Below are 72,089 nucleotides of genomic sequence, written 5' to 3'. Positions count from 1 at the left end.
CCTTTTATGACAATGCAGTATAGGTTTGTACATTGTTAAGGCCGTACGGTGACCCATAGTTGTTATTTTTTGTGTTATTTGGTCTCTTGTGAAGAGTTGTCGCATTGACAATCATACCACTTCTTTTTTTTACATTTAACCAAAGAAATACTATTTGTGGCAGCTATGTCTCGCTTTTACCACAAAAGCCACAGACTCGACAAAAAAGTTCTTGCTACTTAACATGCTGATTTTTGTTTAATTTCTTACTTGTTATATTTTTAACATTCGTTCACTGAATTTTTATTTACAAATTAATCAGATTGATTATTTTATTAATTAAAAACCTGCTGAACCAAATGTTTTCTGAACTTTCGAACATTTACCTCATCAACCGATCAGACAATAGTTTAAAGTTTCAACAGCATAAACGTACATTGCAGGATGCTGAAAAGCTACAACACACGTTTGTTCTTTTTTTTTTTTTTAAATAAAACTCTTGTGTATAAATGGTTACATAATATAACATAACATCTTTAGAAATAAAACAATGTAGTTTGAGTGACAATGAGACAATTCTCCATCTAAGTTACAATGTATAAAAAGTTAACAGTTATAGGTCATAGTACGTCGTCCACACTAAACAATGGCTCACACCGAACAGCAAACTATCAAGGACTACTCTAAAACACGAAAACCAATGGTTTAATCTATATAAATACGAGAAGCGAAAAACACCTATGAATCACACAAACATTTCATTTTAAAGATGTGATAAGTAAACATAAGGGAAAAGACATCCATAAACTTAAGATGCTTACTTTATTATTTGAAATCACAGAAAAAAAGATGATCATTGTGAAGTTTTTTTCTTACTATCAAATGCAGAAAACTCAGAGGTTTTTAGAATATATTTTTTGTTTTATAATTTTACGTCATTAAATGAAATTGCGTTGTATTCACAAAATTGCAAATAACGAATATATGTCACCGTGTTGAATTTTTCTGTCAATTTCGACGTCTTCTGATATTTATTTCTGCAGGGTTATCGGTGTCGTCTCAAGTTGTATATTTTATGCTAAGCCCAAGCTACCTCAAAATGATAAGACGTTTTTCCTTTAAATAAAAGTGATAAGAACCTGTTTGTAAATACTACGTGCGGTTGAGAAACCTCAAAGTACATTTGTGTTGGGTGTCCTAAGCTACAGAGAGGTAGGACAGGGTTTTACTCTTGTTGTCATCCAATTCGAACCATTGATACACAATGATTGTATTATCATTTACGATATCAGTGGGGAGAAAACCCGAAAAATACATCACTTTTTATCAAGAGGCATCGTCAATAATGACCGCATACTACGCTAAAAATAATTGTCAGAAAAATAGAAAATATAGAAAATGGCCTTTAAATTCGCCCTTACATTATCTAAAGGACTATGGGTATTTTCATTGTTCGTACCAAAACATGAAAACGTCAGGTGATTGTTGAATTTCCATTCTTTATAACATGGTAAGACAATTGCAAAATTCTGGTGTACTCTTTTGAAAATATTACCTCAAATGAGTTATATTCGGAAACGGTATATTGAAGAATACATACTTATACATTATAGTAGTATATTAAGACACCCATTCCAACGATAAAACAAAGAGTAATTGAATGATTTTATTCAAAATTGAAAACAACATAGACAGTAGATGATTTCCGAATGTTTGTTTTTCTTTTATCCTTTTGCCATATTTCTTTTAAAGATAAACGCGTGAGAGCTAACAACGCATTAATTTTACTGTATTTTTAATGCATAACAAAAAGATAAAAGTTTACATAACCTATTTTTCAAGATTTATCAGTTTTGTAATACGGAATTCACACATTGCCGATGATGATTCAATTTAAGTCCAGATGGCCACTATTTAAATGTCATAAATCGATTGAAAAAAACAACAAAAATATAGTCCTGGCTACAAACGAAAACCGACTGAAACACACCTATAAGAAGGAAACAACGGAACAACAGTAGCACTGAAGTGTAAACAAAACAAAGCAACAAAAGTGAAAAAGTTCGCATTACTGTCCTCAATGGTCTGAGAAATTCTATACTTGTCTGAACGCAGTCATATACGCCAGTACAGAGTGATATGGATGTTGTCTGTAAATGTCGTTCAAGCACTACCGACAGTTCGATACATAACTTAACATTCCGAAAACTCAATCGTTTTTGGCATGTCGAATTGCTTATTTTTGTGATATCTGCAGACCATTCAAGTACGTATTATGATAAATGAAGTTCAGTTAATTATTTGCAACGTTATTTTGAGCTGCAAATACCACTACCGCTTCACGCACACGTATACTTCTGCAACAGTAACATTTAAGGTATCTACGGAACTTTTTAATACGTAACACGTAGATGACAGGTTCTATTAATGGTTTAATTATGTACAATGAATTCGTGATACGTCTCATTGAAACGTCAACAGACTCGGGATTAAATAGTATGGACAACGAATATACACTTCCGGGTAGTACTGCCGTAAAGGAAACTATTATTAATATTCCAAGAGTGATTCCACAGTGTTTTAATCGTGTTGCCGTATCACGACTCAGTTCGTGTACTTGCTTATGCCGTTGTATAATTTTGGCTACCACTACTGCATACAGACTTGATATAAGTAGAGTGGAAATAAAAACAGGAATATCAATTCCTAATATCAATTTACTCTCGTTGTTTCTTATTAAATCAGAATGCCTACATCCGTTTGCTTTTAGATTTCCAAAAACCAGGTATAAAATCCCAACATATACAATTATCATTGCGTATATCAAGCAAATCGGTCCTGTACCGCAAATCTTTCTAAAGAAATTATTTTGACGATCAAATGCAGTAAAAAGTGTGTCCAAACAAATCATTAATGTTTGAAATAACGAACAAATTATCATAGCCATTGTAATAGTAATGACCACAACGCACATAAAAGAAGTTAAGCTCTTAAGGAATGATAGGTTAACGTGTAATAGTGTTGCCAAACAAGTTCCAACATTACTGACGCTCAGGAACATTGTTAATCTGTGAAATCTGTTCTCCTTAAGGGTTTTGTATCTAAATAATACAATAACGCAACATGAATTTTCTATAAGTGCTGAAATAATACAAATCAGTGAAATCATTACGCGGGCTTCCATTATTCCTTCCTCAGTGGAAGACAAATTAACGTGCTTTATTGTACTGTTTTCCATCATTCCCTCCCGAAAATAAAACTGAATTAACTGGTTATATCACTTATATGTACTTGTCACGTGGATTAATGGGTAAATCTATATATTTCCTTTATTGGATATTCATGAAACAAAAGGTGATTGATGGAAATAAAATTCGTAAAGTACAGTCAGCATGAATCGATCTTTTCTTTAGTAATCAGCAGATGTCAAAACAAAATATTCCCAGGATAACAGCTGGATACTTTAGAAAGGCAGATGACAGTTTCGCCTACATTAGACTGATCTGATTTATAATGGCGCTTAAATCAAAAATTGGAAGAAAAAATCAATATATACGAAGTTGCAGAACATTGCTAAATATGGTAGTAGAAAAACTTGCAATAACATTAAACTGTACCATGATTGATCAAAGTTCTATTTTAAAATTTACATAATACAGCAGGCGAGTGAAGCCATTGTTTTACTGTGAATTAATTTTGTGACTAGATTTTGCATGGGACGGTTATCTTGACATGAATTAGAACAATAGGAATTGTCTAAATAAATAGTATTCCTTAAAATGTAGTACAGAAGCGTTTAAGATATGTGATATGTAATATATTGTTTATATGCTTCACAAAGCTGTAAAAATGTCCCTTCTTCAACAAAAATTTTTTTTAATAAATAAATAAATTGTGTCTCACATTGTCCGTTTAAAAATTAAGAAATGATTTAGTAATAAAAGTGTAAACTCCCTTAGGCAAAGTAACCTTAGATAAATTATACTACTAGTATGTTTTTTGCTTTTTGGTCATATAATTATTCAATTGTTTTGGTTCTTATACAACCTTGGATTTCAAATATTTTGCTTTGTATGGCAAACTGTTGTGAAATTCATTCCCTTTTTTATTTTTTTATTTATATTTTACATAAACGAAATAGCCCAAACATCTCGCGAAGCTTCATTTACACTGCAGAAGAACACTGCATGGTGCCTTATAGTAACACGGTGATAATTTGCTGTGGTAACGTCTTATTAAGGCCAAAATAATAGGTCAATCTGAAATATAATCACATCAGGATTAAAATAAATCAACTGTTATATCAGTGATCAATTACTTAATTTCTTTAACCTCCTATCATCTAATATACAATCTCAACATCTCCCAAAAAATCTTATTCTTTCAAATGTAGAACGTCAAATATCTAAACAAATTGTAAAGCAATTTGGCAATAGTAAAAACTACTAGTCTATAATCTACAAATTATAGGAAAACAAATAAGACATATCTGAAATCGTTCTTATATAACCAAAGCTTTGTTGCTATTTTTGTCTTCCTGACTTTCAAAACGTGTTTGTTGTCTGGGTTTCAGGAAACAAATCAGAAAAGATGATTGACTGATTGTTGGTATTCCTAACCATAGTAGGAAGTTACTGAAAGAAAAAGAAAAAAGAAGAGGTACTTTAAATAAATTTCGACTTTCCGTTCTTTTGTCTATACAGTGGTAGTCAATTTTTATTTGCGGAGGAAGCATTCAAAATGTCTTAAACTTGTCTATACCGTTTTAGAGACATGTGCTAAAATTCTATATCATCATCACCACTTTTAAACAAATGCTAACATATACAAACATCTACCATATTACGCCAACACCAAAATAGAAATCATGCACCTGTCCCAAGTCAGGTATTTGATGTATAGTAGTAGTTGTTGTTACTTGATGGGGTTCATTAGTGTTTCTCGTTTCTCGTTTTTTTATATAGATAAGACCGATGGTTTTCTCATTTGAATGGTTTTACACTAGTCATCTGGACTCATACCACATTTTTCTTATATCTTTATAATCACATCACGATTGATGTAATGAATATAGATTTAGTACAAACATGATGATGAGAACAATATATTAAATTACAAATCTTATCGCTGTTAACAATTAAGTCGTATATTGTAAGAACATTTGATGTGATATTTCTTGAGCAAACAAAGTTCAAGTTTCAATATTAATCTGACCTTTAAATTAATAAAAAAGTGAACTAAATATTAGCCAGCAGTAGTATCTTTTTCTTTATGGCTAATAAGCTAATTTAAAAGAAATCGATATCTTTTGCTTCTTAATGAACCAAGGGATTTATGCTTTTATAGGTGTCATACTACCAATTCATTTCTCACATTTCGAACATAGGTAGAAGTAGCCATACTCTGACTCTTTAATAAGGCTGTTTACTCACCTAGCAAATGAATCAAAATGAATGAAAAAATATACTTTGATTATTTTGAACCCAATATAACTTGCGCATGACCTTGAAACACAATTTTAGAAATAGAATCAAAGATATGCTAAATAGTTTGAACAATTAAAAAAAATCAGAACACCAACATGTTATTTGTAGTAGTAGCCTACAGGATTTCCAGGACATCACGTGTCTCTACAAGACTTCTTTCATTAGTTTTAAAATATTGAGAACTGTGAAAATTGAACAATTTGATTCAACATTTAGGGTTTTTATTTAGTAGTAACTATACCCAACATCTCATTTCATTTATTGCCCGAATATGAAAACTAAAAAACTTAAAACTATAATTATCTTAAAGCTAAACTATAACACATCAATATTTGAGAATATTTACTTTTAAGGACTTAACTCGATGAACATTTAAAGCTGACATGCTGAAAACGTATATCCCACTTTATTCATTTAACGTGATTTGAAAAAGGTATTTTCTCAAATTAGACTATATTTGAAAACTTTAGGTTGTGTGATGTTTCTGTCGTCTATCCATAGTGCTACTTCATTTTGGAATGAGCTAATAAAATGTTGTTAAAAGATATTAAAATGGTAGATAAAAATGCGAGGACAATGATGTTAGGTACAGTGATGTTTACAATATGGTAAGAAGTAATGCAAAGACTACATGAGCTGTTCTGAATAAACATTTTGAAAACTGCTGGGAAATTATGTTGTTGTTTATATGGAAAGAAAGATAACAAAGATCAATTAGGCACTCAATAAACATTAGAAAAACCGATATTATATGTTACGTCAGACACGCGTTTCGTGTACATAAGACTTGTCAGTGACGCTCAGATCAATCAGATAAAAAAAGTTAGAAAACCAAACAAGTATAAAACTGAAGAGCATTGAAGACCCAAAATTCCCAAAACGTTGTGCCAAATACGGCTAAGGTAATCTTTGCTTGGGTAAAGAAAATTCATAGTATTTCGAATAATTTACACTTTTGCAAACAGTAAATTTATAAAAATGACTATATAATTGATATTCATGTCAACACCGAAGTGCGGACTACTTGGCTGGTGATACCATCGGGACTTAACACGATAACACGACTTTCACTGACTGACAACACAGATGTTATGCGGGAAAGAGGGAAGAAGGGCAGTCTAAGACAGTTACCTCCCCTCTCCCGCTGGGCGTTAAACGTTGTCGATCTGGGGTTTAAATGTCTCTGTTCACCATTTTAACTACGACAATTTTGGGGACTGTCGTTCACGTTTTTAAGGCTTCGGGATGAATAAAACAAAGATGTCTATATATGTTTTTCTAGTCCAACCATAAGAATAATGTTTGGTTCTTAAGGATTTCCTATTTTAAACCCTAAGAACACGTTTTGTTTTATGCTCCTGTCAAAATAACTGTTAGAATAATTGATTTTATAAGAACAGTTTCTATTTGTAAGATCTCTTTTGTCTAATTCACATTTTAAAATACTTTTGTTTATAAGAGGGTTTCTTCAGGGTTCATTTCCACAATTATGTCTGCTTCTATAGTATTATCTATTGTAATGTATATTGTTCTAGTAAAATGTTTATTCGATCGGTTTTACACCTATAATCCCCTTTTTTCTTTTGCAACGTATTTCATATTTCAAAAGGCATTCAATATAAAAATAAGAAGATGTTGAATGATTGCCAATGAGACAACTCTTCACAAGAGAACAACTGTCACAGAAATTAACATACACGTATATCAGTCACCGTACGGCCTTCATCAATGAGTAAAACTCATACCGCAAAGTCAGCTAGTAAAGTCCCAAAAATGACAAATATAAGAACACTTCAAATAAAAAATTCTGACGGCCTGATTTATGTACAAAATATATCAAGCATTTATGTAAGTTCTCTGGTGCCATTACTTAATTATAGACTTGGCTGTATGCAGTATCATCCATTAACCATGCAATAAATTGCAATGAAGACGGAGGCATGACATTGATTGAAGAAGTAAAAAACAATTCATCCGAAAATTGGTATTCTTCTGTGGAAATCTGTAGAGTTTCGATATCTTTTCTAAGCTTACTTGCTGCGGAATGCAATATATGTGTCTCATTTATGACTATTACTGTTGACATTGATGCATGCATCTCAGAGATTTTTAGGTCAGCATTCTATTGACTATCAGTTGATATGGAATCCCAAGTAGTTATGTTTCTACTGAATATTATTTGAGATTTAACTTTACCTTGTTGTTGGTGTCTGACAACTGATTCTCTATGAATGCCTTGCAGTTTCCAAATAGAAAGTTTTCACTTAGAATCAGTAGGAATATCTTTATTTGTCAACTATTGTTATGAGGAATGATTTTTTCACAATACAATCGTTGTCAATAACCAATTAAAAAATAATTATAAAAGGCATTCAGATTCTTTTTTGTTTTCGTTTTTATCAAATATTTTGTAATGCAACCAGAAAGATATAGTGCTTAAAGTTTAAATGTATTTGTCTTAGGTTAAGACCATTTTTAGCTGTGTGCTATTTGGGAAGATTAAACTCGAATTCTAGACCAATGATTACAATTCTGTCACTGCACTATCAATCACCATTGTTCTTTACATGAATTTCATATGTTGAACTAAAATCCACTTAAATAGGAATAGTATAGCATACAAACAAACCAATCATTGGAAATAGCTGGAATTAATAATAGAAAGCTATGGTACTCTCCAAAATTATCAATATGGATATAGCCAGAAACAAGTAAACCTGTGAGCTACTGCTCACTAATGAAACCCTGTCCTGCTTAAAGTATAAGGTAAACAGGAAATTGTTGAATGATGAATCTGAAAACGTATCACACGGGATAGCTGATTCATATAAACCCTCAAACTAGATTTCAGAAATACTTGTTAAGCAGTTCCTGAGTAAGATGCGATGAAAAATATGCATTGGACAGAGGGACGGACGAACTGACGGACGGACGGACAAACTGACGGATGGACAGACAGACAGAGGTAAAACGGTATTTTTTTTAAAAACTGGGGTATAATAAATGGAGCAGAAAACAGTCAAAAGCCACCAATAGGTGTTCAACACAGCAAGATAACCATACATCCGGAAACGGATTTAAGCTGGCCCCTAAACAAAATGTGTACTAGTTCAATGAAAATGGAAGTACCACCAAACTCCAAAACATATAAATGAACTTTAATTTAAAAAACATACAAGACTTACAAAGGTTTTTTTGCTTTAGACATGCGCAAAAATAAGGAGCGGTGATCGAAATAAAGTTCATTTAATAAAATCAGCATGAATGGATCTTTTCTTTAGTAATCAGCAGATGTCAAAACAAAATATTCCCAGGATAACAGCTGGATACTTTAGAAAGGCAGATGACAGTTTCGCCTACATTAGACTGATCTGATTTATAATGGCGCTTAAATCAAAAATTGGAAGAAAAAATCCATATATACGAAGTCGCAAAACATTGCTAAATATGGTAGTAGAAAAACTTGCAATAACATTATACTGTTAAACTGTACAATGATTGATCAAAGTCATATTTTAAAATTTACATAATACAACAGGCGAGTGAAGCCAACGTTTTACTGTGAATTAATTTTGTGACTGGATTTTTAATGGGACGGTTATGTTGACATGAATCAGAACAATAGGAATTGTCTAAATAAATAGTATTCCTTAAAATGTAGTACAGAGGCGTTTAAGATATGTGATATGTAATTTAAAAAAAAAAATAAAATATTTAAAAAGCTGTGAAAATGTCCCTTCTTCAACAAAAATTCTATTTAATAAATAAATAAATTGTGTCTCACATTCTTCGTTTAAAAATTAAGAAATTATTTAGTAATTAAAGTGTAAACTCCCTTAGGCAAAGTAACCTTAGATAAATTATAATACTAGTATGTTTTTGTGCTTTTTGGTCATATAATTCTTCAAATGTTTTGTTTCTTATACAACCTTTGGTTTCAAATATTTTGCTTTGTATGGCAAGCTGTTGTGAAATTTATTCCCTTTTTATTAACGTCTTAAAATAAATGAAATAGCATAAAAATCTCGCGAAGCTTCATTTAGACTGCAGAAGAACACTGCATGGTGCCTTATAGTAACACAGTGATAATTTGCCTTTGCCTTATAGTAACACGGTGATAATGTGCTGTGGCAACATCTTATTAAGGCCAAAATAATAGGTCAATCTGAAATATAATCACATCAGGATTAAAATGAATCAACTGTTATATCAGTGATCAATTACTTAATTTCTTTAACCTCCTATCATCTAATATACAAACTCAACATCTCCCAAATAATCTTATTCTTTCAAATGTAGAACTTCAAATATCTAAGCAAATTATAAAGCAATTTGGCAATAGTAAATATTATTTTTAAGGTCTATTATCTACAAATTATAGGAAAACAAATAAAACATATCTGAAATCGGTCTTATATAATCAAAGCTGTGTTTCTATTTTTGTCTTCCTGACTTTCAAAACGTGTTTGTTGTCTGGGTTTCAGGAAAAAAATCAGAAAAGATGATTGACTGATTGTTGGTACTCCTAACCACAGGAGGAAGTTACGGAAAGAAGAATAAGAAGAGGTACTTTAAATAACGTTATACTTTCCGTTCTTTTGTCTATACAGTGGTAGTCATTTTTATTTGCGGAGGAAGCATTCAAAATGTCTTAAACTTGTCTATACCGTTTTACAGACATGTGCTAAAATTCTATATCATCATCACCACTTTTAAACAAAAGCTAACATATACAAACATCTACCATATTACGCCAACACCAAAATAGAAATCATGCACCTGTCCCAAGTCAGGTATTTGATGTATAGTAGTAGTTGTTGTTACTTGATGGGGTTCATTAGTGTTTCTCGTTTCTCGTTTTTTTATATAGATAAGACCGATGGTTTTCCCATTTGAATGGTTTTACACTAGTCATTTGGACTCATACCACATTTTCTTATATCTATACAATCACTCCTAATATGAATTAAAAAAAAATGATCTGGTATCTATGTTTTTTTATTGGTTGCATGACACCTATAACTCCACATCGTCCGAATATGAAAGAGAGGTCGTCATTCACTCAAGTGTACACGACATATATCTTTTAGTGAGATTTAAAAGGATAAAATACATCGTCCGAATATGAAAGAGAGGTCGTCATTCACTCAAGTGTACACGACATATATCTTTTAGTGAGATTTTAAAGGATAGAATTCAAATGGCATAACTCGGAGAAAAAAACTATAGCTTGAAAGCAAGCACTCACATCCTTTTCCTTGCTAAAACGTATGATCTTAAAGCGAAATAGAAAACATCAATAGTTGAGAATATTTACTTTTAAAGACTTAACTTCTTGAACATTTAAAGCTGACATGCTGAAAACTTATCTCAATCTTAATTCATTTTAAAGGAATTTGAAAAAAGGCATTTGGTTTAAGCTGACTACATTTAAAAACTTTAGGTATGGAATGTTTCTGCCGTATATCCATGGTACTACTACCGAGTGAATGCTGATGGCATAAACTTTACTGACAATTGATCACAATATAAGATATTAAAACGGTAGATAAAAATGCGAGGACAATGATGTTATGACAACGTTAGTTAAAAACGTGGTGAGGAGTTATGCAAATACTATAAGGGCTGTTTCTAATAAACATTTTGAAAACTGCTGGGAAATTATGTTGTTGTTTAGATGATAAAAAAGATAACACAGACACTTTAATAGGCAATCAACAAACATAAGAAAACAAAACCAGATATCAACATGGATTAAAAAAATGCAAAAGACATCTCTTCACTTAAATCTAAAATTTGACCAATAGCAACTTTCAATAAAACAGGGGTAGATCCCAGGTGCTCTAGATGGGCAAGTGTCCTATGTGTTGTGCTGTTATCTAAATGACTTGATGACTTATTTCCAGCAACATCAAACTTGAAACATGTTGATAAATGTAAAGTATCTAAACTTTGATCAAATATGAACGTTTGAAATGAAGTTATGTTTTCAATGCCTGTTCATGGATAAACACGACTTTCACTGGCTGACAACACAGACATTGAAAAAATAATAATTCAGCACGCAATTGACAGTATTACAAACACGAGGCCTTTCTCTTCAAAATTAGGGATCAAAGCAGGTATTCCAGAAGGGTATGCAGTTTCTTACCAACAGTAAAGTCGTATCCTGGATCATCTTGATCTACAATCGAGGAAAAAAGAATATACATTTTTATTTGTGATTCAGGTGGTACACAGTCAAACAAATGCTCAAGCCCCCTAACAAGAGTCCAAACGCTGAAATGTCTCACCTTTACTAACCATTGATATTAAGTGAATAGTCATAAATATAAAGTTTTACCACATCTATCACATACACATAACATGATCCAAGAAAATGAGGTCAGTCATATAAACAAATCTAGAAATGTATGTACACTTTATAATCATTCAATACATTAAATGTAGTTGACCTATTGCTTATAGTTTGTTTTAAAGAAAAAAGTTTTAAAGAAAAAAGTAAATTAAACATTGACAAATGAACCATGAAAATGAGGTCAAGATCAGGTGAACCATGTCGGGAAACATGTTACCTTACATTCAATATATGCATTACGTATAGTTAACAAACTTCAACAAAACTTAACATAGAACAATGACCAACCAAAATGAGGTAAATGTCAGATGATACCTGCCAGACAGACGTATACAATACAGTTACAATCCTCCCATACAATATTTATAGTTGAGCTCTTAACCATTAAAATGAGGTCAAGGTCAAATGACACCTGTCAGTTATACATGCACACTTTACAATCATTCCATACACCAAATATATGTCATATTGCTTACAAAACCAAAACACAAAAACCTTGACTATAACCACAAAAATGAGATCAAGGTCATATGACACCTGCCAGTTGGACATGTACATGTTACAATCCTTCCATACACAAATATTCTAGACCTATTGCTTATAGTATCAGAGATATGGACTTGATCACCAAAACTTATCCTCGTTCTCTGATCAATGAAATGAGGTCAGATGGGCATGAGGACATTGCAAGGAAAGCACATACCAAATGTAGTTATCATTTTTCTCATAATAAGAAAGCAATTTATTCTTTTTTCGAAGTAGTCAAAGAACCATGAAAATGAGGTGAAGGACAATGGTCGTATGACAGACGGAAACTTCGTAACTTAAGGCATCTATGTACAAAGTATGAAGCATCCAGGTCTTCCCACTTGTAAAATAAGAAGTTATTAATAGCAGTTAAAGCTATCACTACTGGATCACTATCATTATGCCTCGCTTCCTGAGACAAGAGTCGCAGGCTCCACGAAAAAATTCGATTGTTTACACTTAAAAGATATTTGATTAAATTGGCTTGTAAGCAGTATTTATGGAATAACGTAAAAACTCGATGAAAGAAATCTTTAGTTCATTTTCACTCATATAGGCATGAATTGCCTTGACTATATGTGTTCATTCTTTAGAATAAAATACAAGTGTTTTAACATGAATTTCAAATGTTTAACTAAAATCCACTTAAATTGAAATAGTAGAGCATACCACAAATCAATCACTGGACGAAATAGGCATAAATAAAAGAAAAGTTATGGAACTCTACACAATTATCAATAGGGATATAGCCAGAAATAAATGGAAAACAAAAATGTATGACCATTTTTATTTATAAACAGACTGAAAAAATTAACATAAATCATTCTGTAGATTAAACAATATAATGTTATAATTTATAAATGATAAATTGTGCACTGTCATACTTTATAATATAGAAAAATAAATAATAAATGCAAATATTCTGATTACAACATTTCATATATTTGATTAAGTAGAGACAGGAATTTTGAGCAACATGTAATTTTGAGTGACAGAAAGGGTATCTACAGATGAATGCGGAAATATCTAAGTAATACTGTGGATTTATTTATTTTTGTGGGTACCAATTTTCTTGGATAACAGAAAACTTGCATGATCATGGATAGCTAATTTAATAGTTTTGACTAGTCTGCATACAAGCCTTTAGAAAATTTGTTATTCATTGAACATTTAATTTCCAAGTACCCACGAAAGCCATAAAAAATTGGTATTTTTCGAATAATAATGACTCAACAGTATGTACTTTTCAGTGCCATATTAGGTTTACAAAGGAATCAAATGTATGGTATTTACACTCATACCTTTTTAAACCTTTGTCTTATTATGCTGACATGTTAAGATGCCAAAATATCTTATGTTCAGTCTTTTCTCATTACTTCTATTTCCCATTTTATATAGATTTTAGTTAATATGTTTACTGTTGTGCTAGTAAATGGTCCTAGGTCGAATGGCTTTGATGGAGAATGGATATTGCGATGCGAATATAATGTGTTTGTCTCTTAGACAACTTACTTTGCTTTAGATCTATCAATAAATTCACTTTTTTACTTAAAATTCCACTTCTTTATACCTTAATTCAGAAATTATTGCGTGCATATATTATTGCAATTTTGTCATTTTAGACTAAAATGTGATTTTAATTTTTGCCATATTGAGAAAAATACTGTTTAATCTATATAAAGAAAATCAAAATGTGAGGTTAAATTATTGTGATTATAACCCTGTCACATTGTTTGCAATAATAAAAACATCGAAATAATTTCAGAATTTACAGTAGACAAAGCATTGTGTTCTTTCAAATGTGTTTATCGAAAGTAAACTGTACTTCACGAATCAATTACAAATATATATAAAACTGGTTAATATCCTTTGTTTTCTTTAAAAGTAAAAGTACAAAAATGTTGTGTGGACGGATTTTATGATGTCTTCTTTTATTTTCCTTTTAATATTGTACTTCCAATGGCCTGCATAATCGTCTCAGTGGTAAGAAAAAATTAAAAAATTACAAAACAAAATTATGGTTATTGTGGAAAGAGGATTTTGGGTGATATAATCAATTTCAAAATACTAAAACAAAGCATAGATGTATGGGTATTATGCTTTTAATTGCAATAGGAAAATACAGCAAATATTAAGATACTGTTGATAAGTTATTGATGTATCCTTTTAAAATCAATTCATAATGAAAAAAAAATAGCAAGACTTTAAGCATTGTTAATATTATCATTACAACATAAGTGAATATTGGTCATCATTAAATTCATCATGAATTTGACTATGGATTAAGTAATTATACCTGCCACAAAACACTTAATTTTTGCCATATGTGTAAATAGAAAATATATACAGTTAACTCTCGTTGTCTCGAACTCGGTTGACTCGAAATTTCGGATGAGTCGAAGTTTTCACGTGGTCCCGAACTTTATTCCATACAAAAGTATGTAATTCGACTCCTGATGAGTCGAAATTTGATGAGTCGAAATTTCGGTTGAGTCGAACTAAATTTACGGTCCCAAGGTTAACAAAAGCATTCAAAAATCGTTTTTTATCTCGAACTAATACACATATGTCAAAACATGACCTCCGGGATTTAAATGGATTGAAGAGTTAATCTGACAATACACGTGTAATTAAATTTCCGGTCACTGACCACTGTATTGATTTATGACATGATATTTTCCATGAGTGTTTTCCTAAGATTATCTTTTGTAGAATTTTTATAAATAATTAGTGATAAATTGTTAATGTTCATGAAAAAGTATTTTAATTGTTTACAAAACAATTAATTCGTGATTTACACTAATGAGCTTGGGTGTATATAAAGTGAGGATTATGGCTTCCGTTGATGATCACCTAAATTCTACTCAAACGGCGTCTTTAATCTTATTATATGTTCTTTCGAAAACAAAGAGTGAGATAAAACAAAATGAATAGAAATCAAAATTTTCTTAAATCTCTTGTATCCGAGAATAAACAATTTTGTCAGCTATTAGCGACCTGAATTACGAAACTGTCGATTGGAAATTACTCTCTTGGAAAAGCCATGGGATTTTTTTTTTAATTGAAACAATTGAATAAGTAAAAATAACAGTCATTATAATAATAAAAGACTGTGACATACAAATACATCGATCTGATACTAGAATATCGATCCCCTTGTCATATTCACCCGGATTTATTTAAGCTTTACCAAGCTAAGCAAGAGTTGTGTCCCTTATATTGTCGAACTTCCGGTGTTCGTTTGAGTCGAACTACGTGTATCTCGAAACATTTCTCTGGTCCGGCTGACTTCGACATAACGAGAGTCGACTGTATATTGTTTTGAATACATTTTAGGATTATTTGCGGCAAAAATATCAAGAAAATAAAATTTTCTTTTGAAAGTCTTTAACAGAATGTTCTATACAATTTTTAATGTAAATCTAGAACTTTCTGATTATAAAACAACTCCTCATTGTTATCTTAATCTTGTAACTAGATGATTAACTAGAGGCTCTAAAGAGCCTGTGTCGCTCACCTTGGTCTATGTGCATATTAAACAAAGGAGTCACAAATGGATTCATGACAAAATTGTATTTTGGTGATGGTGATGTGTTTGAAGTTCTTACTTTACTGAACATTCTTGCTTCTTACAATTATATCTATAATGAACTTTGCCCATTAGTAACAGAGAAAAATATTTGGTAAAAATTTACATAAATTTACCAAATTAATGAAAATTGTTAAAAATTGACTATAAAGGGCAATAACTCCTTAAGGGGTCAATTGACCATTTAGGTCATGTGGACTTATTTGTAGATCTTACTTTGATGAACATTATCGCTGTTTACAGTTTATCGCTATCTATAATAGTATTCAAGATAATAACCAAAAACAGCAAAATTTCTTTAAAAATTACCAATTGGAGGGCAGCAACCCAACAACCGGTTGTCCAATTCATTTGAATATTTCAGGGCAGATATATATTGACTTGATTAACAATTTAACTCCTTGTCAGATTTCCTCTAAATGATTTGGTTTCAGAGTTATAAGCAAAAAACTACATTTTACCCCTGTTCTATTTTTAGCCGTGGTGGCCATCTTGGTTGGATGGCCAGGTCATCGGACACATTTTTCAAAAAAGGTACCTCAAAGATAATTGTGGTTAAGTTTGAATTAATTTGGCCTAGTAGTTTCAGAGGAGAAGATTTTTGTAAAAGATAACTAAGATTTACGAAAAATGGTTAAAAATTGACTATAAAGGGCAATAACTCCTAAAAGGGTCAACTGACCATTTCGGTCATGTTGACTTATTTGTAAATCTAACTTTGCTGAACATTATTGCTGTTTACAGTTTATCTCTATCTATAATAATATTCAAGATAATAACCAAAAACGGCAAAATTTCCTCAAAATTACCAATTCAGGGGCAGCAACCCAACAACAGGTTGACCGATTCATCTGAAAATTTCAGGGCAGATAGATCTTGACCTGATAAACATTTTTACCCCACATCAGATTTCCTCTAAATGCTTTGGTTTTTGAGTTATAAGCCAAAAACTGCATTTTACCCCTATGTTCTATTTTTAGCCGTGGCGGCCATCTTGGTTGGTTGACCGGGTCACGCCACACCTTTGTTAAACTAGATACCCCAAAGATGATTGTGGCCAAGTTTGGATTAATTTGGCCCAGTAGTTTCAGAGGAGAAGATTTTTGTAAAAGATTACTTAGATTTATGAAAAATGGTTAAAAATTGACTATAAAGGGCAATAACTCCTAAAGGGGTCAACTGACCATTTCGGTCATGTTGACTTATTTGTAAATCTAACTTTGCCGAACATTATTGCTGTTTACAGTTTATCTCTATCTATAATAATATTCAAGATAATAACCAAAAACAGCAAAATTTCCTCAAAATGACCAATTCAGGGGCAGGAACCCAACAACGGGTTGACCGATTCATCTGAAAATTTCAGGGCAGATAGATCTTGACCTGATAAACATATTTACCCCATGTCAGATTTCCTATAAATGCTTTGGTTTTTGAGTTATAAGCCAAAAACTGCATTTTACCCCTATGTTCTATTTTTAGCCGTGGCGGCCATCTTGGTTGGTTGACCGGGTCACGCCACACATTTTTTAAACTAGATACCCCAATGATGATTGTGGCCAAGTTTGGTTTTATTTGGCCCAGTAGTTTCAGAGGAGAAGATTTTTGTAAAAGTTAACGACGACGGACGACGACGGACGACAGACGACGGACGACGACGACGACGACGACGGACGCCGGACGCAAAGTGATGGGAAAAGCTCACTTGGCCCTTCGGGCCAGGTGAGCTAATAATTACCTATCAAAACCATTTCACAGAATAATTATGGAATTATTCACTAGGTCCTCCCACATCGATCAATACATTTCTCAAACTAGTTTACACCTCCACCATTTAATTGACATGGTGTTACAACCAGTTACATAACAGTAACATGAAGATTTGGTATTTTTCTCATTATAAAACAACTCCTCATTTTTATCTTAATCGTGTAACTAGATAATTAATAATTACCTATCAAAACCATTTCACAGAATAATAATGGAATTATGTACTAGGCGCTTCCACATAGATCAATATATTTCTCAAATTAGTTAACACCTCCCCTGTTTAAGGTGGTACCTAACACTACAGGGAGATAACTCTGTAAAATCACCTAAACGTTTTAATTACGTTGTGTTGTTAGGGGAATATTAAGCTTCTCAATGATCAAAATTAGTGTCTGTCAAACTGCTATATAAACAGTGTAATTTTTCTGATAAAATGGTTGGTTCAAATTTTTTGAAATTTTTACATTTTTTTCAAATGGTCAAAGTAAATACTTTGTCAAAATTTTGTCAAAATTAAACGAGCCAAATTAATCTTATTGAAAGTGTTGGGTACCACCTTAATTGACATGGTGTTACAACCAGTTGCATAAAAGTAACATGTAGATTTGGTATTTTTCTGATTATAAAACAACTTTTCACAGTTATCTTTATCATGTCACTAGTAAATTAATATTTACCCATCAAACCCATTTTACAGAATAATGAAATTTTCTAGATACAGTAAATACCATTAAATAATCAATGTTTCACTTATTAAATATACTAGGCGTTATCAATAAATATCAATGCATTTCTCAAACTAGTTTCCACCTCAATCGTTTAATTGAGATGGTGTTACAACCAGTTGCATGGAAACATCATATAGGTGTGGAACTTTACTAATTATAAAATAACTCCTCATTGTTATCCTGAACATGTTACTAAATAATAGATAATTACCTGTCAAAACCATTTCACAGAAGAAAAAAAAATAATTTCTAGATACAGAAAATACCGTTTCACTTATTAAATGTACTAGCTGCTCTAACATTGATCAATAAATTAATGCATTTCTAAAACTAGTTACCCCCTCCTGTTTTATTATTATTTCCTTATGTTGGTACCACCAGTTAAAGACCCAAGGAGTAAAGGGTTGAGATTGGTAAATGATACTTATGTATTAAAAGCCACTGTATATGTAGTTTTCTTTTTTGAATAAAATTGGAAACGGGGAATGTGTCAAAGAGACAGCAACCTGACTAAAATGCAGAAAACAGTCAAAGGCCACCAATGGGTCTACAAAACAGCAAGATAATCCTACATCTGGAAACAGGCTTAAGCTGACCCCTAAACAAAATGTGTACTAATTTAATGGAAATGGTCATCCCACCAAACTCCTAAACATATAAAAAAAAACTTAAATTTAAAAACATACAAGACTTACAAAGGCCAAATTAAGAAGCTCCTGACTTTAGACAGGCACATAATATTCCGTGAGATCTCACCCTCCCCTTTGCCTCTAGCAAATGTAGAATAAACAAAAATACAGCAATAAGCACAGAACTCAATGCAATGCAGGGATAAATTGTTTGATAATTGTCTGCATACTCATTCACCATTGTTCTACACCATTGAACTAAATAATATATATTAACTAAACTAAAGCATTTAAACTACTGTGGATTAATATATTCAGGGTTTAAATTTGTGGATTCAAGAAAAACTGTAATTAAGTGAATATTGTATTTGGTGGTTTACACATAGATATTATCAAGCTAGCCTAAAGGAAACTTGTTATTTAATTTTAATATTCAAATTTGTGGTTCACATATAACCTAAAAAAAACATAAATTAGTACCCCATGAATATAATAATATAATAATAAATCCACATTATTTACAAGACTGTTAAGGTTAAAAGCACTAACTGGTCCACACAAATCTACGATCCATTTACTAATTCACTCAAATAAATTATTAAATCACAAAATATTGTGCTCATATATAAAACAAAAGATATTGTAAAATGAATAAAATCTGTGAAATAAATAAAGAAATAAACATAATTTGATTATATTCGTAAACATATTTCAACACTTTTGATTTCTAAAACAAAAATCAGTCATAATAATTTAACAAGTATAAAAAAACATAGTAAATTTTAAAAAGTCAATATTATTTACAATATCACAATAAGTCATGCATAATATGAAAAATATTCAAAATAAAATAAACATTGCATTTGTATGATTTTTACATTGCAGTTTAAACAAACAATGATGATGTTAACTGAAATGAGATTTGTCTTTCAATCTTTTAAATTCTTTTGTCTATATTTCAAAATTTCTCAAATAAATTTGAGAATGGAAATGGGGAATATGTAATAAAATTAACGGTATCAATTTTCTTGCACCAAAGAGGCAACACCTCAACCATAGAGCAGCAGACAGCCAAAGGTCACCAAAGGGTTTTCAACAGAGAGAAAGTCCTGCACCCCAAGGTGGGCTACAGCTGGCCCCTAAAACAAATGTGTACTAGTTCAGGGTCAGATACCGGAGATCTCATTATGGACTAAACTAGTAAAAGTGTACTAAAATTATAACAAACAGTGTATTTTTATTCAAGAAAAAACTATCAATTAATGTCTGGACAATTTATTTACACCAGTGTATTATTTTCTATACTTATCATTTCATAAGCCTTACTTAATAATTTCAATTGTTTGTTTAAAATGTTTTTCTGCAAGAAAAATACATTATCATAAGTTGAATAGTCTAAACATTAGACGTGATTTGTCAATAAATTAATGATATTCAGTATGCATACGTGCTTCAATGAAACTGGTCAAAATATTCATGTTTTTTATGCCACAAATATCTGTTATTGCAAAAGTCTTATGTTCTTCTGTCATTCCTTTTCACCATGACCGTCTTTGAAAAAACTGACCTTGAATATTACTATATCCTTTTTACGAACACCTCAGTGAACATAATTCAATTGGTTCACTAATTTGTTTTATACAAAATAGAAGTGATAATCAAGAAAATTTTAAGGTTTTAACATTTTTGTGTCACATATTTGAATCAATTCCTCATATGGTTTGAAATACATTAATAATAATTCTACATTATTGAAAACTTAAATAATTGTATGTTAATCAATGCATATATAAAAAGGAAGATGTGGTATGATTGACAACTGTCATAGTATTGATTGGTGTCATTTCTGTTAAAACAAATTCACAACCACTTACTTCATGACAACCATCAGCAATTTCAAAATGAAATAAGAATATGTATAAAAGACATTCTTAATATTATTGCAAACTTTAAAAAAAATATTCAACATAATAATGAGGATGATAAACTTTGAATTTATATGAAATTCTCTTTGTGATTTTAACTTGAATTTGAAAATGATTAGAATTTTAAAACAAAAAAAATATGAAAACAAAACATTGCATTTGTAAAGTAAAACATGATTTATTTATAAATGATAAAAGAAACTCCCAGGAATTAAAAGGAAATCTAATGACAAAATGTCTACTTGTAAACACGGTAAACACAAAACTGCTTTAAAATAATTTCTTACAGATCAGAATATTCTTGTATAATACATTTGTCATAACATAAAATAATTTCTATTTATTTTTTTTCTTTAAAAAATTTGCTATGAAAGAACTGCTGCATAACACATTCCTTGTTTTACTCAGACATTTTGAATATCAGTTTTGGTTCCATGCCCTGTTTTCCAATGTATCTCAATAGGTTTAAATGATTTACAGCACATTGATACCTCCTTCAGTATTCTCCGCAGGATATCTCCAAGGGGTCCAAACATATGTCTAAAGCTTACAGCTGCATTCCACAGGAAAATTCCAAAAGGCTGAACAAATCCATTGAAAAATATGGAAAGCAATGGTTTAAAGAAAAATTCTCCAATTGTTCCCAGGACTCCTACCACTAGTGGTTGTAAAACATACTTCAACACATAGTTTAGAGTCTCCACAAGTAGTAGTATTGCTATGCTGGTGATTATTCTAATAACTCCAAAAAATTCTTGATAAATTCTTATCAGAATTCTTTCAAATCTGAAAAATAAATTATTTTATAAACAAATCATTTGACAAGACCTGACGTTACTTTCACTTTCATACTATTTGTATTGAAAACTATAAACATTCCCTCCCATTTCCTCAAAGTAATTTATAATAAATACCCCTCCCCTCCTGTCTACATGATTTTTTTTACATTTAAATTGGCATTGTCCTATAAAATTTATCCGATAATGTTATTATGACACTATAAATAGACACCTAAGCACAATCATAGATAAGTGTTGAAAATAGCCAGATATTGATATTTAAGTTGAAACTTTCTTGTATAAATTTTTGAAGCAATCACAAGAATACAATCAGTTCAAACAAAGTTTCTAGTTATCTATTCGATCAAAGTCATAATATTTGAATGTTAAAACATCATATTTGTTCATTTAAATAAAGAGATTTGACAAAAGGAAATGCCTTTACAAATCCTTATCCATACAATTCATATCATAGTATGTGTATATGCATAGATCATTAAGTGTTAGAAAAAAGAAGATGTAGTATGATTGCCAATGAGACAACTGTCCCCAAGAGACCAAAATGACACAGAAATTAAGAACTATAGGTCAATGTACGGCCTTCAGCAATGAGCAAAGCCCATACCACATAGTCAGCTATAAAAGGCCTGAAATAACAATGTAAAACGATTCAAAGAAGAAAAATACCAACCTTATTTATGAATAGATCATTAAGTGTTGCAGTGATTCAGGGGAGGCAATTCCCCTTTCATGAAAACTTTAATTATATGATATACTGTGGATTCATTTATTTTCGTGGGTACCAATTTTCGTGGATTTAGGAAAACTTGCATTTTCGTGGATATTTGATTTTCGTGGTTTGTCAAAGTGCATAAACTCCTATACACAATTTGTAATTTGTTGGCCTTTGAATTCATGGTTTTGGTGTCACCACGAAATCCACGAAAATTGGTTTCCAACGAATAAGAATGATTCCACATGTACAGTACTTAAATATTAGAATTTTGATATATGCAGTGATTTGATAATCTGTAAAGTTTAGAATTTTTCAGTGATTTTTGGTGTTTAATGCCACATCTAGCACTAGTGGCTATTTCATGGTGGTCAGATTTTATTGGTGGAGAAGTTATTCAAGTTAAAACCTTTGGAACTTCTAAATATTAATTTCTTTTGAAGTATTTTACGTTCTTTTAAGTGTGCAATTTTATAAATTTGTAAAAAAGAAATAAATAATTTTAATAATCAAGTCAATCTAAACATTTGTTTATGTAATTTATACGTGTTTCTCGTTTCTCGTTTTCTTTATATAGATTAGACTGTTGGTTTTCACATTTGAATGGTTTTACACTAGTAATTTCAGGGCCCTTTATAGCTTGTTGTTCGGTGTGAGCCAAGACTCCGTGTTGAAGGCCGTACATTGACCTTTAATGGTTTACTTTTATAAATTGTTATTTGTATGGAGAGTTGTCTCATTGGCATTCATACCACATCTTCCTATATCTATTTTAAAATCAGCTGTGAACACAATTGTTCAATCAATATACATTGTGTAACAAGTCAAATATTTTACACTTACTTTTCAGCAATCTTTGGCATAAATGCCTGCTCAGCTTCATCTTCTACTTCATACTGTTGAAGGTTGTTAGTATGGCCAAAATAATAGGTATATCTGAAAAATAAACAAAATAATAGGTATATCTGAAAAATAAACAGGATTAAAAAGAATCAATTATTATATCAGTGATCAATGCATTAATTTTCTTTAACCTCCAATCATATATTTAATAACCAAAACATCTTCCAAATATTAAAAAGAGGTTTAATATCACTCTTTCAAATGTAAATCTTAATATGACGTAGTAAGTTGTAAAACAATTTGGCAATAGTAAAACATCTGAAAATTAATGAAAAAAAAATCTATTTTAAATCATTCTTAAATTATCCGGACTTTGTTACAATTTTTGTTTTCTTGAGTTTAAAAAGGTGTTTGCTTCCCTAGGGTTTCATGAAACAGAATATCAGAAATTAGGATTGCTTGACTGTTGGTATTTTACTCCACTCAGGGAACTTTTTCTTAATATATCGAGGCTGTCAGTTTTTATTGGTGTCAGTTTTTATTGGTGTAGGAAGCCTGTGAAATGTCTGAAATTTGTCTGAACCTTTTTACACACATGTGCTTAAATTTTATTATTATCATCACTGCTATTAAATAAAAGCTAGCCTAGACAAACATCTTATAATAAAAGTAGCTTATTATGCCTACAGCAAAACAGAAATCATAATAATATCAGGATCTAGGTAATAAATATAGATTAAGTAAAAACATCATGATTAAAACATTAAATTAAATTACAAAACTAATCTATGTTAACAATTAAGTCATACATATTTCAGATTATATTTGTTTACCAAAAAAGATTAAGTTTCAATATCTATCTGACCTTCACATCAATAAAGAAGTGAACTAAATATTAGCCAACAGTAATATTGTTTTCTTTATGGCTAATAAGCAAAAGTAATAGACATTGTTTGTTTTTTCTAATGTTACAATTACATATTAATGGATTGATGTTGCATTTCTGAATATATAATGATATTATATTTGAGATTATGTTTCTTGGGCAAAATAAAATCAAGTTTCAATATGTATCTGATCCTAAAATCAATAATCAGGTGAACAAACAAGTGAAACTGCGAGCTACTGCTCACTGATGATACCCCCGCCGCAAGTGGATAATATTAATAGTGTAAAAATATGCAAGTGTTCGGTAAACAGGAAGTTGTCAAGTGATGAATCTGAAAACGCACCACACGGTATAGCTGACTTATATAAATCCTGAAACCAAATTTCAGAAATCCTTGTATTGTAGTTCCTGAGAAAAATGTGACGAAAATTTTCAACTTGGCTATCATGTGTAAAATCATACAAGTGTTCGGTAAACAGGAAGTTGTCAAGTGATGAATCTGAAAACGCATCACACGGTATAGCTGACTTATATAAATTCTGAAACCAAATTTCAGAAATCCTTGTATTGTAGTTGCTGAGAAAAATGTGACGAAAATTTTCAACTTGGCTATCATGTGTAAAATCATACAAGTGTTTGGTAAACAGGGAGTTGTCAAGTGATGAATCTGAAAACGCATCACACGGTATGGCTAACATATATAAATGTTGATACCAAATTACAGAAAGGGTGGATGTGTAGTTCCTGAGAAAAATGTGATGAAAATTTTCAACTTGGCTATCATGTGTAAAATCATACAAGTGTTCGGTAAACAGGAAGTTGTCAAGTGATGAATCTGAAAACGCATCACACGGTATGGCTAACATATATAAATGTTGATACCAAATTACAGAAAGGGTGGATGTGTAGTTCCTGAGAAAAATGTGACGAAAGTTTCATGGGACGGACTGACTGACGGACGGACGGACGGACTGACAGACAGACGTAAAACAGTATACCCCCCTTTTTTAAAGCGGGGGTATAAATATTAGCCAGCAGTAGTATCCTTTACTATATGGCTAATTAGGCAAAGAAATCGATATTTTTTGTTGTTTTTTTAGTGCCACTGGACTTATTTCTCATTTTCCTATACCCAACATCTTCTAATAATCATAGCCAGATTATACAATATACAGGGCATGTGGAGATTTTTGTCATTGGCAATCAAACCACATCTTCTTTTCAATATATCTTTGTTTATAGATTTTAAAATGGGAACAAGAATGTGTCCCTAGTACATGGATGCCCATCCGCACTACGGTATCATTTTCTATGTTCAGTGCCTGACTGTGGACTGTGAAAATAAGTTAAAATCTCGAGCTCTAATTTGGCATAAAAAATAGAAATTTCATATCATAGGGAACATGTGTACTAAGTTACAAGTTGATTGGACTTCAAATTCATCAAAAACTACCTTGACCAAGAACTTTTAACCTGAAGCGGACCAGACAGACTAATGAACGAACAGACAGACAAACTGACAAACGAACAGACCAGAAAACATAATGCCCATAAACATGTGATAAATGGGGCATAAAAATTTCCAAACAAGTAAAATGTTATAGCTTGATAGCAAGCAATCATATCCTTTTGCAGCACAAAACCAGATGCTCCACAGGGCGCAACTTTATACGACTGCAGAGGTCGAACCCTGAACAGTTGGGGCAAGTATGGACACAACTTTCAAGCTTGATACAGCTCTGAACGGGGATTGTAATTAAATAGGCGACACAGCAAAGGTTATTGCCACAGAATGAATGTGGTCTAATGAACTTTTTTTTGCATTTGAGCAATACACTATGCTGTTGAATATAAATCCCGTCAAAAAAAAATATTTGAAGAAAAATTCTTTTTAATTTCTGAAATCTGAAATGAGAAAAATTTTACCCTCACCCCTCCCCATTTTTTTCACCTCCCCCAATCCTTTATTCCAAAAATAATCTCAATTCAAATTTCTAATTAAGTTGGCAACAATAACTACTCATTTAAATACATCATAAAGTATTAAAATAGAAAATAACTTACAGTCATGGTTTAAATTAATATTAGAGTCATAGGAAACGAGTGACCAGTGAAAATTAATGTTCTTCCAATTCTTGAACCAATGCATACAAACATCATAAACTTTAAGTCTTCTGTGCACGAATTTATCATTTTTTTCGTGTAAATTTCGTATAATCGTAATTTTTTTTTTTTCAATCGGTCAGTGTTGTTGTGAAAATATGGCAGGTAATTAAAGTTCGTGTTTTGAAGCCGAAGTTTAACGATTGTCACCTGTTTGTCAACAATGGACAAAAAATCAACAAAAAAGCATGGAAATTGAACACGTGTAGAACATGTAAATTCAGATAATAGTTTATCTCAAGGACATCCATGCGTATTGTGATCACCAGATTTTTACGAGATGGGTCACACTTAGGTCACTTTGCATACGGAAAATATGTCCGGGGAATTGCTTCCTACTTTATTTTAATTGCTTCCTGGAAGGAAGCAATTAAAATAAAGTAAACTTCTTCTAAATATGAATAAATTAAAGACTTTTCTTCAGAAAAAAGTATATGTACATAAATTTTATAATGAAAACTATCCATTGAGTTATAAAAAACATATGCATTATTTTTTTTGATTTGAGGTTTCTTATGACTTTAATTAACAGTAACATCTAAAAATAAATTTACAGCTACACATCTCAAGACAATTATCACTTCCTTTAACATAATTTTCAAGCAGTGTAAGGGAGGTAATCAAGTAATCAAACATTTACATAACAGTATTCTTTAAATTCTAATTTGAATTGGATTTCCTCCCTTACACTGCTTTTAAATTGTCTAATTGTCCTTTAACCTTAAAAACCCTTGTTTCCCCCCTTTTTGCCTCTAATTGGTTAATGATTTGATCCATTTCCGCCTATGACCATTACTTTTTAGTATGGAAACTTGTGGTATAATTTCAGAGAGATTTATACACTTAAACACAAGCTATTGACTGAAAACTACAAAAATGCTTATTTGGGCCCTTTTTTGGCCCCTCACTTATTGAAACCCCCCTTGGAGCAAGAACCCCAAAACTAAATTCCAGCCTTTCCTTTGTAGTAACAAACCTTATAGTATAATTTCACAGAGATCCATACACTTAAACACAAGTTATTGTCTGTAAACTAGAAAAATATTTCTTTTTGGTCCTTTTTGGCCCCTTAAGCTTATTCCTAAATTTCAGGGATATTAACCCCAAACTGACACCAAGCCTTCCCTTCATTATATGGAACCTTGTGGTATAATGTCAGAGAGATCCATACAGTTAAACATAAGTAATTGTCCAGTAACTTCAAAAATGCTTGTTTTGGCCCCTTTTTGGCCCTTAATTCCAAGACTGTTTGCCCCATAACCCTTCAAATAAATCTCAACCTTCTACTTAATTATATGAACATTGTGGTAAAATTTCAGAGTAATTGGAACACTTATACACAACTTATTGTCCTGAAACTAGATAAATAAAATTGAGAATGGAAATTGGGAATGTGCCAAAGAGACAACAACCCGACCATAGAGCAGACAACAGCAGAAGGTCACCAACAGGTCTTAAATGCAACAAGAAATTCTCGCATCCTTCAGCTGGGCCAGCTGAAGGATGTGAGAATTTCTAAACAAATATATACTGGTTCAGTGATAATGAACACCATACTAAACTCCAAATTGTACACAAGAAACTAAAAGTTAAAATAATACAAGACTAACAAAGGCTAGAGGCTCCTGACTTGGGACAGGCGCAAAAATGCGGCGGGGTTAAACATGTTTGTGAGATCTCAACCCTCCCCCTATACCTCTAGCCAATGCAGAAAAGTAAACGCATAACAATACACACATTAAGATTCAGTTCAAGAGAAGTCCGAGTCTGATTTCAGAAAATGTAACCAAAGAAAATAAACAAAATGACAATAATACATAAATAACATCAGACTACTAGCAGTTAACTGACATGCCAGCTGTTTTGGACCCGTTTGGGTCCCTAATTCCTAAACCGATGGGACCATAACCCCCAAAATCAATCCCAAACTTCCTTTTGTGGTTATGGTTATAAACATTGTGTTAAAATTTTATTGATTTCTATTTACTTATACTAAAGTTATTATCCAGAAACCATCCGTCTTCGGACGACACTAATGACGACGACGTGATACCAATATAGGACAGCAAAAGTTTTTGGGGTCATATAATAATATCTTAAAACTAAACCAGAAAGCTCCAATTTTATTCAAAGCCAACAACATTTTATTTTATTATTCAAGGCCAAGGAATTTAATATCTATTAAAAAAGTTTTTTTTTAAAAGAATGGGATACAGTTCACATTTAATTCTTCCTTGCTGAGACTGCTCTTCTGAATTTTGAGGTATTTCGACTCTTAATCCCATAGGCTATATAAACAAGAGAAACCAATGGAATCACAGGAATAGGATGAGATGCTTGCATTAACTTCTTATTTTCTCTTCTGATACAATTTTTATTTTAATGTATAAGAACATGTTATGAACATGGCAGCAACTGCATATTATATACATATAACTGCTAGCACCTTGTATGCTAATATTTTTAAATTCCAAACTTAATATATTACCCTAAAACCACACTCACAAAAAATAAACCTAAAACTTTGCTCTTGCCCCATACACCTTATATCAAACTTTATAAATAGTGAGTACTGTTAAAGAACAAGTGACACTACTTTACATTAAAACCTGGGTAAACCTGACCATTAATAAACCTTTTCCCTGTCCATTGAAAATTAAAGTTTTATTTTTTCCCCTTCAAAGACTGTAAAATTATCCTCTTTAAACTGGACCCTGTGTATTCCAAACACTAATCTTATTACGCATTCCCAATACTCTTCATTACATTTTTATTACCTGTCAAAATTGGTTTGTTTATTTATCAATTTAACATGATAACAGTAATGATCCATATGCGGTCAACAAACAACTGTTCAAACAAGATGATTTTTCAGGATTATCAATTAGCAAGGTGTTAAACTGTGAACTAACAGTAGTGTGCCTTTTTATAAAAACACTATTAAGTTTTAATCAAAGTAAACTGAAAGAAATGGTGAATATATCTCAAATAGAACTTGCTTTAAACTTCGATAAATTTTTCAAATAGCAGAATAAGAAATATACATTAATTTTTCAAAATGCCCTGTTCCCGGTTGTAACCCCCTAACCCAAAGACCCGGATAATGAAGAAAACCTGGATGACAAAACACCATTGATGATTTTATGGGCATCCTACATGTACATGTATCATAAAATATTGTCCCCTATGAAATATTGTCTGTTTGACATAATTTCATATAAAATATTGTCCACTGACAGTATTTCATGATGAAATATAGTCCTGGACAATATTTCATTATGAAATAGTGTCCTTGTCCATGAAATTTTGATGCAAATAAAAACAATGAACTCAAAGTGAAAGTGAAACTGAAGGTTAATACGGCATTTGTATTTATCAGTTTAAAGTTACAATGAGCCAGAAATCTTTAAATATAAAATATCTGACTTCACAGGTCAATAACTTTATGTCAAAACAGAAACCTGAATAATTAACCAAGGGTCAGACCTACAGTTCAAACCAACCCTTTTCACTAGTCCAATAGCAAGCCAGTTTGTACAGGTTTTACTGTAAAAGTCTGACAAATAGTTAACGGGCAAAAGCCAATTTCAAAGAAATTGAATATATTGCATTGCATGTTCAAATGAAAGATTAAAAGCTTTGATACATTAAAAGTAAACTGCTTGTTAATCAAATCCAAACTCTCCTTACCTGAATTTCATTCTGTTTCAAATAAAATACTACTTATATAGTAAATTAATAGGTGTGAACAGAAGTAAATGTGTTCAAAAATGTCACCCTATCACTCAAACATTGTCCAAGACTGTAAACTGTCTATTGAAGAAATATTTATTTATTTTTTAAACTTTACAATAGATTATCTTCATATGACCAATATCACGGCCCAGGCAATGGAGGGGGAACAATTAGCTGTTTAATGTTTTTTATACATTTTTGGAAAACCAAGTCCAACATCATACATACATGTTGTTTACATGAAATTTAGCTGAAACTGTTATCTAATAGAGTCTCAGGCATACAGCTAAACTTTCAGCCTCTGATTGTTATATCTTGAACTTTCATATGGAATTTTCGTGTTAAGACACATTAGTCAGAATTTGGTGAATTACTTTGTAATATTTATTGATTTAAACATAATTTCATCAGCTCTTTCATCCCTCAACATTACGATCATGCAGGAGAAGTTTGAGAGCTGAAAACAAAATCAATTCCTATAGTTTATTTTTAATTTTTTGGTTGAATCACCTAAGATGGATCAAGAACAAAAAGCAAAAAACCTTCAAAAGTTAAAATAGTTGATAATTTTTTTTAAATTAACAACTTACGCTCCCTCATCCTCTTTTGTTACATAAGGTGGGAAGATGGGGGCTGCATATGACTGGAACATCTTTAAATCATCCTCTGTAGTTTCTGGAACTTCTTCTTTATCTGCCAACCCTGATGCACGGAAGATATCTTGTGTTGCCCTCAATGCTATAGGTTTTAAGTCACTAGGCGCTGGCTGCTGGGGTCGATGCTCTTGTCGTTGTCTTGACTGCTGAGGTACATCCTTAAAAATTAGACATTACATTTTTTTTCCCCTACATACAGTAAATATATATATAAAACAAGGAGATGTTGTATGATTTTCAATGAGAAAATATCCTGTAAAGTCCAATTGAAGCAGAATTGGACATAATGTATAGTCAGCTATAAAATGCCACAACATGATTTTAATTTTTATGTTTACACAAAATTAGACAAATATATATTCAATATGTCTCAAGTCAAGGTAAATAGAGCATAAACATAGTTTTAGCTAGCATTTGATGAACTCTATATATGTTTAACTTGAATTGATCAGTTTTTGCCTGTAATATAAACATTCTATAATGTGTGCACGATCAACGCTTTTACAAAACTATAAAGTTACTAAAAGAAGCATTCAATGGTAATAAATACATTTTTTCATGAAAACAAGATTTTTATCAAGTTTCTATACATTTTTCTGTTCACTTTCTTGTGGAAGCTGGTGGCGTCATGCATCATACATTTCAATTTGAAATGAAGGTTAATTTAGATTGCTGTTACCCATTAAGATTAACCAACATGTAATGTAATTACAGTGTAACCTGTGTTATACGACTGACTTGGGGACTAGAAAAACATGTTGGATTAGGCATAGTGTTGGAATACTCAGGTGTCTGATTAGGCAGGTTACACTATTGTATTAAACATTTACATCAATCTGATTGAATCACTCAATGAATTAAAACACAAGCTTAAATAAAACTTTATAGGATCTATGAAAACTTACATTTTGATTTCTGTTATTATTTTTTGGTGTTTTGCCTCTTCCTGAAAGCCTGGCAATCTTTTCACCAAACCCACTGGTCAAACTCTTCCATGTAGGTTCAGATCTATTTGTACCCATTGGGTCATCATATAATGGATCTAAAAAAACATAAACACAACCATATATATAATATATATATATATATGTATATGCAATTTTGTGCCAGTCTCAAGTCAGGAGCCTCTGGCCTTTGTTAGTCTTGTATGGTTTTTAATTTTAGTTTCTTGTGTATAATTCAGAGTTTAGTATGACGTTCATTATCACTGAACTACAGTGATTTTGCTAGCGCTCGTCACTTTCGTAATTTACGAAAGGGTTTTCGCATTGACGAAAGTATTTCAAATCAATTTCTTCACTTAAATTTTGAAAGTGTTATATTTTCGCATTAAAAACTACAAATCTACCTGTCTTTATGTTTTTGACAAGTTTATGATCCCCAGGTAATAAACATTTTCAACAGGTGTTACAACTTGTGATTACAACTAATCCACTTATCGCCATCGGATGGGTCACTAATCCGTTAATTATTAATAAACCTCATAATTGACCATCATAATTATTTCCCCAGGAGAATCAGTCAGTTGGCTTTTCAACAACCGGGAATGTAGTTTTGTCATTTGTTCGAATTGTTACCCCCTGGACAGTTCACATTTGAATCTCAATATTTCTCAAACAACCACAATTTGAAGTTCGTTTGTCATAGATTCATCATTTGAACGCATTTGTGTTATAATTGATATAAATTGCCATCAAAAACTTTTGACAATTTCCATTTAAAATATAGAATTTTATTCAAAACGTTCAGAGATGTCTTCACGAGTTAAACAGGTGCTTCCTGTACTGTGTGCTACGCATGCGTAAAAGTATTTCTGTGACTATTTATAGATCTTGATTAAAAACGTAAAATACGAAATCATTTAGAATCAATTAAACGAGAGAGACAAATATATATCTCTTACTATTAAAAGGAATTTAAACCTAAAAAATTTGTAAGGGTTCCACGGAACCCAGTGTCTCGCCTACTTTTGCTGTAAATTGCAGGCTCAACAACAATGAGGAAAAAAATAAATAAAAATATTCCTCTTGATACTATCTTATGACTGTAAGAACCTTCTGTCCAAGTTTGGTAAATATCTAGGATAGTTAATGAATTGAAAACTTTAACTGCAGACTGTATGTTATGTTAACTGGAAGAAAATATAAGTCCATTTAAAATAAAATACAGAAAAAATGGAGTTATCTTTTTACAAAATTTACTTCTGGATACTATCTTATGAACATAAATAAGCTTCTGTCCAAGTTTGGTACAAACCCAGGATAGTTTAAGAAAGTAATTAAAATTTTTAAAACTTTAACCACAGAGTGAATATAATGTTTCCCCGCAGAAAAACTAAGTCCATTTAAAAGTAAAATACGGAAAAAATGAATTATTTTTTTTACAAAATTTACTTCTGGATACTATCTTATGATCATAAACAAGCTTCTGTCCAAGTTTGGTACAAACCCAGGATAGTTTAAGAAAGTTATTAAAATTCTAAAAACTTTAACCACAGAGTGAATGTTATGTTTCCCCGCAGAAAAAACTAAGTCCATTTATAAGTAAAATACGGAAAAAATGGAATTTTATTTTTACAAAATTTACTTCTGGATACTATCTTGTGATCATTAACAAGCTTCTGTCCAAGTTTGGTAGAAATCCAGTATAGCTTAAGAAAGTTATAAAAATTTCAAAAACTTTAACCACAGAGTGAATGTTTTGTTTCCCCGCAGAAAAAACTAAGTCCATTTATAGTAAAATACGGAAAAAATGGAATTTAATTTTTACAAAATTTACTTCTGGATACTATCTTATGATCATAAACAAGCTTCTGTCAAAGTTTGGTAGAAATCCAGTATAGTTTAAGAAAGTTATTAAAATTTCAAAAACTTTAACCACAGAGTGAATATTTGTTGACGCCGCCGACGACGCCGACGACGACGGAATGTAGGATCGCTTAGTCTCGCTTTTTCGACTAAAGTCGAAGGCTCGACAAAAATGATAATTTCCTGATGAATCCGGACTCGTTTTGAATTTATCATCAACGTGTCACTTCCCGTTTTCGTTTCATTCTGAAACCGAAAGTAGTAAACGTGATCTATTCTTGACTTGTTTACAACCTCTTTTAAGTCATTATACTCGTTCCAAAAAGGATTTTATACAGTTCCAACTTAATAGAAATGATTTCCAAATTTCGATTTGGACGTTTTATAAGGATAATGATTATGCAGTGATATATAATCATTGCAAGTTAATTTTTGCTGTGATTCCTTGTTTGAAAAAAAATGAATCCAACTTTTGTTGATTAGGAATGTCCTCTGGAACAAACTGAAGAGAAATTGTGAACTAAGTTTCCACATGCCATGTCAGAATCTTTCATAATAAGGGCCAATACAGTCAAATCATACAATACTGACTGCCAATCATGCCTATGGCTCTTAAAATTTGACAAAGTCAAAGATGAAGCTAGTAACATAAATCCTTGGTCCCTTGCTGTAACACAAAAAAAAGGTTGATTTTCATAGTGTGCAAAAGTGACTAAAGCCTGCAAAATCCTAGCTTAAACCCTGCTGAACTAGTATACATATTTGTTTAGGGGCCAGCTGAAGGATGCCTCTGGGTGAGGGAGTTTCTGGCTTCATTGAAGACACATTGTTTGCCTTCAGCTGTTGTCTGCTATATGGTAGGGAATGTTGTCTCTTTGACACATTCCCCATTTCTATTCTCAATTTTATAAGTCTGAAAATTACAACCAACAGTAGTAGAATTTTATGCCCACACATTTTTGTCCCTAAATGGGCTTGAACTCACACCTTTGATACACTACAGCACCAAGCGTTAGCCTCATGTCCAGCACTCTAGATCATTTGACCACATCTGCTATATATATTGCTAGAAACAAATGATTTTCCAAAATTACAAATTTAAATTTTAGCTTGAGCTACTATCTATCCTCTTTGGAAATAACAAGTATTAAAAATATTATACAGATGTCATTTCTATGTATGACTGAAACACTGTACATGTGTACCAGACAGAAACAGTTCAGTCATTCTATCATTACAATTATCTCTAAAATCTTTTGTTTATTCAAATGTTACATTATGTTAATCCTCAAAAATGTATTATCAAATTATTGCCAATAATGGTCTTATACATATAAAGCAATTTTCATGAAGCAGTTATAAATTTTAGATATATGTCGGTTATTTGACACAGTTGACCTAAACAATTGCACATGACTGTATATAATGTAGTCATACATGTAGTATGGTCTATTGCATGATCATTTCAGTAAAAACATCATCATGTAAAGAAGTCTATATAAAGTTTGATGTCACTTCTATTACATAAAATTGAGAATGGAAATGGGGAATGTGCCAAAGAGACAACAACCCGACCATAGTATGGAAAAGAATTAAAAAAATTGTTAAGATTAGTTTTTTTGTATAAAGTTGTACCTTGGTGCTGTAGTTGAAGTTTAAGTGATTCAGCTTCTTGTTCTCTCTGTTTCTCAACAGTAAAATTTTGTCTTAATTCCTGTAGAGTCTTTTCATCAGCATCTGAATCCCAGGAATTCACACCTAATAAAAATATAATTATATATGTAACTACTCGTGCATCCTCAATCATTTCATGTTTGATGGTGGCGTGAAGTATACATTAAAAACAAGAATCTGTCCATAGTACATGGATGCCCCACTGGCTCTATCATTTTCTATGTTCAGTGGACCATAAAATTGGGGTAAAAACTCTAATTGGCATTGAAATAAGACTGATCATATCATAGGGAACATGCGTACTGAGTTTTAATTAGTTGATTGGACTTCAACTTCATTAAAAACTACCTTGACCAAAAACTATAAATAAAATTTTATCTTAAAAATTACAAATGTCTCAGGTTATGGCTTAGATTAAAATGTAATACAGCTTACATTATAAATTAATATATCATGTTTTTATTTACAAAACTGTCTTAATTTCTTTAACACTCAGACATTACAAAGGTCACAGACAAATGTCCAGGTTGTTAAACATCACCTGGTGCTTTGCTTTTTTAACATCTCATTTCTATGCATAACTTTTTTGTTTATTTTATTTATATAATTAAAGAACCTTAGTGAGCACGCTCACATACCCCACGTCCCCACATTGTCATTGGAGAAATTAAATAAGTATAAGAAAAAAAAATTGTATAAGAAAAAATATTGAATAATAATTTCCTGTCAATATACATAGTATGTCCTTATTATCTACAAAATTTCATGAAATTCTGTTGTGTGTTTTCAGAGGAGTTGAGATGACAAACTGTTGCAGAAGTACATTGAAGCAAATAAGTTCAAAGGGGCGTAACTCCTAGAAAAAAAATTGAACCGTAATTTCCTGTCGATATGCACATCTACATAGTATGTCCTTATTATCTACAAAGTTTCATGAAATTCTGTTGTGTGGTTTGAGAGGAGTTGCGATGACAAACTATTGTAGTAGTACATGAAAGTAAATAAGTTCAAAGGGGCGTAACTCCTAGAATAAAAATTGAATCGCAATTTCCCGTCGATATGCACAACTACATAGTATGTCCTTATTATCTGAAAAGGTTTCGTGAAATTCTGTTGTGTGGTTTGAGAGGAGTTGCGATGACAAACTGTTGCAGTAGTACATTAAAGTAAATAAGTTCAAAGGGACGTAACTCCTAGAAAAAAAATTGAATCGCAATTTCCCGTCGATATGCACAACTACATAGTATGTCCTTATTATCTGAAAAGGTTTCGTGAAATTCTGTTGTGTGGTTTGAGAGGAGTTGCGATGACAAACTGTTGCAGTAGTACATTAAAGTAAATAAGTTCAAAGGGGCGTAACTCCTAGAAAAAAAATTGAATCGCAATTTCCCGTCGATATGCACAACTACATAGTATGTCCTTATTATCTGAAAAGGTTTCGTGAAATTCTGTCGTGTGGTTTGAGAGGAGTTGCGATGACAAGAAACAGGACTGACGGACTGACGGACGGACGGACGGACGGACAGACTGACGGACGGACGGACTGACGGACGGACGGACGGGTCAAAAACATTATACCCTCCGCAACTTCGTTGCGTGGGGTATAACTACAGATACAAATATAATTAGATAAACTTACTTCTAAAGCTTTCTTCCTTTGTGACTGTAGCTTTTCGTTGTTGTTCATTGCCATCACTCGGACTCCTCGCTACATCATACAGATTTCCTTTTCTGTCCTTCCCAGGTCTGGCTGGTTCCCTCTGACCATCAGGTGTAATTGGACCTTCATATAAATAAAATATTTAAATAAGCTTACATTAATGCTACTTGCAGGTAAATTTTTTTATAATGTTTATTTTGATTTGTACATACAAATGATCTCATTTCCATAACATTCTGAAAAAGATAATTAGCCCTTTTTACAAATAGATTACTACTTAAAAATTTCGTTTAGAATACAAAAAATGTTTTGTCAGAGGCAATGTTTTGTATCTTAAAAACCTGCATTACAATAACTGACACTAAGATGTCATTAAATGAAATTGGATACCCTGCATTTATCATGATTTCCAATAACAAATAGTCAAATGGATGAAAGACCCCCTCCTTAATTTTTTAAAAACTCTCATTTGTCATTGGCCATTATGTCTTGTTGCAAATTAAGATACATGTGCACCCATTCGGGGAAAACCCTCTGAAATGTGTATCTAATACTAACATATCCATATAATTTCACTAGTACTATTATAGCCTTTCATTGCAATTAATTGACAATAAATGTTCCATATATTATCACGATAAAAAATTGCCTAATTTTCTACCTCCCCGCACTGTGTATATATATATATATATATATATACATATAATTCTGATTACAAACTTGATACTTAAAAATGCTGTTCAGTGTAACTTATCTGATTTTCTACCATTAAAGTCACAAAACTTTGGAAATATTAATAAACTAGAGGCTCTCAAGAGCCTGTATCGCTCACCTGATTCTACTTGGGTTTTTGAAATCATATGAAAAAATATAAAATTTGGCTAAAAGTGACAACACAACCTCATTGATAAGGAAAGTAACATGTTTAATTTCATTCAAAAGTCCCCCACTGGCGGCCATCTTGGATGTCGGATCGGCTACAAAGTAACAACACTTGGTCAGCACCTCATAAGGAACATTCATGCCATGTTTGGTTTTATTCCATTCAGTGGTTCTCTAAAAGAAGTCATTTGTATGCATTTCCCATAGGGTCCTATGTTAAACTAAGTCCCCTGCTGGCGGCCATCTTGGATGATGGATCTGCTACAAAGTAACAACACTTGGTCAGCACCTCATAAGGAACATTCATGCAATGTTTAGTTTTATTCCGTTCAGTGGTTCTCTAAAAGAAGTCATTTGTATGCATTTCCAATAGGGTCCTATGTTAAACTAAGTCCCATGCTGGCGGCCATCTTGGATGATGGATGGACTACAAAGAAACAACACATGGTCAGCACGGCATAAGGAACATTCATGCAATGTTTGGTTTCATTCCATTCAGTTGTTCTCTAAAAGAAGTCATTTGTGTGCATTTCCCATAGGGTCCTATGTTAAACTAAGTCCCCCGCTGGCGGCCATCTTGGATAATGGATCGGCTACAAAGTAACAACACTTGGTCAGCACCCCATTTGGAACATTCATGCCATGTTTGGTTTTATTCCATTCAGTGGTTCTCTAAAAGAAGTCATTTGTATGCATTTCCCATAGGGTCCTATGTTAAACTAAGTTCCCAGCTGGCGGCCATCTTGGATAATGGATCGGCAACAAAGTAACAACACTTGGTCAGCACCTCATAAGGAACATTCATGCCATGTTTGGTTTCATTCCATTCAGTGGTTCTCTAGAGGAAGTCATTTGTATGCATTTCCCATAGGGTCCTATGTTAAACTAAGTCCCCCGCTGGCGGCCATCTTGGATGATGGATCGGCAACAAAGTAACAACACTTGGTCAGCACCTCATAAGGAACATTCATGCCATGTTTGGTTTCATTCAATTCAGTGGTTCTCTAAAAGAAGTCATTTGTATGCATTTCCCATAGGGTCCTATGTTAAACTAAGTCCCCTGCTGGCGGCCATCTTGGATGATGGATCGGCTACAAAGTAACAACACTTGGTCAGCACCCCATAAGGAACATTCATGCTATGTTTGGTTTTATTCCATTCAGTGGTTCTCTAAAAGAAGTCATTTGTATGCATTTCCCATAGGGTCCTATGTTAAACTAAGTCCCCGGCTAGCAGCCATCTTGGATGATGGATCGGCAACAAAGTAACAACACTTGGTCAGTACCTCATAAGGAACATTCATGCCATGTTTGGTTTCATTCCATTCAGTGGTTCTCTAAAAGAAGTCATTTGTATGCATTTCCCATAGGGTCCTATGTTAAACTAAGTACCCCGCTGGCGGCCATCTTGGATAATGGATCGGCTACAAAGTAACAACACTTGGTCAGCACCTCATAAGGAACATTCATGCCATGTTTGGTTCCATTCCATTCAGTGGTTCTCTAGAAGAAGTTCAAAATGTAAATTGTTAACGACGACGACGACGGACGACGACGGACGACGGACGACGACGACGGACGCCAAGTGGTGAGAAAAGCTCACTTGGCCCTTCGGGCCAGGTGAGCTAAAAAAAACAAGACAGAAAAAGAGACGGATGGTGTAAATCATCTGTTAATCATTGCAATAAAAAGGCCCTTTCTGTACAAGAGCATTCACCAAGATAATGTTATAACACAGTTTAACTCCATCAAGCAGAAAGAAACAGCAGTGATCTATTCAAGGATACAACTAAGGATTGTTAGCCTATGCTATAATTCCATAATTTGTTTTATTAACACATACCTGTCATTGCCTGTCTAAAGTTGTATGGAGGACTATCATTGGTTTTGGTTTCTACAACCTTACCACGAGAATCTTTCTGGACTGTTGCATATAGAGGAGGTTCTTTTATTCTAAAAAAAAAAAATTTTTACTATAAAGACAGTCAGGGGCATTACTTAAACAAGTAACTTTTAAAATTACCTATATAAGTCATGTTGAAAATGTGGCTATTTTAAAAATAACTTATATAAGTAACTTTTCTAAATATTATTTTTATAGGTGACCAATTATACAAATCTAATACTAGTTTCAACAAATTTTTACAGTCATCTGGTTATTTTTCCCATGAAATATAAAATCTAATCCTTCTGAAACACTAATAGCTTTTCTCACTTATCTTTGATATCGCTGCTTCTTGGTCAAAAATTGGTCTCTTGGGACTATTAAAATATCGTTTTCCTTCAAAATCTTGAAGGTAGATAGATATAAATAGATAGAAATTTATGAATTAATTAAGACTTGAAGTTATTTATCTTGGTAAATGACGTCATAAAGGTGCTCATAATTGACGACTTTTCCGGTGACGGATGAACTCGAAAGTGGTCTATTCACTCACAAACAAATAAAAGTCTGAAGGACTTTTATGATACGTTTGTGAGTGACTTGGTCCAGTTTATACACCAATAAATTCCTTAAAAACGGCATTTAATCCTTATAATTAATAAGGAATATATTTTTCCACATGCGTAACCTCTATTACATCTAAATTGTATATTTATGCCATTGAATAGGCCTGGCACATGAATATATTTGTTGGTTAACGCAAAGATTTGTACTTGTTTATATTGGTTACGAAAAGAAGTTCGGTCAACGTCGTCTATCGAAAAATAACCAACATCCAGATCAACTACCGGAAGTTCTCTCGACCAATCATATCAATGTATTTCCTAATATATAAATCATATAAGAATTTTAATTGTATATTTAGACTGATGTCCCAAGTATTTATCTAAATAAATGGTAAAAAATATGACAAAACTAAGATGAAACTCGAGGCATGAATTAGGTGCAGCAAACATTAGATTTAGTAGTCAGTGTTGCTGAAGCATAACTTGAAATTGCTGTCTGCAAGACATGTTTGATGACCCAGCAGTAGTTATGATCTATATATTCCATTATCAATATGTTGGAAACAATTTTTTTTTTCATTTCTTTCAAACTCCAGGGCTGCAAATTTAAAAGGAAGTAAAATGTGAATGCCAACAATAAAAAATGAACATGATATAAGTGAAATGTCAAGCTAACAACTAGTTTTGGCGTATGTGGGTATTATGTAAAAACACTAAATAAAAATTTGTAAGGGTTCCGTGGAACCCAGTGTCTTGCCTACTTTTGCTGTAAATCGCAGGCTTAACAAAAATGTGGAAAAAAATCTATAAAAATATTCCTCTTGATGCTATCTTTTGATTGTAAGAAGCTTCTATCCAAGTTTGGTAAAAATCCGAATAGTTTATGAATCTAATAAATGTGTTAAAAATTTTAACTGCAGACTGTATGTTATATTAACTGGAAGAAAAACTAAGTCCATTTATAAGTAAAATACAGATACACAGGTACAAAATATTAACAAAATTTCCTTCAAGTTACTAACTTGTGATAAAAAATAAGCTTCTGTCAAAGTTTGGTACAAATTAAAAATAGTACAAGAAAGTCATTAAAAGTTTTAAAAAAATTAACCACAGAGTGAATGTGTTGTTTTCTGACAGAAAATTTAAGTCAATTTAAAAGTAAAATAAGGAAAAAATGTATTTATTTTTTTACAAAATTTACTTCTGGATACTATCTTATGATCATGAACAAGCTTCTATCACTGAACTACATGTAGTATATATATTTGTTTAGGGACCAGCTGAAGGAGGCCTCGAGGTGCGGGAATTTCTCGCTGCATTGAAGACCCGTTGGTGACCTTCTCCTGTTGTCCTCTCTATGGTCGGGTTGTTGTCTCTTTGACACATTCCCCATTTCCATTTTCAATTTTATTCTATCCAAGTTTGGTAGAAATCCAGTTTAAGAAAGTTATTAAAATTTCAAAAACTTTAACCACAGAGTGAATATTTGTGGACGCTGCAGACGGAATGTAGGATCGCTTAGTCTCGCTTTTTCGACTAAAGTCGAAGGCTCGACAAAAATTTGATTTCTCCCAAGGAAAGCTATCATAAATGAATTTTTACTCTATCATGTCTATTATGAACATGATGTAGGAAAATGTAAAAGACTTTTTGTCACCTGGGCATAAAAATGACTAATTTCCAATCCTGCAACTTCCAAAAAATTGGAGGAAAACAATCCAGATACATATTATATGAGTACCTTTCTAATATGTTTAACCATTATATAAGATATAAAAATAAGGTGGAATACCCTGGAGAGATTAACTATGAAATTTGCCTTAAGAGATATGTCATCGTGAATTGTGAAAAAGTAGAATACAATAAGTCTAAATCTGTAATAAACATATACATTTTTAGAGGAATGAAATTAATTTTTAAGACTTTTCATCTAAAAAGAATATCACTGAATAAGGTACAAAATGCATAACATATTTGCTGCTGAAAATCAACTATTTAATATACAAGATAAAACTTACTCTGGTACTTGACTATCATCTCTCTGCCTTTTCTTATCTTCAGAATTTTTCTTGTTATCTGATAAAAAAATATGGATATACATGTTATGATGTTCATCTCATGATTTGTCTTTTGTCACCTCTTTAAAATACACAAACTTGAGGTGCAGGTGACCGTGTTATCAACTGATTTGGAACAAAATATTTATAACTAATAATTACAGTGTACTTCAAATTTTCTTAAAATATGGCTGGATAATATGTGTATCTTTAATTCTGTATGTCCAATTAATGGAACTCTTTTTATAAAACTCAAAGTTACTGTACACTTGTTTATGTATAAAAGACCTTATAATATAGCACAAAGATGTAATGATACATTTTAAATATTTTCCTAGCGTCCTCAATGATCTCCCCAGGGCCTTTAAGCATCATGGTTATGTGATGCTATATGTTGCTAGAATTTAATGCTACCTGAAATAGTTTTTTTTATAGATAGTGTGATGGATGTGATGCTACAGTGTCTAGAAATAAGATGGTATTTTATAATTTGCTGTCTACCAGGATGATACATTGTACATGTATAAGAAATTTCTTCTGAGGAGCTCGAGAATGCTGGTCTTGTGATGGTGTTTTTTTTAAAGAATTGATTCATACCATGGTATAAATTTAATGCCTAACATTCTGATATCTACAGAATTTGGGTAAGGAGAAGGCCTACATTTTTTGAAAGACACCTTATTCAAAGTAATAGTGATAAAAATGAAAAAAGTAGGAATTGTAATGTCTGATCACAATATAAATGATATAAAATGTTTTCTCCAAAAGTGAAATGATTTAAACTTTCCTTTAACATTATACAAGTTATATGAATAAACTAACTTAAAGCCACTGAATATCTTTCTGCAGGCATAGGTTTTGGATCAGCCCTGGAATCCTGTCTACTATAATCTTCATCTTCTATTTCAATGTCAATCCTTGGTGGCTGAGATAAACCAGGTTGTCTTGGAGATGTAAAGTCTAGAGTACTGTCCCAGTCTGAATCACTATCATTCTGGTCAGCCATCTTCCATCTTCATTGTACATGTAAATAAAACACAATTTTAAATCATGCTAATATAAACAATAAATATATATGTTCAGTGGTTGTCGTCTGTTTATGTTATTCATAAGTGTTTCTCCTTTTTATATAGATTAGACTGTTGGTTTTCCCGTTTGAATAGTTTTACACTAGCAATTTTTCGGCCCATTTATAGCTTGCTGTTTGCCAAGGCTCTGTGTTGAACGCATTGGCACTCATACCACATCTTCCTATATCTAATATAAACAAGACTGTGTTTTTTTTACATTTTACAAATTACATGTTTATAAATATGAGTGTTAACAATAGTCAAACATGTGTCCTTGCATTATACATGTTATAACTCAACTACACTCTCAAAATACTTTATCATATGCATATCTTAATTGATTCAACTGGAACTGAGACTAGACTGGAATTATGACAGCATGCCACAAGTGAGAACGGGAGAGATCCTCTAATGCATTTTAACTTTTTAAGTCATTTCTCTCAAGATGCTCATCTTCATGGTGAAATATCTCCGAACATATAAAACTTTATAAGCCAAAAATAAGAATAAATATATATATATTAATCATTAATTAATATTTATGATACATGTAGATATGTGTACAGGTAAATTGGCGCAAATGAGTTCCGAATATTGGCGCAATTGATACATTTAGAAAACAAAATTTGGCGCAAATGATACCCCTAAAAAACAGTAATTGGCGCAAAGGACTGCAGCCTGTATATCTATCTTGATATATTTTTTCAAAAAGAAGTTAATTATCCTCATTCAAACATATGAAATTCAACTCATATAACAAATATTTAATACATTTTAATATATTGGTTTTTTTTTCAAAAATATTTATCATAATCTCATAAATTCGTATATAATTTTAATAAATAACTAGAACACATCCGCGAAATCGCGGACATTCAGAGCGTAGTTTAAAGTATGTAAAGTGTTGTTGGAAGAATTTTGTAAAATATTGAATGACTGGAGAATTTCAGCAAAAGTATCATACATGTAAGTCATAGGTTATTGGGGACAGGAAAATGTTTTTTTTATCCCTCCTTATTTTTGGTTTTCTATCAATTTCAATATGAACATACATTTAGTAATACTGTATGTTATGAACATTTAAGTAAGGAGCCTGTAATTCAGTGGTTGTCGTTTTTTTATGTGTTACATATTTGTTTTTCGTTCCTTTTTTGTACATAAATAAGGCCGCTAGTTTTCTGGTTTGAATTGGTTTATACATTGTCAGTTCGGGGCCTTTTAAAGCTGAGTATGCGGTATGGGCTTTGCTCGTTGTTGAAGGTCGTACGGTGACCTATAGTTGTTAATTTTTGTGTCATATTGGTCTCTTGTGTAGAGTTGTTTCATCATGGCAATCATACCACATCTTCTTTTTTTTTTGTAATCAATGATATTGTAAAAGATTTAATGACTGGAGAATTTCAGAAAAGGTATCAAAAGTTCACATGAATATTTTTAGCGCTTATCTGTATATTATGAACATTCATTACTATATAAATATAGTGTATTTCCTTTCAATTCTAAGTTTACTAATCGATCCATGGTGGATATAGTATACAGACCGTCTCTATTTAATAAACTCTGTGACCGCCGTGGATAGTAAACTTGAAAATGATAGCAGATAGAATTCTGAAAATACACTTTATTCTTTGTATATGTATGTTCAAAGTATACAGAAAAACGCAAACCGGAAGTCTAATCTGACTTATAATTTCGTCCAATGACGGGACAATATCCGGATGTCTTTTTTCTCGTTTTTCTCCCAAAATAACTCAATCTGAATAATCATATGAATGGATGACAAATGCGACTATGCACTGTACCTATAGGACACAAAGCTGTGTTGATTAATTTATGGTGGAAAGAAGAGAAGCGACACACAAAATGAGGTCTTCTCGTTTAATAGTATAGAAGTTTGTTTTTTATTAAAGTAAAAAAAATAATCTACCTAACGTAGTCCGAGTTTGTTCAATATATTTCTGCATATAAATAATAGTAGGCCGAGTTTGTTATAGGCTGATTTTGTTTTAGTCCGAGTTATCCAGCAGCGCCTGTTACCAGGCCCAGACAAAATATTCAAGCAGAAATGTAAAATTTCATTGACACATCATCCAATGTTCTCTAAGTATATTTTATGATTTTTTTTCCCTTGTTTGGATATATGGAACAATTATATGTAAACAAAAGTAAATAAATAGAAAAGATCATAAAAATTATATAAAAAATAAATAAAGGGGAAAAATTATAAACCCCCAAAACACCGATTGGAATCTGAATTATTATAAGTGTGTGGTACAGGCGGTGACCATGATAAGGTTTTTGCAAAGGTTTAAAATTATACCAATGCATTAGCCCAAACTACAGCAGACAAGGAAGAATATAAGTCAAGTTGTAGTTCGTCCAAGATTTTGGCGTCATGTAACCTAGAAAGCACTTCCGTTTCCGTTTCTGAGATCTGACGAAAGACCGATTTTATAGAACAGAAAGGATAGAACACAATACACTTTATTACAAATATTATTGATCATTATTATATGGACTTAAGTTTAATGTGTCACAAAACTTAAATACTTGAAAGATTTTTTTTTCAATCATGGCCTAGCTGAACCCTATGGTTTTTGCCCAAATCGCTTGTCATTTCACCATGATAATTTATCAATGAGTCATATATCATTCACTGATTGTCACCTTCCAAATGATCCCAAATAGATGACTCAGAAACACTCTTGTAAAATTTATAGATATTAATCTAGAATGGTTGCTTCTGACTTATAAAACTTTAATTTAATTAATTGTGAGAATAGTTACTAGATATAAAAGAAAAGAAAAAAAATCTCATTTAATACAATGAATAATCTATTTAAGTCTAATTTACCCTGTATGCATATAGATAGAGTTCTAACTCATAGGCGGATCCAGGGGGGGGGGGGGGGGGGGGGCTGGGGGCCCGCCCCCCCATTCGTGGGGAAAATTTGGTTGATTATATAGGGAATCATTGAAGCATATCATTGAAGCATGACTGGAGCCGCCCCCCCTTTAGGTCAGTCAGCCCCCCCCCCCCCCTTTTTAGGAAAAGTTCTGGATCCGCCACTGAAACTGGTCCCAGTAAGCTACAGTATGACAAACAAATGTCTTTCTTATTATGCTATCTCCGCTCTTCTTCTTCTTTAAGTCTCTAGTGACACTTCAATTATTAGAGATCATTCGCCGGGCGTCGACTATTAAATTTATAATTTACACTGTAGGAAGAAAAATCAAAAATAAAGAAATAAAAAAAAATAAAAATTATAACGTAGATGTACACGTGAAAAATAAATTTAGATAAAACTATATACATTTGATAACAGAATAGTTAGAGATAGAATATGGGGATGAGAGTTAAAAAATTTTCAAATTTATGTATTTATAAATATAGTTAAACATTTTAATTGATGTTTCATGCACCTTCAAGGACCACTGTTTGTGTTCTGTTTGTTAAAAATATTTGAATTCAATGATATACATGGCAATTTATACCGTATAAACCAATCTTATACATGAGGTGGTGGTTTGACACTTTATTATATGCTTTAGCAAAATTCATTATTATGATGTCTATTTGAATGTTTTTATTATTATTTGATTTTGCAAGATCTTGAATAAACGATATTAGCCGGCTGAGTTTCACAGGAGGGGGAGGATCGAAAACCATGTTGTAAGTCATAAAGTATTTTATTTTTTTCAGATGTTTCATTATACTACTAGCTACAACATGTTCTAATAGTTTGCAGCAGATGCAAGTCAATGATATTGGGCGATAGTTTATAGGATTGTGTTTGTCGACTTTTTTGAATGCTGGACATACACTTGTGTGACGCCAGTCGTCTGGAATTTTTCCAGAATTCAGTGATGTTTGGAATATGATTGATAAGATGGGAGTGATAGATGATTTACACTCTTTTAAAATTTTTCCATGGATGAGATCAGGCCCAGCTGCTTTGTTGATATTGATGTTATTTAGAAGTTTTTCTATGCCTTAATTTTGTATTTTAATATCAGGCATCTGTGGATGTTTACTGACGCCCTTATCTGGTATTGGGTCATCTCTTACAGGTGTGAATGCTTTTTAAACTGTTCATTTAAAATATTAGCTTTTGCTCTTGAATTAGATGTTAGTGAGCGCTATTTTCGGAGTGGTGGTATGTTTGAGCTTTCAGATTTTTGTGTTTTTATATACCTAAACAGATTTTTTGGGAAGCTCTTTGATATATTAGTAGGGTTGTCATCAACTGGTATACCACATATCATATTTTCAATGTATCCAATCAGAAAATATTAAAACTTTCCTTTTAAAATATCCCATTCTTGGACCAGTTCGTTAACAGTCTTTTTTTTTTAAACTTTATACGGTCTGCTTTGTTTGGCATAATGTCGCATTTTAGTTTTGAATTATATATGAGCAAACATTGTATAAATTTAAATGTTGTCAGTATCTCGTAGTAACAAAATGAAAAAAAAATAATGCTGCCAAGAAGTAAAAATTTGGGAACTTTTAGAAATTGTCAATAGGTTTAGGGGAATAATGATGATATGATCGTTAGAAAAATAATTCTTTATACACAAGTGTTTTTGTTAAATGTTGTAAATTGCGAAAATAGTTCACAAAAACACGATTTTTACTTTGAATAGGTATTTAAATATTACAAAAAATATTAAATGTATGCACATGTACAACTTGTATCAATACACATCATGCCAAATGTTTTAAATATTGCATGGCTAATAACATATTATTATAAAACATATGAGGAGTTCTTGGACGATCTTTTAATCAACTTTCATAATAACTAGATGACTTAATTTATGTAAACACTTCACATGTTATCTATCTTATCCTAACATGTCAGGACACGAGACCACATTCCTATGTTTCTGTCCAGACCATTCCTTCACATGAATCGTGTTTGTCCTTTTACATTGTATAAACTTTATATAATTGTGCTCACATTGATTGATTCTTAGACTTCATCCGTTGGGATGAAAATCTATACATTTTATATGTAATGCCAACTCCAATAACAGAACACAATTATATACAAATATGCAAAACCAGTAAAAACAATAAATCTATATTTGTTTGATGATTAATATTACAATGTACAACTTTGATTTTATGTTTAAAGAGATCGCCGTATTTGTCATACAAATCAACAACAAAAAAGGAAGAGGGCAATAAGGCCCATATTTAGCTATAAATGTTAGTGAAAATTTAAAAGTTACCATACATGTTCATAAAGTTTTTCCAAATACACTAAAGTACAAGGTGATCAGAAAATTAAAAACTAATTTCAAATTTAACGAGTTACAATGGCAACAGACCAAGACGAAGTTTGTTCAATTGTTGAAAATGTCATGAGTTTTTGCCGTGTGATACATCAACTTTTAAGTATACACATGTATATAGTGTATTTGAAAACTACATGCGTTTTCAAAAATCATGCAACTTTATAATCAAGGAGATTATGCAAATAACTATCATAGTCCAATAAAGCTTCTCTGGATATAATTTTTGTCTTTCTTGGCTGCACACAATGTTTCCTAAAAGAAAGAAAAAAAAACGAAAAACATTGTAACTACATAAATTAAGCAGTTGTATGAAAACTAAATGTATTTTATGACATCATGACATAAAACAAATCTTGTGTAAATGCTTGAAAGGTCATATTAATATGCTTGTTTGTGTTTCATAATAATTTCAATGTTCACTTTTAATGTCTTGATCTTATACTTCCAAGCATTGTCATATTATTTGAAGCAGTTATAAAAAAAAATATTGTAGAGTTAAAATCTCTTCTCTTTTGATCTGGGCATCACTGTCCGAGTGGTTTAGTGGTAAGTAGTTCATCTACCGTGGATGATCCCTAGCCTGTTAAATCTGCGGCAATGAGTTTTGAGACACGTTCGTGGCAATGTGTGTTAAATCTTTTTTTTCACTAGTCCAGCATTCCAGTGAAGTGTCCCTGTTTGTTAATACCAGAAATCCAGGGTTGTTTTCTGGTAAGCATCATTATATATATATATATATATATATATATATATATATATATATATATATCAACATTAGTTTTATAATCTAACAGCTAAATTATGTGTGTTAAATCTTTACTATTAACTCTTATTATTAACCCTTTTAATTAAAGCGTCACTGATGAGTCTTTTGTAGACGAAACGTCTATCTGGCGTAAAAACGTATGGGCCTAAAATTTTGAATATATAGATATATATCAAGGCTCTCATCGTAATTGATAAAGACTGCCATCTGGATTTTGCAGTCCGTATAAAGGCCAAATTTATGATTTAGGGGAACATGAAAATTGTTTTTTTTTTTTCAAATGTTCCATAGCTTAGTGGAACATTTAGAATCAGAATATAAGTTTATAGTTTAGGGAAATTTGAGGGGTCATTGTATTATTGGTTACATGATTAGTTGACATTCATACCGTACGTATGTACCTTCGATTTGTACTAAATTTCTACAGCTAGTACAAATTTCGGTCAAAATATAGTGGTCACCTTATATAAACATTAATACAACACTTTTCTTATCAAGCATGGTCAAACACGAGATTGAATATCATGGTTACCATGTTAATTTTAGTTTGTGTGGCATGATTACATAAAATGTTGGTATAAAAGCATGTTTTTGACCGATGTTTCCTCACTGGAACTAAACAGTTGATATACTGTAAATATTAAAATGTTTAAGTATCTTGGTCTGTTGTGTGTAGTCGGTAGTGTCTGGTGTGGTAATTTGGTCGAGGTTCTCCAAACTGATGGAGAAAGTTTACTCATTAAATACGTCACAGCTGCTGGACTGGCCCCTGCTATACTTGCAGGTATGTATTATTTGCATTTTCATTTAGCGTATAAACCGTTTTTTGAAACTAAAGTATTGCTCAGCTGTTCCTTTTTGGATATATTTACCCCTATTTAATTTAATGCTTAAGTAAAATATACAATAGTTTTGAATTCAAGAAATTTCTTATTTTCAACATAGTTTAAACATCACATTTATTTTTATACAATATAAGAAGTAAGAGCTAACTAACGTTGATTATGGTGGTCATAAGGAATTCCTTTGGTGAGAGATGTCGGCATAAGCAACGCAGAAAAGGATAAAACAAATATTGTGTTAGGAAATTCTCTGAATACTTTAATTTGTGAAAAGCTTAAAATTGAATGCCAAAGCGTCAGATACCATTTGATGATATAGTGCTAATTAATACACCAAACTTTCGAAACAAAATACTCTGCATTAACCATAACTTGCATAAACTATCTTTAAATATTTACAAGAGTTACTTTAATTAATACCACCCTTTCTATTTCTCATTTTTGATAATTATCATTATCAGATATGCTGATATTTTTTAATAAATTGAATAAATAGGTAGATTCAATATCCATCTAAGTTGTAATTTATTACTTATTTTTGTATTCCTGTTCGATAAAAATATGATTGATTGATGATTTTTTGAATTCATACTAGACATCGCAATCAGTTAACCAGTTTAACGAACTATCTTCACTGCAAAGAAGAAATATAGTCTTAAGAATTTGTGTTAACATATAATCTGTATTTTGTACAGGAACATACACAATCTTTGCACCAACTGATGCTGCATTTAATGCCGTTGGAACTGAAGCAGAACTTTTGAAAGATACTGCAGCTTTAGCAGAAATCTTGAAATACCACGTTGTCAAAGGTGTTATTCCAAGTACAGCAGCCACAAATGAACTTCAACTAGAAACCTTAGCAGGAACAAAGATCAGATTCAATACATACTCACACAATCATGTAAGAATACTTTTGAAAAAATAAAATGGTTTCAGATTCTATAATAAGATGTTTTCATCTCTAGTTTAATCTATCGTAGCTTCTTATTTAGATGTTTGAACTGATCCCGATAATGATCGTACTCAAATCAATTTAAAAGTTTAAATGAAAGTATATAATTGTGTCTACCATTTTGAATCGCAAACTATCTATTCCGATATTTAAGCAATGCTAAAAAAAATATTTTGGTATTGGATTTTATCATAAACTAAAAACATTGTTGATGTAATTTGTCTTACATGTAGTACTAAAATATATAATCACCTATTTACAGTTTAGACACATTTTGATTAAACGAATTGATTAAAATATTAAGAGAAATACTTGTATAGACAGACAGTCCTATATTTTACACTCAACATTTATCAAAGTGGGAATTTAAAAACAAGAGTCAAAGAAAAGGTGACAACACATAGAGCAATTAATGTAAAAATAACAGACAACCGACGGCCCATACAACACTACACAGAAAACTGAACAGATAAATTTTACATTAAAGTATCTATAAATCGATCTTATTTATTTTATAGGCTGTTACTGTTGAGGGTTCAAAGATAACAAAATTCGACCTCTCTGCATCAAATGGAATCATCCATGTCATTGAGAAGGTTATGATGCCACCAACGGGAGACATTGTAGATTTGGTTGTTGGAACCAGCGATCTCAGCACATTGTTAGCCCAGGTTCAGGATGTAGGACTTGCAAGTGCACTGAAAGGTATGTCAATTGTTCATAATGAGTGCGTGAAAGTTTTATAATCACATAAGCAACACGACGGGTGCCACATGTGGAGCAGGATCTGCTTCCCTTCCGGAGCACCTGAGATCACCCCTAGTTTTTGGTGGGGTTCGTGTTGTTTATTGTTTAGTTTTCTATGTTGTGTCATGTGTACTATTGTTTTTCTGTTTGTCTTTTTCATTTTTAGCAATGGCGTTGTCAGTTTGTTTTAGATTTATGAGTTTGACTGTCCCTTTGGTATCTTTCGTCCCTCTTTTATAGATTGACAAAGCTCTTTAATACTTTAAAATATAAGGGATTGAAAAACAGGTATTCAAACTTAGGGGGGGGGTTGACTTATATTTCTCTTTCTATGCCCACGCCGTTGCGAAGGGGCATTAAGGCGTTAGGTCGGTCCGTACGTACATTGTGTAAATCCCTCCTCATTGGTTTTGCGTTTTCTAACTTAACTTACCAAATGTTCCGAACCTTATTCCCAGAGCTTATATTACCACAAAAATAGATCAAGTTAGAATTTCTGTGATGCCACTGTCATTTTTCACGAGTTATGCCCTTTCATAAATTAACGAATTGGTGAATTTGAGTGTTTAGTGGTGTTGAAATGATTTGTTTGAGATACAAAGTTCTTCTTAACTAATTTTATTATATGTTTAAGTATGTATCTGTCAGCGTTTTGTTGTCTCATTGATGTATGCCTATATCTATTTTATTCGAATACATGTATATTGATTTAAACACTGTTATTATTATAATTTCGTTTTGATATTATTTGCAGGTGATGGTTTGACAGTTTTTGCACCAACAAACGCTGCTTTTGCAAGACTTGGATCCACTCTCTTACGCAGAATAACCTCAAATAAAGGCCTCCTTAAAGGTATGTTCCTACTTAAGAATATTTATTTACTGTAAGTAGAGAAATACTGATAAGGATGAGTCAAAGATTTCCTTTTTCCACATAGTTGCAAAATTGTAATATATAAAGATCATAGTTAGCTTTCCCTCTTTACAGCAATGAAATGAATAATTTAATTTCCTACAACCGTCAAATTCAAGGGAAAAGTTTTTCGACCCTTTTTCGTATGCAATGAAACTGGATGTGACGAATATGATTTGGTGGTATTTACTTGTTTATACAATTCTAATTTATAATATTGTATATACTCTACTTTGCAGAAATTTTGGAATATCATGTAGTACCACACACAGAATACTCAGCTGGTCTGTACAACAGAGAATTTCTAAGAACACTGGACAGACATCATGATACAATTCGTGTACATGCATATGGTAAGGAATTTAAATAATTATACATTTTAATCTAACATGACACCTGTTGATTAAATTTAAAAAAATGTAAGAAGCGGTAAAAATGCATACACAATTAGAAAAAAAGTAATAATATGGGCCTGGATGTCGATAAAAAAAGAATTTCTCATCATCTATTACTTATTCGCATCACCGTATAAAACGAATTGAAGGAACACTAAATGAATCAGGTTTAATGTACATTATACAATATCACCTTAAATACTTGCTTGAAATGCTATGTGTTACTTAAGTAAATTGCATATTGTTAGCTAAAATATATTTTTTTGTTTCAGGTGGAGGAATCTCAATTAACAATGGAAAAGTAACACAGGCTGATATTGCCGCCACAAATGGAGTTGTTCATGTCATTGATCACGTTCTAATTCCCGCCAGATATTTGCTTTTCCTTGGATTTGGAAAATAACTTTGCACTATGCAATTGATTAAGTTAAATTGTAAATGTATTGTATATATGCAGTATTTATTTGTTGATATGTTAACTGCTGGTAATATATTACTACCGCATATTTGTTAAACTTTTTAATAAACTTAAATTCACAGGAAATTAGTGTTTATTCAAACAAACTGGATATCTGTAGAAACTATTAATTCCATTCTCGTCTAGTTGCCCCACAAGATTGCATGATAACAATTGATAAAACTGAAAGTCATATATGCTTATGTATTTTAAATGCAATGTGTTTTAGCCCCGAAATTGACGAACGAGGAGTTCGTACCCTAAAGTGTACCGGATAAAATGTATTTTGAAAAGAAATTTTGCATTTCATTTTAGTATCTGTGGACACTATTTGTTAAAAGAAATCTATCTTTTCCTAAATAATGTGTTGACAATGTAATTTTAATGACATAATTGTCCAACTTTCCCTTTAATGCTTATAGCATTAACCCAGAAAGGTACTACTTTCAGTTTCCAATGACCTCATTCATATCTTCATTTTTGTCTTTGAATAAACATATGGTGCATTAACTTAGAACATTTTCTCGAATAAAATTGAGAATGAAAATGGGGAAGGTGCCACAGAGACAACAACCTGACCAAGGAGCAGCCAACAATCGAATGCCACCAATAGGTCTTTAACACAGTAAGAAAATCCCACACCCGGAGGCGGGCTCCAGTTAGTCCCTTAACAAAAATGTATACTAGTTCAGTGAAAATTGACGTTAAACTAGACTCCGAAACATATAAATGAAGTAAAATTAAAATCTATACAAGACTAACAAAGGCCATATGTTTCTGACTTTGGATAGGCGCAAAAATGCGTTGGGATTTAAAATTCTGTAATCCTCCCCTATATTAGCATAGTGAAATAATTGACGGGTTTCTATTTTCATAAGATGATGAAATCACCTAAAACACAAAGGAATTTCTACCCGTGGAATAGATAACCGCATTCCGATTTTGCATCCTTTTGGGGAAATTTTGGCTTTCAAGGATCTTCTACTTTGATTTTTTCAACTAATGATATAAGTGGTATTGATGAGTCTACTGTAAAACACGCATCTAGCGTACTAAAAGCCAGGTGTATTTGATAAGTGTTTACAACCACTGGGATTATGCCATTGCTGGTGAACCTTTCGGAATAAAAAGTATGTTGAGATGATGGTAACAAAAATTACAAAAAAAGATCTACCTATTTCTGTATGCATTGAAGACGATTTCTTAACCTAAAAAAAAAAAAAACGATTAAGACATGTCATGTGTTTTATGCCTTTTTGTGTTTCTTTGTTACACATTTGTTTGTGTTTATAGTAATTAAGATTATAACACAATATTTACTGCTTTATCCCAATTTTGATCTATTTGTTTTGTTCTAACGTTGCTGTCAATATAAAGGAATTTAATACGACTGTCATCCAAGTAAGGTTTAGCTAGCTATAAAACCAGGTTTAACCATCTTTTTTTACATACGAAAATGTCTGTACCAAGTCAGGAATATGACAGTGGTATCCATTCGTTTGATGTTTTTGAGTTTTTGATTTAACCATTTAATTACGGACCTTCCTTTATGAGTTTCCTCGGTGTTTGGTATTTTTGTGATTTTACTTTTTTATATAGACCTTTATTTTATGCGTTTTTGACTGTGTCATTGTTAAGTTCTATACAGAAGTCATACAGGAAAACTTGAATCATATTTCAATTAAATTATTTGCATTTCTTTTTAAGTCTGATGATTTTGTTCATGGATCGTAGTTTCTTTATTAGAAATTGTTTACGGTCTTCTGATAGAAATGTACTTGATTGTTTATTTCATCACATATTCTTTGGAAATTATTTCTTGATATATCACAAAAACGCACAGCCCAATAAGATATCACATGCTCTATTTTATAGTGACCGGATATTCACATGTCTTGTAAGAACTCTTTTATAATGTTCATATGCTATATCGTAGTGTAACGATAAGATAGAACCTGATATCATCAGTAAAGTTGTTTAGAATTCAAAAGTAGTGCTGATGTTTTTTTTAGAATATTCGATGTTGGTGGTGAAAACCACAGGGTAGTGTTATGCTTCTAGTGCATTTATGCCGCTGACTAGCATTGTATGTGAAAAGAGAGCTGAGTGCGTCAGTCTCTCCTGTACATAGCCTCTACTACTCTTCCAAGACTCCATTGGTGCCTCCTCGTGGTAACACACGGATACTGGTCTCATTCGATGCCAGGCCAAACTGATGGAGATCGGGGAGCAACAAGGGCCCTGTAGATGGAGTGTGTAGGTCCACCGGCGTGTGGCTATGTCCTAGCACTCATCAACCTTGTCCCAGCTATGGGTAAATATAGCCAGTCAGATGGGGGTTGAAAGCCCAGAAAGGCAATCCATCTAGGAGATACAACTCTGATACCAATCCGGGTAGATCTTTGCTCGTAAGCCTAGGTCGGCATTTGATCTAGGGGAATGGAACCTCAACTACAAATCCACTGGCCCTCCAGGTTAAGGGGTTGAGCACAAGACTAACTATCTCGTCTCATAAAAAAAATCAAGTTACGGAAACAAATCACAAAATAACTCACTAGAAGGTAGCTCACAGTAGGAGACAACATTTTGCATGTCTGTTTCAGCAAGTTTCTGTTTTTAACTGATGTTTTTTCTTCATTATTATATCCGCGTACAATTCAGTGATCACTGTCACACAGCTTCTTAAACAACCTCTATTGACGGAGATGTGTTGCATTTTCGATAGTGTACTAATGAAAATTAATATATATTCCTCCACGTGCCATAAAGGCAAATATGTATTTTAGCGACGCCTCACTACTTTCTACATTAATCAAAATAGATGACCAAACGTAATAAAAAATAAGAAAACTATCCCAATTTTTCTCCCCTGCATGGTGTATACTCAGTCCCTTAAGATATCATCAGCCGAATAGTCGGTACTGAATTGATAAATAACACATCTTTCTGAAGTCCGTTTATGAATTAAGAAATAATTTTAAGGTAAGGTAAGGTTAGGTAAGGTTTCTACTTCCTCAGACAGAGGAAGATTCGCTTATTATACATCATTGTCTTTTAAATATTCGTCTTTGAGCGTTACTGATTAAGGTAAATTCAGCAAAGTGCTTCGAACGCATGAAATTTATCAAGGGTTTTCGTTTTTTTTTCTTATATAAAATAATAATCATAATAGGATATCATAGTTCATACGACATTCAAGGGCTTGTATTTCCTATCATTGCTTCCTTGGAAGAGGATTGTTGCTCACAAGGAACCTATCAAACTAAAAAATACAAATGGGAGGAACATCTGATGACACAGATGATGACGGGAGGGTCCAGTTATCGTAACTATAATTCGGACTTTCTATCTCCGAATGTGACTTACCGAGTTGCGTGACGTTTTGTTGCAAGGACATGCATAGCATTCACTGTATTATATCATAACCAATGCTTTAAATTTTGGTGAAATTTCTATGCACCATTTGATATTAGTGATACCTGTTATCATTATGAGCTATATAGGAACATGCATACTGGAACGTTAACAAATTTTTAACCAATTGAATTTGTATAATGAATTTGAGTTTTGCATTACACTCGAAACAGATCAATCGTAATTGAAATTTGTAACAACAAATTTCAGTAACTCAATGTCCATTTTTTCAGTCCAGACGTGAGTACCAAAGTACTGGCTACTGGGCTACACAGTTCACCAGCAGATGTATCGAGCCTGTGGTAGTCATAACATTGACGGCACCAGGTTTACTACACCAGATTTATATTTTGACCATACATATCTCTTCAGTTCCGTTTGAGGCCAAAACTGAGTATATAGTGACCTAGTTGGAATATTTTCGAAAGTTTAACGATTGCCATTATAGTAATGTTGGTTTTCATGGAATATTTCTGTCAAAGATGAGCTCTTATGTGTGAGAGCATTGTACAAACAATCCCGTCTTATTTCTTTTTACTAACCTGAACATGCTGAAACTTTTCTGATCGCCTGAGGTGATCACAGATTTTTATGAGGTTATAATTCATGTGGGTGATTCTTCATTACTTTTTGGAAGTGATTTGTGGATAACTGCTATTCTGTTTTTGATCTTTTTGTTTGATCATGGTGTTGGCTGGCTGTATTTTATCGACTTATTTTAACTGTCTTGATTGACTTCATGGTATGTTCTCAACTCTTTTAAACACTCGTTTCAATTGAAGCCCTTAACTATGATTTTTAATGTTGATGTTGTATAGGTCTTATCTAATTTTTGCCCTTTTACCCAGTAGAAATACTTTATTTAAAAGTAACAAAATTCAAATATGAACTGACGGAAATGAAAATGCAATAGTCCAGGATGCTTTTCTTCGAAATGAAATAAGAGTACTTAAAAAAAGACTAAAGTATCTATGGTTAAACATATATTTATTCAACTACAACTGGCAACAAAACAAGCAACAATATTAATGTCATAATTGTACTCTCTACACCGAATTGTCTATTTTCCAAATCCAAATTGAAGTCTATATCTTAATGGGATCAGAACGTGATCTATAACATGAACTACACCGTTAGTTGCTGAAATGTCCGCCTGTATCACTTTGGCATTATTCACACTGACACCTCCTGAAATTTAATAGATAAATTATGTTAATTTTTACTTTTTCCATATGAGAAGTAGGTAATTCATGATCATTACAGTTAGAAAAACATTCTTAATCACATAAAACATATAACAATGTTTCTTTGATGATTAACTATCACAATACATTATGTGAATAACTATTAAGAATATTGCGATGTGTTTGGGAGCGTTTAAAAGCAATCAGGCGATTTCAGAAAGTGAAGATAAACATGGCTCAAAATTCTGTTGTACATTTTGTATAAACTTTATCATTAAGTGTTAAAATCAGATAGAAATAAGATTTTTTCTGTTAGATAAAACACAAATCCTTTCGAAACTTTCGAATTTGATATAGTTAAAAAAATTATTTACGAGGACCTGTAATAATAAGACATCTGGAGTCATTTAGTTGAAGGTTTTCCCTTTAGTATATACCAGTTACTAAAAATAACATTTGATAGAAAACAAATCAGAGTTGAGTTGATATAACCACAGATATTTATTTATATATATAAGATATTTAATTCTAATCTAGGGATGCTGTTCGTATGAAAAGCCCACTGCCATATTGCATAAAGTAGGACAACAATGTTGAAATGAGAAAATAACGATTAAACAGGTACCTCTTGTGCTAAGTCGAATCTGGTCATGGTGTTTGTCAATTGTAGCTAAATGTTCTCTGTTGTACAGACCGGCTGAGTATTCTGTATGAGGTACTACATGGTATTCTAGTATTTCTAAAAAAAATCTCTTGTTAATTATGAACAGTACAAAATCTCTTTTATATTTATCTATCAATGTTTTTTTTTCTTAAGACTGAATAAAATGACAAATGACTATTTAGATACACGAAAATTCAATAAGGGTTCTATTAGTGATAATTGATAATTTAAAAAAACAAATATGACAGACAACTAACAACTACACCTACTTAATTACAGATTTCAGACTTGGGAATGACAAATAATGAATATGGCGGTGTTTAACATGTTGATGGTCGTTCAACCATCCCAAAAACCTGGGACTGGTGTAAAAGCATGATATCACAACGTGCTGTTAAAATCAGTTGGAAGTGGATTGACTCAATAGACTAACACAAATAACAAAATCTCCTTTGAATCATGACAAAAGACACAAAAAAAACCGATCTATTGTATTCTCACAGCAATTCAATGCTAGTTCAGAGCCCATCAACACTAATAAACTAGACTCAAGTGCTTACTGTCTGTGGTTGGCGTGGTTATTTTTGTACGTCGTACCGAAGGTTTGATATGAGTCTACTGTTAATTATTTTAAAATAACATTTTGTTTCTATACTAAGATGTTACACCACTATGCAACTTAAAAAAAGGGGGTGAACGCTACAATAAATATTTTCTGGATTTTTCGTTGCACATTGAGTTGTATCTTTAATTAAAATGGTTATAATACCTTTTAGAAGAGCTTTATTTGATGTAAGTTTGGCAAGAATTGACGATCCAAGTTTTGCAAAAGCAGCATTTGTTGGTGCAAATACAGTCAACCCATCACCTGTCAATAAATAAAAACAGTTTTTGAAGAAAAAAATCTACAAGTAAATACACTTTGGATATTTGCAATGTTCAGTGATAATATTTTTTTTTATTATGTTTTGTATGCTTAATGCCCGCTTATCTTTCAAATTGTAAAAAAATGAACTAACTCATTTTGATTCGCCTTTACATAGTTTAAAAGAACTATTGGTAATTTCATTGATCCTACACAAACACAGAAATACCATCAAATCATGGGTTGAATTTAAAATTTAGCACATTTATGACCATTTAGAGTGTTTGGATGAACGCTTTTGAAAATATTTCACAGAATGTATTGGATTCTCAAACAGTAAGGAGTAAAAATAGTAGTTACAGAAACTGATAATGACTGTCATAATAGGTAGGCATTGTACACGGTTTACAATATTGTTTCACACATAACTTATATATGTTTTGCAACGTGTTGGGATCAAGTTAGGGCGCAGAAAACTTCTCCAAATACAACAATTGGTAATTGTTAAAATACTCCCTTTAAGAAAATGTGAAAATGATCAAATATCTCATTTGATAATTTTTCAAATAATCTCTTTAAGAAAATCGCCAATGAACAATGACATTGCGTGTAAAGTTGCAGTTTAGAGCCGTGCTACATTTCCTATCATGATTTTCTTGATAGAGGGTTGCTGCTCACAAGGAAGCTATTAAACCAAGAGTTCCAAATGGTAAAGTTGAAATCATCCCTTCGTAAATTTTACGGACGCCATCACGAGTTGGTTGACCGTTATGGAATAACCGTTTCACAAATGATATCGGATATGTTCCTTACGTCGTAACTACAATCCCCTTCCCTTTCATGAATGTGACCTACCCAATTAGACTATTTACCGGATTTGTTATCACATAAGCAACACGACGGGTGCCACATGTGGAGCAGGATCTGCCTACCCTTCCGGAGCACATGAGATCACCCCTAGTTTTTGGTGGGGTTCGTGTTGTTTATTCTTTAGTTTTCTATGTTGTGTCATGTGTACTATTGTTTGTCTGTTTGTCTTTTTCATTTTTAGCCATGGCATTGTCAGTTTATTTTCGATTTATGAGTTTAACTGTCCCTTTGGTATCTTTCGTCCCTCTTTTAGAGCATTTGTTAGTTTTTATTCTGAAAAATTAAAAAAATTTCAAAAAATGTAAATAGCAAAATAATAAATATAATTCAAATAATGTTACCAACATTTATATTTTAAAATGTTTTTTTTTGTTCTCTTTTCAGAGCATGTTATTATTTATACTCTTGTTGCATTGTACAACAATCACTTCGATTAATAATATATTCAATGAACTAATTTTTACTCAGTGACATTTATTCCAAATTTATATACCTTTCAACGCAGTTGCAAGTCCAGCGCTTTGAACTTGGGCCAATAAAGTACTGAGATCGCTGTTTCCGACAACTAAATCAACAATATCTCCTGTTGGAGGCATCATGACCTTTTCAATTACATGAACTACTCCATTGGATGCTGAGAGGTCAAATTTGGAGATTTTAGAACCTTCAACTGTTACAGCCTAAAATGGTTAATCAAATATAAAACGTGTGAAAAAAACTCACTCTCCCTGGATATGCAAACATGCAATACTTTGTTTAATAGAAAGATTCAAGGGAACTTTATACAAGTATATGATTTTATAAAAATAGTAACACAATTTTTGACATTAACATTAAAATAATGTTTTCCCCTATTTTAAACTCTTACATGATTATGCGAGTATGTATTAAATCGGATTTTTGTTCCTGCTAAGGTTTCTAACTGGAGTTCATTTTTGACAGCTGAACTTGGAATTGCACCTGTGACAACATGGTACTTCAGGATATTTGCTAAAGCTGTTGTGTCCTTGAGAAGTTCTGCTTCAGTTCCAACGGCATCAAATGCAGAATCAGTTGGTGCAAAGATAGTGTACGTTCCTGGCAAAAAAGTATTGAAAAATTATGGTTAGCAGCTTCAAAGAGGTACACAATCGGTGTCTGCGTCAATTTCAATATATGAATAAGGATTGCTATGCAACTAGTTTTGTCACATTAATGATCTTTTCCAATTAGAAATTTTTGTACTGTTTAACATAGAGGTTTTAAGTGTCATTTAACCCGGAAGAAAAACAACAAGAAAAGACGAAAATTTAAATATGTATATGAACACATAAATTCATACATAGATGGATTTTCCGTTGATGCAACACCAACGTAGTAACTGATGTATACATATATATATATATATATATATATCAATATAAATTGTATGTATTCAAAACAAGGTAATTTTGAATACTGGAAAAAATCATATAAAGTAACAAGAAAGAAAAGAATAAACATTATTTTCTTCTAAATATGGCAATACTGACTGATTACAATAGAAATGATGCTAATACTTGTGTTATCTTAGCGCTTTTTTAGTTTATTCAAAAATACATGTTAATTTAACTGACTTATTCAGAAGGGAAACTGTTGTGAGGTTATTTGAAATGTCATATTTTGGAATTTATATCGATTTATTCGATCATAGGGTCTTTTCGTCGAAAATAAACACATTTATTCTAAAACCAGTTGTTGGCATGCTACGGGTTATGTTCTTATATGATTTGTGAAGGTATGATACTAAACCCCTAACGGGAGGTATTGAGCTTAATTTTGATATGATGAAGACACAATATGTCAATCAGTTCAATTAAGGTTTGAAGCATGCACGTCAGCAACTGTAATACGTCGTTTGTTATTTCATTGTTATTTTGCTTAGTTTCTTTTGTTACATATTCTGACAGCGGACTTGGACTTCTTTTAAACTTAGTTTTACTGTGCATATAACTGTGTGTTTGTTTTTCTACATTGGCTAGAGTTATACAAGAGGGATGAGATCACAAAACATGTAAAAACACGCCCAATATTTGTCTTAAACCTTTGTTAGTCTTGCATGATTTTTAAATTTAGTCAAATTCTATGTTTTGCAGTTTAGTATGACTTCATTTTCACTGAACTAGTACACTGTTTTGTTTGTGGCTTCTGAAGCCCGCCTTCTGGTACAGAATTTTATCTCTGTCTTCTGCTCTTCGGTTATTTTTATTGTCTCTTTGACACATTCCCCTTTTCCATTCTTAATTTTAACATGTACTCAGAATTCGATAACGTTGTCGTTTATACAGCATGAGAAAAAGTGATAAACCTATAGATCAACTCAAAAGTTTCTGAAAAATAGGATCCAGTTATAGAAATTTGCTTGATTATGGGAAAGACAAAATACAGAAGGCATTTAATCATGCAAATATACAAAATTCTTGAAAACAATGAACAAAGACTCATAATTCCCATCGCCGTTGCAATATTACAAATATCAGGGATTAATCAACATGCACAGATGTCATGCCCTTTTCTCTCTCTCTCTCTTTCTTATACTCAATTTCATCCTTTAATATCATAATATCAGATGTATGATTATTTTGTTTGGCATTCTATAAAACAAATACACTGTATGAATATATTCAGCATTACAAATCTTATTCTAACAATGTTGTGTATAATTTGAGACTTATATAAGTATTTGTATTAACTCTGACTCTCAAACACACTTAGATTCAGTGGGCACATATATTGCATGGTTGTCACTTGTTTGATTTTAATCTTTAGTTTGATATACTTATTTGTAGTGATTGTATAATGAATTGAATCATTATTACAAACGGTATATAGAAATTGCCGAGTTAAATTGCTGACAAATAAAAATACATTGTGTAGCATGTTAATCTATTGTAATAAAAAATCATAATATCTAATAAAATTTGTAGATTTAGCTAACAAAGACCTTATATTTGTATGAAGTAACATTCGTTTATAGTGGAAATTGTTTTAACGTTAAATAAGCTACAATTAAAAATTGCTTGCTAGTCCCTCTCTGTGATTAAAAAAGAAAACTCTGGTTAATTTCCCAACCAATCTATCATGAAGATAGATAATTCGGCTTGTATTTATAGTCTTTTTCAAAAAGATGAACGGTTCTTTATATTGGTATGCAATCATTTTAAACGTTTCAAATTTATAAAATTGTATTCGTACATCAAAAACAAAAACTGAAATAAATTGAATTGATACATTTTGTAATTCTTCAAAATTAAATCAGAAACCTATACTTAATTATAAAATAATAAACCTGTTAAAGGGACAATACTCGCATAACTTTTATTCGAATCGGCACATAGTACAAAGGAATGTCACTCTTGCATAAAAATGGCACATCAATATAATTAATTAACTGTGCATTCGTGCTCCACCTTCAATGAAGATTCTAAATTATAAATATAACCAAAAGTTGTTAATCTATAGGATTGTGAAGACTAATGAAAGCTAACCCACTGTAAAAAATATGTCTTTGAAATTTTTTAAAACTTACTCAGAAAAATGCTCGAGCCACTTGACTTTCATAGCTCATAATTAACGTTTTTACACAATATTTTAATAAAGTAGTTAAAGATTATTTGCTTCTCAAAGTGTAAGACGCAATACAAATCCTATGCTTGCATCATCTTACCCAAATACAGATTTAATTAAGTCCTGAACATTTCGACATTTGTTTGTTTATTTATTTATTTAAATGAAAGTAAAAATCGCCTAATAATTTGATTTTAACACACAATTTAGTAAATATTAGAATGTTTGCAATATTTACAATGCGATAAAAAAATAAATGAAATATTTCGCCAGGTGAGGTCTGATGTAGAAAAGAACCTTTTGCAGCTCATTGTAGATGTTGCACAAGAATAGAGCTGCCTTGAAAAAAAATTTAAAATGTGGACAAAGAAGAAATCTCAAAAACTCCATTCATATACTTTTGCAAATAATCATGCTGAAACTGAACTTAAACTTACATAAGGAAACAAAACATACCTGCAAGTATAGCAGGGGCCAGTCCAGCAGCTGTGACGTATTTGATGAGTTTACTTTCTCCGTCAGCTTGGAGAACCTCAACCAAATTACCACACCAGACACTTCCTACTACAAACAATAAAGCAAAATACTTTAACATCTTGAAGCAAGTAAGTTGGATGTTTATTCCAGTGTGGAACATAAGAACATTTTTCTGATTTTTATACACCCGATTTATGTAACAATGACACACGCATGCGTTTCGTGGTAACTGTGCTATGCCGTCTCGTGTATAACCATTCTAAAAATGTATAATATTTATATAAGTCAACTGAAGGCTACTGTCCGAAATCAAGTCCATTTCCATGAACTGACTGGGAGGTTAAACAATATTTGAAGTAACTAATACAAATGCCCTTCATAACTACTCTACACCATGATTACCAATACTACTTTTCAATGCTTTGTGTCTAGTTTGGAATGCAGCCTCAAAATTATTTTTTTTTTATATTTTGACAAATCTTAAAACACTTGAAACAAAGAAAGTGAAATATTTTAACCGTTTTGATTTACCAATGTTTCTTGTCTTGCAATATTATGAAATAATATTCAAACCATAACGAATTAATCATATATTTGGCTTGATATTTACATTATACTCCAATTGGATTAAAGTGTCAAGTTGAGTTTCGAACCGTCCCTGCAACATCTTATTTACACATTTTAGTTTTATAATATGTTTGTTTCAATGCTGTAATACACTTGCAGCTATCAAAAGATATTGTGCCTTAAATAATAAATAACCCAATCCACTTTTATTGTTGTGGGTCTGCTACTATATATATAGCACAAACTAGCCTCAATTTATGCCCAGTGAAATTACATTAACCAGTTCCTTCCGTTACGTTACTAGATTTATGACAAAACCACTACTCGTGTTGATGAAAATAATATTTTCTCAACAAAGTTGAAATATATTTCTTATATCCTACAACTTTTATTGATTAAATTATCTTAAATAAATAAAAATAAATGCTCAGATGAAATGGCGATAATTAGCAGACTATATATGGACTATCTGTTCCCCTGAAACAGATAAGGACCAAGATTGTATGTGTTAACGCGTGAAAGTTTAGATACAAACCGAGTCACCTTTGAATTATGTAAAACTTTAAAATGAAGTTATGTCTCAATAATGTCTCACGTTTGTCTTAATGTGGTCAATACCTTATCATATCAAAATGACCATGGAATTCCTTCGTAGTCAATGAGCCAACCCTACTATAAATTAAACAACAATTATTGATGAATTTCATTTTGATTTTGAAGTTTTGAGGTCTTAACATGTTTAGATATTGTTGCATCTTTCTTGCTGTTCATTGTGTTTTTGGTGGTAACCTGGTTGAGGTGCTCCAAGCTAATGGCGAGTCAAGACTGGTCCAGTATGCGACAGCCTGTGGATTAGCTGATACCATATTAGGAGGTAATATAAATATTTCAATTTACTAGTACATAATATATGTGTTAATTTGTGTGTTTGCGATAAGGGAAAAGGAAAAAGTGTAAAAAGATATGTACGAAGCATCGTATAAAGTAAAATTTAGTCATATGAATTGATTTGCATAACATCAATTGATAGGTTCTACTATAAGGTTTGTCAAATATTATGAATATTAATAAAAAATTGAATAAGAGTTGGCACAAAATTTCTTACATTTATTTATTAGTAGTACCTCGAGCGTAAGGAAGGTATTATATTTTAAATTATAAGAAATACTGCTTAAGCAGATAAACAATATTGACAAAGGAAGATTGTTTTTTATACGCTTCAAATCCAATTTAAAGTTATCAAAAAGTGACAAAATTGAACAAACATTTTTTTACTGAGCTTTTTGTGATGTTACTACTCATTTGATATGACGCCATGATTTTTGACTACCATTTTTAAGTTTTGTTTTGTCACAATTTAGATACAGACATAAATAAGAATCGTATACATCCAGTTTTAATTATCTATTTACTTTTGAATGCATGTACAAGTCGGGAGATAAACTGTTTTGTCTCATTCGCTCCATTGGTTTATACAATCAGGAATTTGGTTTTGTCATGTTTGATTTATGGACTTCTTAAATTTTCCTTGAATTCGATATTTTTGTGAATACATATTTTTACACTGTATTCAAATTAACAGTTTAATAAAAAGTTAGGACTTCTGCAAATAATCAGTTTGCCCTATCAACGAATAGAACTCAGAATACAATAAATGATTGAAAAAGAATTCTAACAAGAACAGTCATTTAACTTGTATTTCTGTTAACCAAATATGCTTGTTAAATTGAGATTAAAATAAGAATTCAAGCTTCTCTAGATGTATTCTTTAATGTTTTACTAACATTGGTTTATTTATGTTTTTTTTTTAAATACGAGTGAACATCAGTTCTATGCATTTTTTTTTTGTTAACCTCTTTTTTGTGACCTCAGTAATTGATTTAGTTTCATTGTTGTTTTTTTTTTGCCATATCTGCTTTTGTATATTTAAACAAATATTTGATAGACATTAACATTTTTCAATTTGTAATTGGATACATATGATTTGTATATAGAAAACCTAAAATTGTAAGTAAATAATTCAGACCAAAATAGTTGTTGTCAAAAATCTTAAATTCAAATATAAATTGCTTTAACGATAGCCTAAATCTAACATACCAAGATAACCGTTTTACTAATTCAAACCCTCAACACAATGTTTATTGCATAGTTTCCTTCAAAATAGACATGAATTCAAATTAATTCTATGACCTTTACTTTTTGCTATTCTATTGTTTTCTATCAGCACATATATACTAATATACAGTTCTCCTAATTTGTACGATATTCTGAGACTTGTGTTTTTTTTTTCTCATTTCCTTAAACAAGGGTTATTGTTGGCTGAAAGCTAATTAACAGCTGACTTTAAAATCTAGTGACAACTTTGATAGTTTTACGGACTCAATCATAAGTTTGTTTGCCTAAAAGAAACTCGATATATTCAACTTGTCGTATGTATAAACACCGCCTTTCATTCCTTGTTAATAAATATTCATAATTTGACTCATCCACAAAATTGTGTTTGACATAAAATTTGCTACTTTTCAAGAAACCCTATTGCAGTTAATCATTTTCTTTCAGGAACTTTCACTATCTTTGCACCCACAAATGCTGCGTTTGATGCACTTGGAACTGAACAAGAACTTCTTTCTGACAAAACTGTTCTTACCACTATATTATTGTATCATCTGACAAATGGAGTTATAAGGAGCACAGATGCGAAGAATGAGCTAACAGTAGAATCGGTTGCTGGACTGAAAGTCAGATTCAATATTTATAACCATAACAATGTAAGTGTAATCTTTTTTTAAGGTTATTGTATTTTTTTTTTTGGCAGACTGTGATTTCAACGTGTTATGAGTTTATCTATATTTTGAAATGCAATCTTGATGTATTGCTACACATAATGTTTCTCTCTAGATATGGAAATCTTATGTTGATATGTACTTGTACATACAAGACTGTTCATTTTCTACAATTTAACAAAAATGTTAGCCGCAATTAAGTCTTTATTATAAGCAATAAACTTCTTGATTCTATTGACTTTTTTCCGTATTTAAATACATTTGTACTGCAATGCATTACTTACAAATTATTAATCTAAAACTGGTCTTATTTTCATCTTTCATATAGGCAGTTACAGTTGAGGGCGCCAAAATTTCGAAATTTGACCTGGATGCTTCGAATGGGATCGTCCATGTCATTGACAAAGTCATGATACCACCTACTGGAGGAATTGTCGACCTCGTGTCAGGGAACAAAGATCTAAGCACATTATTGTCATTAGTCCAGAAAGCAAATATTACAGGAATTATTCAAAGTTAGTATTTCGTATTTAGTATAATGGTTTCTTTTTTACCAATAAACGTATATATATAATTTAATTTTGAATGTAACGCGTTTTCTGATTGGCTGACGTTGTTTTGTTTATCAGCTCATAGACATAATGTAGTCATGTGACCGAGACGTCATCAACGTTGTTTTCGGGGTTTTCTCTAGTTTAAAATATAATTTAGAATTAAATTATAAGAAATAACTGTAATATTAAATCTGTCTATTTGAAATAACATAAAAAGTGTGGTGCACTTTTTAAAATAAACCGCTAGGCGGGTTATTCAGTGTGCACTTTTATTTAATGTTATTTCTTCAAAGACAGAAAAAAATATTACAGTCATTCCTTGATAAGATTTTGCGTAAAGTACAACAAAAACACGTAAAAAGAATTCATTTAACTACTTTTTGTTGTTTGTATCCTAAACGTCTTGAATTTGATTTTTTTTTTGGTATAAAAATCATAATAATTTCTTGATCCTGATAATCTCTTCGTTGTTAATGACATCTTCTTTTTTACACACAGGTGATCCTTTAACAGTATTTGCACCAACTAATGCTGCATTTTCAAGATTATCTTCAAATGTTTTAAACAGATTAAATAGTGATACAGCTCTACTTAAAGGTAAAAACGAATACATGAAGCTGCGAAATAAACGTAATTGTTAATAAGCAACTTCCTGTATTTTTTTTTTATTTTGTGGACAGGATTTTATATAGAGACTAAATTTCAGATATACATATAGCTTATGTTACTTGCTGTAGTTGAATGTAGAATTGTAAACTTTATTTGATACAAACTAACAAGGCTTCATATATCAATTCATATACATAAGTCTTTCTAATTTAAGCTATATTAACGTACTAGCATTTGTTCACACTAAAGTAGTCAATTTAAAAAGTGTTTGGCTTCACATAACTTCAAACACGTTTACCTGTCTACTAAAGATGTTTAATCTATTAGTTTTAAAAGGACACTCAAAACGCTTAAGTCGAACAGTTACTATAAAACGCCACAACAAAACACAGACGAAATGCAAATGATTAAAAATAACACTGCATAGAAAAAATACAAACTGATCCTTGAAAACACCACCTAACAGCAATATCATCTCTTGTGCTCTCTTGAAAGGTTCTGACAGATGAAAGAACAAGACGACATGAACCTTTTAGTAATAGCTTTTCTGTTTGTTTCTAATTACTATAAGATATTCATATCTTTTGGTCGGTTTTTATGGTTTTATTTGTTTGTTTGATATCAATTAATCTCAACGATTAAGGCATATATGATGTCACCGTACCAACAACAACACACACTGAACCTAACATTTTTATTACAGAGGTTTTAGAATATCATTTAGTGCCACATACAGAATATTCACCTGGTTTATATAACAGAGAATATCTGCGAACATTAGATGCAAAAAGGGATGTCATTCGTCTAAGCGTATCAGGTGAGCTTTAATTAATATCTCGGAAGCTGGGTTAAATCCAAAAATTTATATTACTGGAGTGAAATATTCCGTTTAATTCTGATATTTGATTGGTTATCTAAACGGGATATTCTGTGTGAAAGAAAACAAAGATAAACATGGAGATACTGTTGAAATAACGATAAGGGTATACTATTATTGTAGTTTTGGCTTCACATAGGATATTAGCTCATATTCTCTGTCAATCTCCTATATTCCCTCCGCCTTGTGAATTAGTAGATAGAAAACACTATACAAGCCCAAATCTCCTGAGAAAATGAAAAAATAACAAAGACTATTAAAAAGAATTGAGATCAATTAAGATAAGATTTTCTTTAACAAGTAACAACCTCAATATATCCCATGTTCTCTAATGAAAACAAAATGTAAAGAATACAGTTTTAGACTTTGAAACGTAATACTAAAAGTAAAAGGAAAACTCTCATCGTTTTCTTTTGTACATAGATTACACAAAAAATATTGAAGTCTTTCCTAATTATTAGTCCCAATCGTAGCAGAATTTTCTTCAATTTCAAAAACTGAAATCTGTTTATAATTAATAATCCTATATAAACGGTCTCAAATGATCCGATTTACCTGCTTTAACAGACTTGTAAGCATTATGGTTTTGTATAAAATAGTACATTTCTTCTAACACACGTTCAAACCTAGTCCCAACAAATATTCAAACGCGGAATGATACCTGAATATATTGCAAATTAAGAGACTTTGGACACTTGATCAGTGATAAAACTTTTGCATAAAATTTAAAATTTATAAAAGCTATATTTTAAATAAGTGGGCCTCGGTGGTCGAGTGATACTCCTGTATCATTGGACTGTCAGCACTGAGGTTTGGAGTTCGAATCCCACACGAGGCAGGTGCACTCAACTCCAATTTTAATTTACTAGGATTGTAAAGTTTCATACCAAAGGTTGATGGTTCTCTCTACGCACTCTCGCGTCCTCCACCAATTAAAACAATTAAAACTGACCGTCACGAAATATCACAGTAGAGTAGCGAAATATCACAGTAAAGTGGCGTATGACACAAATTAATCAATCAATCTATTTTATATACCTAATATACATTTTATTTTACAGAAAGAGGAGTATCAGTAAACTCCTATGGCCACGTTATAAAAGCTGATATTCCAGCTACAAATGGTGTTGTTCACTTAATTGACCATGTTCTCGTCCCACTCCGATATTGGCGTACGTTTGGCTTTGGAAAATAACTTATAACCGACAACAGTGTGCTGGTTACACTATGATCTGTACATATGTAATTTATGTAAATACATGTTATTTATACTATCAAACTATGTTTGTAATGTCGTTATTATGTCATAAATAAAATTTAAATGTAATTCAATATTTATTTTATTTAATTCTTCCTAGACGTCTGCATATACCGGTTTTAAAATATAGCACTCTATAAGCTAATCTTATATATATATATATAAATAAAGGCAACAGTATAGTATACCGTTGTCCTAAATCAAAACTAAACTGAGGGAAACACTTCTAATATAAGAGGAGAACAACGACACAACAGAAAATGCAACATTCGCGGAAACGAACTATAATATAACAATATAAATGTTTTGGTTGGCTTCGTGTTGCTAAGTCCTTATTTTTTATGTTGTGCTTTGTGTACCATTATTTTTCTGTTTGTCCTTTTCTATTGTAGCAATGACTTTGTCAGTTTGTGTTTTGGTCTCTGAGTTCGGATATCCCTCTGATATCTTTCACCCTCATTAAAGGAAACCAAAAAAGTAATTTACCAAAGAGATACAAATATGATTATAATCAGTAATTATGTTATAGGCTATGCAAATTTTAAGGTTTTTTTCTTAGCGTAGAACTCGAGTGGGGTCAGCATTGATCAAATAAAATACCAAAGGTATGAAG

General features: G+C 31.8%; 3 protein-coding genes across 3 annotated transcripts; 1 reads left to right on the top strand and 2 right to left on the bottom strand.

Moving 5' to 3' along the window:
• Positions 1-14,259: 14,259 nt before the first annotated feature.
• Positions 14,260-45,808, bottom strand: LOC143083034 (uncharacterized). Its single transcript, XM_076259160.1, has 10 exons — positions 45,711-45,808; positions 43,143-43,333; positions 42,282-42,339; positions 39,656-39,765; positions 36,911-37,054; positions 35,233-35,355; positions 31,696-31,832; positions 30,725-30,948; positions 23,348-23,440; positions 14,260-21,778 (listed from the first exon to the last, which is right to left on the bottom strand). The coding sequence occupies exons 2-10, from the start codon at positions 43,324-43,326 to the stop codon at positions 21,397-21,399; spliced, it is 1,455 nt and encodes a 484-aa protein (XP_076115275.1). The 5' UTR covers positions 43,327-43,333; positions 45,711-45,808; the 3' UTR covers positions 14,260-21,396.
• A 4,240-nt stretch (positions 45,809-50,048) lies between these two features.
• LOC143084199 (transforming growth factor-beta-induced protein ig-h3-like) lies at positions 50,049-71,550 on the top strand. Its single transcript, XM_076260610.1, has 12 exons — positions 50,049-50,244; positions 50,998-51,206; positions 51,776-51,962; positions 52,759-52,857; positions 53,157-53,270; positions 53,585-53,713; positions 66,123-66,269; positions 67,955-68,163; positions 68,507-68,693; positions 69,231-69,329; positions 70,045-70,158; positions 71,280-71,550. Exons 1-12 carry the CDS (start codon positions 50,106-50,108, stop codon positions 71,411-71,413), a joined length of 1,767 nt encoding a protein of 588 aa, XP_076116725.1. The 5' UTR covers positions 50,049-50,105; the 3' UTR covers positions 71,414-71,550.
• On the bottom strand, positions 58,154-65,043 carry LOC143081703 (transforming growth factor-beta-induced protein ig-h3-like). The gene is made up of 6 exons (XM_076257446.1): positions 64,808-65,043; positions 61,635-61,843; positions 61,260-61,446; positions 59,801-59,899; positions 58,993-59,106; positions 58,154-58,371 (listed from the first exon to the last, which is right to left on the bottom strand). The coding sequence occupies exons 1-6, from the start codon at positions 64,986-64,988 to the stop codon at positions 58,244-58,246; spliced, it is 918 nt and encodes a 305-aa protein (XP_076113561.1). The 5' UTR covers positions 64,989-65,043; the 3' UTR covers positions 58,154-58,243.
• Positions 71,551-72,089: the final 539 nt, after the last annotated feature.

Source organism: Mytilus galloprovincialis, chromosome 7, assembly GCF_965363235.1.
Source record: "Mytilus galloprovincialis chromosome 7, xbMytGall1.hap1.1, whole genome shotgun sequence".
Lineage (NCBI taxonomy): Eukaryota > Metazoa > Mollusca > Bivalvia > Mytilida > Mytilidae > Mytilus > Mytilus galloprovincialis.
This window is presented reverse-complemented; position numbering and strand designations above follow the sequence as displayed.

Excerpts from the sequence above, each read along its gene's own strand:
- LOC143083034 (XM_076259160.1), bottom strand. The coding sequence starts at position 43,326 with ATGGCTGACCAGAATGATAGTGATTCAGACTGGGACAGTACTCTAGAC. Across the intron at positions 37,055-39,655 it reads CTTTAGACAGGCAATGACAG|GTCCAATTACACCTGATGGT; the intron begins GTATGTGTTAAT and ends ATTTATATGAAG. Across the intron at positions 23,441-30,724 it reads ACAAAAGAGGATGAGGGAGC|ATATACCTATTATTTTGGCC; the intron begins GTAAGTTGTTAA and ends TTTATTTTTCAG.
- LOC143081703 (XM_076257446.1), bottom strand. The coding sequence starts at position 64,988 with ATGTTCCACACTGGAATAAACATCCAACTTACTTGCTTCAAGATGTTA. Across the intron at positions 59,900-61,259 it reads ACTTGCAACTGCGTTGAAAG|GTGATGGGTTGACTGTATTT; the intron begins GTATATAAATTT and ends ATTTATTGACAG. Across the intron at positions 59,107-59,800 it reads AAATAAAGCTCTTCTAAAAG|AAATACTAGAATACCATGTA; the intron begins GTATTATAACCA and ends GATTTTTTTTAG.
- LOC143084199 (XM_076260610.1), top strand. The coding sequence starts at position 50,106 with ATGTTTAAGTATCTTGGTCTGTTGTGTGTAGTCGGTAGTGTCTGGTGT. Across the intron at positions 51,963-52,758 it reads ACTTGCAAGTGCACTGAAAG|GTGATGGTTTGACAGTTTTT; the intron begins GTATGTCAATTG and ends TATTATTTGCAG. Across the intron at positions 53,714-66,122 it reads TTTCCTTGGATTTGGAAAAT|GTCTTAACATGTTTAGATAT; the intron begins AACTTTGCACTA and ends TGAAGTTTTGAG.